Genomic DNA, 72089 nt, shown 5'->3' on the forward strand with positions numbered 1-72089 from the left:
TAACCTTTCATTTCTTCTTCATGCTGGGGAATTATCTGTCCACCTAAAGAAATTTTGCAAATTAGTAGATTAATCTTTCAAATATCGAATAGTAACAATTTTAGTAGAAATATTGCTTCCTTTTTTATCACTAGTTACAGTTTTTGAATTGTAATCAGCAATCCATACTCTCCTTTATCACCCCTGAGGATCTCAACGTTTGTAGCTTTTTTGACATTTTTAAAATAAAGCAACCTCAATAGAACCACTCTGGTTCTATCAACATTGACTTATGTCTTTGAGCCAAAATAGAGAGTCATCAGGATCTCATTTGTTTTCTTCCAAAATATTCCTCTGCTTGGCTAAATTTATGGTATAAATAGGAGTACCTGGGTGGCTCAGTTGGTTTAACGTCTGTCTTCAACTCAGGTTATGATCACAGGGGTTTGTAGGATCCAGCTCAGCAGGGAGTCTGCACCTCCCTCTCTCTATGCCCCCTCCCCACCTCATGCTCTCTCTTGCTCTGCTTTCACTCTCAAATAAATAAATAACATTTTCAAAAAATAAACTTATGGTAAAAATAGATTTATAAAGGGCTACTACTGTCTAGCAGCATCAAAGTACAAAGAAAATTGATATACTGACTTAATAATACTAAACTCCTCGATTTTAACACATTTTTGCTACTGTAAATAGTAAAGCAATTAATACTAAACCACAAGGTATGAGCATTCTCAAAGTTAATCTATATTAAGTTACCTATATTAAATAGCATTGGTATTTCTTCTATTGTGAAATAATTGTCTATCTTAATTCTCTGTATAATTATTTGAGTGTGGGTATGTTTCCCACTATATGGTTCATATAGTAATATTACATAATTGGCTTCTAACACTTCCCAACTTATTGACCATCATTTGATTTGTTTAAACTTTTAGATACGCAAAGATATTCAAATATGTTAATATTTGAGATTCAAATATTCAAATATTTTAGGTATTCAAGTATGTGAATTTTAATTTTTATATTTTAAATGCTTTTAATTCTTCTCCCATCTACTTAGAGATGAAACAGATATGTGTTTCTCTTTTCTTTTAGTTACCATGGTTCTGTTTGTTTATATTTCCATTCTTATTGATCTGGAATTTATTGTAACATCTGGAGGCAGTAAGAATCTAAATTGGTTTTTTGTTTCCAAATAGATAACCAATCTTCTGCAGTATAATATTTTTTCATAATCCATTAATTTTCAAAGGATTTGACATGCCCTTTTTTAAAAGCAGGTATTAACTGCTTATATATTATAGGTTATATTTAGCTTTCTGCTGTTATTTATTATAAATAATTCCTAGCCAGTTCTACACAGATTTAGTTATTAGTGCTTAATGTATGTTTATATATCCAACAGGCATATTCACCAACCATATATCTAAATGTCCTGTCTTATACTATTCTTCTTCCAAAAAAATCATTTTGACTTATCTTTAACACTTTAGTTCATCATCATGAACTTATTTTATGAACAAAACAAAATCTTTTCTATATATTCAGAGTTCTGGTCGTGAACATCAAATGTTTTGTTACATTGTTATACCATGGTACCCTCTGGATGTTTGCACTTAAATAAATACTGTGGTATGTTTCACCTAAAAAGTATTTCTTGACCAAGAACATTTGGGAAATATTGCCTAATTACTCCCCTCATGAAGATTCGCAATAAATATGAACATATAAAAGAGAAAAAAATCTGTACAGTGAAGAAATCTATACAATATTGTTTAACTCAGTATTTTCCAGATTTTCATGTTATGTTATTTTGTGCTTAGTAATTACTAGCAAACCACCATAATGGTTTTCTTGCCCTGTGTGGTAAGAATGATACTTCCTTTGGCTACTCCCAGTGCTTTTTCATCATTTCTGCCTGAAATGCCCATTGGTCCCCCAGATCAGCAGAGCATTTCTGTACTATAAACGTGCCTCTAGTTTGCAAAAGACAGAAGTGGTTAGGGATGGCAGGGATGCTGAATGTGTGCTCTGTAGACCCATCAAAGAGATTTCCATTCCTTCAAGGTGCAGGAGCTAATGGAAGTGACTTCAGTCAAGGAAACAGAGAAGCTGGAGCGGGTTGCCTGAGCCTTCAGAGGAGAGGCAGTCTCCCAGCTCGCCTGCAGCCCAGGGAAAGTGGGTCATTTCACCACTGAGGAATGGCTCTGGGTGGCACTTCAGAGACACTGTGGTGAGGGAACAGACCCCTTATTCATCAGGGGGCAGATAGTGTTTTTCCTCTCCTGTGATAGATTCACGCTGGCCCAGCAGCCTTTATGGTTAGGCATGACTTCCTGAGGGATTTTCTCTGGATTCACAGAAGGTTCCCTGAATCCCAGGGAAAGCCTGACTCACCCTCAGTCCTGTCAGGGTGGGGCTGGCATGACTTGGATGTGACTGCTACTTGGCTGAACTTACATGACGGTAATTTCAGCCCGAAATCAGCTGCCTCTAGGAGAAATGGAAGCACATGAGGCGGAAAGGCCCCGCGAAGGTGCTGACAGGGGTGGAAAGCCTCCTCTCAGACTCCTCCCTGGTGCCCTAGGGTGACACGTTAGGGAACTTGGAAAATATTTTTTTCTCTACAACTTCCTTTTTTCCTACAGCAGCTTCTCCCACGAGTTCACGTCCTGATATACTAATAACTGATGCCAGCCTAATACCTGGTACCCTGCTTTGGACAAGTGGACCCGAGCCAGGAGCTGACCGCCCAGCTTCAGTCCTCAGCTCCCATACACATATGCTGAAGACTCCTTCCAATGCCATGTCTTGTGTTCTTTATCACTTTAAATTACAAGCATGATCTTGTTCCATTTAATGACATCCCTGGAAGAGGTACTTATGTTTTTACACACTGTCACACCAGTGCCGACACAAACACATGTATGAGTTCTGTAAACACACAGGGTGATGGAGCTGTCCTGTCAATAAGCATCTCCAAGGAAGTGAAGGGAGTGTTTACCATTACTTAAAGCTCACAGTAGCCAGCCACCAGATTGAGACCAGAATAAGTTGACTCTGAGATTGGTTAGGGAAGGACCTTCCTGGTCAGAGAGGAGGAGAAAAGACACAAGGAAGGGACACTTTACCAAGCTATTGGAATCCCAGGTCTGACTCTGACTAGCTGAGTGGCTTCAGGTGATCCACTTAATCAAATCTTTAGCGTCCTGTGAAACCAGGGGTGGCAAAGTTGGTTGCTTCATAGGAATGTTGTTGACAATTAAGAGAGATAACGTGCATATATAAAATGCAATTTGCACCCCAGAAATGTGCAGAATTGTGGTGACAACAACAGCCTTTGAGGGGTGAGTGGAGCCTTGGAAATTCGGTGCCCATGAGCGGCTATCTGAAGAAAGGGTCCATAAGTTTCATCGAGAGTCCTCCAATGATTAATGGCTCCCGGAATAAGGGAAAACAGTTGGAAAACATTAAGAGTAGCACCAAAGTAAGCATAGTTGTTCCAGATAAATTGATCTTTCCAAAGTTACAAGGATAACAATTTCAAGTTGCTATATTTGACTAAAACATGTGTTGCTTTTCTTCACTTACTGAAATATTACCCTCCTTTCTTCAAAACTCAGGTCATGTGCCCCCCTTGCTTCATACCTGACTGGACCACTCAGGTGACACTTGCGTACTTCCCTTCTTACAGCTTGGCCCTGTTCCTCTGGTTTGTTTCCAGCCGCTGGCAAGCAGGGCTCCAATTTTACACCTTCCTTCAATGCCCAGAATAACCCTTTGCATGTGGTGACTAAGAAATAAATGCATAGCACTGATAATGACATGTTTTGGAGTGTGCTTAATGAACTGCTGAGGAGATCCACATCATAGCCTACCCTATCCATACAGCAAAGAAACCAACATGTCATAACTTCCCCATGAATAAACGGTGAGGGAAGAAAAGAAAATGGGTCACTATGAGAAGTAGTACACCAATAAATGGATACATCAGGCAGGTGAGAACACTAGGAAGTAATTTTTTAAAACGATGCAGGATATAACCGACCCTCTAGGCATGTATTTCACACAGTTTATAGTTTTCAAACATTTATGACTTGTGCATCAAAAATTCATGGTGGCAATCTATTTTCATCAGGAGACTGAAGTTGAGGTTTAAAGGATAAGCCATCTTTACATTCTGCTGGAGAACAAAGTCCCAATCATGGTTTCCTCTTATGCTCCTGACATGAAACGCATCGCCCATTGTTGACTTGTACATTTATAGAAGTCTCCCAGCACTACCTAGGATAAACAGAATAGGAAAGGAAAGATTCTTAAAATCAAAAGAAAAGCAGCCAAAATGGCAAGTAAATTATCTTTTGTGGTGATAGGGTTGGGAGAGAAAGGGGATATGTTTGTGCAAAGCAACCACAAAGTGCCATCGGAGCTATTGATGGATAAGCTGTTTCTGAAACCTCTGCTTTTTAAAGAACCGTATCAGCAGCACCAAGCAGCTCATTTGCTGCAGATTTGTCTTTAAACTGTTTTGCATAAAATGCTGATAAGTACAACTTAATTTGAGAGAGAAACTATATACATTTTTCATTTAAACACAGAGCAAATGGGAAACCACAGGACATATACAACTGTGGGAGCAGGAGATGAATATGCTTAGGAGAAGGCAAACAAAGATGCTGGATGGGTAAAACAAAATCCTAGGCAGAGCACAAAGTCAGAGAAAAAAAAATGACCATTGTGAGTGGAGGTGAATTCCTGCTAAAAACTCAGGCCGTTGCTCTTTTTTCTCCCACAAAGGAGCATTTCTGCTTAAAGATCCTAAGAATTTCTAAACCGAAATTATACAGTATCAACTAACAGCTTCCTCTCTGGCCAGTGTATTTTTATGAAGCCCCAGACTAGAATTGGAAAAATTAATTAACTGATATAGATCATTGTGTCTTTAATAAAGCAAGCAGTGATGTCATATTCTGAACACGGTTAGATACAGAAAACCAGCATCAACTCTTGGGATGAATAAGGGTCATGTAGCCCCAAAGCATCATTTGTAATATCAGGGAATACTGCAGAGCCACATTTCTTAAATTATGTTGCACAGAACATTAATAGTATCGAATGTTAGCAGGTGATAATGCCAAATTAATGGTTCTGTAGTCAAATCCCTCACTCTCTTGCTAATAAAGAAGCACATATATACAGATACACATAAGAAACATGATCAATGCAGAAATGTTTACAACATGTGTTGATTAATTTTTCAGGCTATGTCCTAAGATTGATCATAGTTCTCCATCCTACTTCTACTTCTATATCCAGAGGTGTCCAAGGGAACACATGTTTAGAAAAACTACACAAATATATACAATATATGTAATATATAAATAATATACTTGGTAAATAATTTAGAGAACTTCTGTACTATATCCCTTATTTTAAGAATCACAATATACATTAAAGACTTCCAAATGTCCAATAGCAGAAAAACCCTGTTTAACCCAAGACTGCTAAGATTTAGCTAATCAAGAGTCTTTTCTTTTCTTTTTTTATATGTAATATTTATCAATAACTCATGGAAGACAGAACTTACTTTGCAGTATACTGGTTTAGGAAAACATTTATTAACATAAATGAAAAAAATGTAAAAGAAAAATGTCACTGTATACACGATGATCCTATTTTTGTAGATAATTACATACTTGTTTTTCTATTTTTCCATAACATATATTTTTGTTAGAAAAAATATGCTATTGATAACATTTTTTAGATGCTTCATATTATTTTATTTGGCATGGGGGAAAAGTATATAGAGTATGACCCATTTTCTAAAGTTTCCAAGCTTTCAAATCTCTATAACTGGAGCCAAACACCTTCAGTGAGTGACGGCCTAGTCTTGCTATGCTGGGTGTTGAATGTTGAATATTGAATGTCATGGGAAGTGCCCCAGGCTCCTATTTCTACTCCTAATTGGTGCACCTGAAAAATAACCATTGAACTGAGCTTTGAATCGCCCTGCATAATTAGAATAGTATATAACAAGGAGGCCAAATGTAAAGACGAAATATTCCCATGCTTTTTCCCCAAACACTAACTTAGGCACCTGACCAAATACTATTCAATTTCATCTGAATGTCTCTTTCCTGCTTGACTGAACAAAAGGCCCGGGTTTCTCCCCAACTTGGGCAGATGGGCAAAGGGGAGTTGAGCAGCAAGCACTCACCCCACCAGAAGCAGCTGGACTAGAGGGAGAGAGGAGGCACGCCTGGGTGGCTCCGTGGTTGAGCTCTTTGGCTCAGGGTGTTATCCTGGGGTCCTGGGATCAAGTCCCAAATTAGGTTCCCCACATGGAGCCTGCTTCTCCCTCTGCCGGTGTCTCTGCCTCTCTCTGTCTTTCATGAATAAATAAATAAAATCTTTTTTAAAGAGAGGGAGAGAGAGAGGGAGAGAGAGAGAGAGAGAGAGAGAGGAGGTACATGGCTCTTCATTCCCCATAAGCCTCCTGTTTTAAGGAAAATAGAACTTACAGAAAGTTTGCTATAGCAAAGAAGTCTACTGTATATGAAAATGTGCTATGTGTACATTTTGCTGTAGCAGAGAAGGAGCTGTGGGGAGTGACAAAGAGGATGGGGGGATACAGCTTCTGCCTTGAAGGTGCTTATAATCAAATGCTTAGTGCAAGAGAAAGGTAGGTAGTGGGATTCATACATTTCAGCTCTACTGGGACGCAGCTCTAAATTATGCACAGTCAGGGAGGTGGGAAGGATTAGAGAGCTGGACAACATGTAGTGTACAGCATTGATTGATCTGGCAAGACGGGGTAAATAAACCAACCAAGAAGTATGTGTGTGTGTGCCTGTGTTACTCACGAGGCTTGCCACAAGACGTGTATGCGCAGGCCCATGCCCTGGGGAGCAGGCTTTTTTTCTGATTGGTTAGATGGCATCCCTAGAGGAAACATACATACGTACATACATACACTTTGTAATTTGGTTCTAAATAAAGGGATAGAGCCTGGCACTGAGCCTGGAAAATAGGTACTTACTACTTGTTTATTGAATTTAATCAGACCTGTAAGCAGTCAGAGGGCTAGACAGGAGACCACTGCAGTAACACAGGAAATGAGGATTCCTAAGAACCAGAGTTTCTGGTGAGACGGCTTGAAGAGAGAGAAGACTTGAATGAGGTTAACTTACAAGTCTATTTCTAGGTTTGTCCTACAGCTATCATGACACTATCACTTCAGAAAAATTGCTAGGATTTGAGGATAGACTCAGTGTGAAGGACTGAAAAAAGCTTATACATGGTTCATTGCACACAATTCATTTATTCTGAAAATCTGCTAGGGCATTCGGCCACTGTAAGAGATACGTCATGGTGACTCCATCCCTTTTGTAGTATAGTTGACACACAATGTTACATTTGTTTCAGGTGTGTAACGTATGATTCAACTTCTATGTTATGCCATGCTCCCCACGAATGTAGCTGCCATCTGTTACCCTCTGTATCATCTGTGCAATGCTGTTACACTATCATTGACGATACCTTTTATTCCCAGGAATTACTCCTTCCATAATTCTACCTATTTTTGTAATCAAAAGACATGTAAAGTGTTTCACTACTTGCTATGTTTTAAACCATTAATTCTAATGCAATACAACTGTGTGTGTGTGTGTGTGTGTGTGTGTGTGTGCAAGCACACATCTGGCAACTTGGGAATTCCTGTCCAATATCTAGAATCCAGCAAAACCAAAAAGCATTCATATGGACTTAAAAAACAATAATCTGAACAGACAAGAAGATCCTCACTGCACTGACATCATCTTAACAGGGAGAGGGAAAGGAGGACATGGCTGAAACTTCTGCTGGAGTTTCAAGTGATCTGCATCTGACATGGGAAGTGAGCCTTCTCAAAATGAATCCCCCTCTTCTGGTGCTCACAGAGCATACTGCTCTTGAGCCCAACCCCAGGACAGCCCTGTTTGCGTTGTCAAGTCTTGTATGCATTTGCCTATTGCTTAAATATGAATGTTCTATTCTTGGCTGTTGATGGCAAAGGCCATGTTGCATGCACATCAGACATGAGCAGAAGAAATCCTTGCTTAATATGTGACTCACATGTCTCCCTTCATCACAGGCAGAGCCACAGATATTTCCAAACCACAAAACAAAACTCATTTATATCTCTGCCTATAGAAGCTATAAATACTTCAATTCTGTGCATTTGTACAATATTAGGCATAGCTGGGAGTGTTTGTTCTTTCACACATCTGTCCTCCCTGCTTGTCTGGGGAAGCAGCCCCCGAAGAGTATGATGCTATGCATTTCAGTTACTGCCAGCACAATGCCAAAGTATATGGACATGTCTTTTTGTTGCTTTATTGCTTAGAGTGGAGTTCTGAAGTGTATTCTGAACAAGGCTTTGTGTGAGTTAAGTTACCAACTAATAATCCAGTACTAAAATCTCAAAGAAAAATGTGTAGGTTGGAGGGGTGGGGGGAAAAAAAGTTGCTTCTCTTTTATAGTATATTTGTCTTAATTAGATTAAGAAACTGCCCATCTTCTCTTTCAACCTGGAAATTTTGAAAAAAAAAGAACAATACAGGACCTTCTAGCTCCAGGATGATTTCAATAGCTTCACCATTCATTTATTTTCCTAAAGGCATTTTGTCCCTGAAATAATTATTCCAGATAAGAAAATTCCCTATCACAACTATGTGAAATCAGACCCAGAGAACACATTCGGGCAGTGTTTCTTGCCGAAAGAGTGGTACTCAGTATCGGGACTTGTTTTTCTCCCAAAGACAGATACCACCAATGTTAGACTGCATTCGCAATGGAAATCATCATTTGGGCACTGAATCCAGCCACAGAGGATTTGGCAAAAAGGCTGTAACCTCTTCTCTCTCCTAACCAGTGAGAATCCCACCACAGTTTTCCATCCGTTGGTGACCTCCATCCTGGATTACCTCAATGCCCTTTGCTTAGGGCTATGGTTAAAGACCTCCCAGAAGCTCCAGCTGTTGGTACAGAATGCATCAGTTGTCTAGTTGTTAACGGTCATAGGCTGACATGACTGAAGTGTCTCTGCCTCCCCAGGGCCCATCTGGCTTAGGTTGGTGGTCTCATGCCCTTTCATCAGCCTGAGTCACTGAGCTTTTTAAGAAATGTATTGGGACTGTTGATATTTTGCAACTTTTGAATCTCCATGTAAATTCACCACTTCTAGGCAAGGAAGTGGATTGGATACAAGTACAAGGTAGGAAACACCCTTGAGAATGGATACCTGTAAATGGAAGTTTTGGTGAGTTCCCTCAGCTTCCACAATAAAGTAGGTAGCAGTAAGATGGCATGACTCTTCGTGACACGGTGCCATGAGGTACACACACTTGCTGGCTGGACGCCACAGACAAGTTGGTCTGCCTATTCAGCTCTTACCATCACAGAAACTAATTATGATTTTGAAGAAAATGAATATGAAATAGCAATTTTCAGTAGAGAATACCTACAATCTGATTCTTCTGCCTCCAGTCTTTAATGAAATCCAAGATTATTGGCTAGTATTCTGGGTCTGTTGACTAAGGAAATATGATTTAAAAATAATAAGGCCAAATGTCATTGTCCTTAAAAGCTTCACTTCCAAAAGTTTCCTTCTGTGTAACACTTACCTGGAAATCAGAAACAGGAATCCGCGTACCAATTATACGGAAGGCTCTGATGTACCCAGTGGTTATCTGAGCTCATATTAGTGCAGTATTTTTGGTTTGGACTAGGCAAGCATTATTTAAAACTGGGCAATAGAAAACAACTTAAAAATATTGAGAATAACTGAAATAACATTGTAGATATAAAATACGAAGGTATACTAAATAGGTCAGGCATGTGATATAGTGGTAACTTCTGTTCACTCAGAAGAATCAATTAGGGACACCTGGGTGGCTCAGTGGTTGAGTGTCTGCCTTTGGCTCAGGGCGTGATCCCAGAGTCCTGAAATCAAGTCCCACATCAGGCTGCCTGCATGGAGCCTGCTTCTCCCTCTGCCTGTGTCTCTGCCTCTCTCTTTGTGTCTCTCATAAATAAATAAATAAAATCTTTAAAACATAAAAATAAAAATGAAGAATCAGTTATGATTGCTGACAGCAAAACTTGAGTTGGGCTCAAGGAAGATAATCCATGCACCAAATGGGATGTCCCATGAAAGTGGGACAATCAGCATCCATTTCAGTGGCAAAATATTCTAATGAGTAGGCGGAATGACCTGCACAGGTATAAGCATGAAATCATCCACTATCCAAAGGAGAAAGATGGCAGATAATCAAGCATTTTAAGTAAATGCTCATAAGTTGAGAAAGTTAGCTGACAGGAAAAATAGAATTAGCTTGATTTGTAGAACCAATTCCCAGAAATAATGCCATTTTATACTACTCAGTGTATTAAAGTCACTGTAAGCATTATTACCATCCATATTTCAGATATTCCCAGGCAAGTGACTGTTAAAAAAGGTCAGCATATTCAATGAAAATAATTATCTTAGAAAATGCATGTCAGAATATAGGGATAGAGATACTGTACACATGTCACAGGACCTTGAAATACACGTCTCCCTAGAAAGAGGCTGGAGCTTCAGTCTTGACTCCTCATTATACCCCCTTCACAACACCAGTTACCTTCATACTGATCCCCACACTAGCTGAGGTAGTTACCAGTGACAGGGCCACAGGTCTGTCTGTGCATTTACTGCAAGTGTAATGACTCTGCCAATGGCTTCAGCATTCTGCCCATGGGCAGCGGCACATTGCCTTACATCATATTGGAGTCAATTTCCCTTCATATTTACTTCTAGCCCTTAAAGACCCTTTGGATCCAGCACCCTAAGAACAAACATACCTTTTGTTCTTCTAGTCCCAAAAGTCACCATCCTTCAGAGTCAAGGAAGTTACTTCTGACATTCCACAATGTCTGATGCTTCTAAAGGCCAGTGCAGTGACCAAAATACTGTGTTGAAGTATTTTGCTAGTCTGTGGCAAAACACAGAAAGGAAACAGAGGGCAAGGTAGTGATTTGGTTTTTTTTTTTTTTTCCCTAAACTTAAGGTAGACTCTATAGAAGCTATCTAGGGGCGTCAGGTGGCTCAGTCAGTTAAGAGTCTGACTCTTGTTTTCTGCTCAGATAGTGACCTCAGGGCGCTGGGATTGAGCCCCATGTCTGGCTCCAGGCTCAGTAGGGAGTCTGTCTCCCTCTCCCACTGCCCTTCCCCGTGCATGCTCTCTCTCTCTTATATAAATAATTTTTTTAAAAGGTTATCTGTAGGCTAACTTTATGTATTTCTAAGAACCTTTCCACTTTTTGGTGTTCTTTCTTCTAAAAAAATGATGGCAATGAACCTATGGCAAGTTTTCCCTTATATCCTTACTTTGTGAAATACAAAGATGAAAATCATGTTATTCCCTTCCCTTCCTCCCTTCTTTCCTCTCTCCTTTCCTTCTTCATCTTTCTTTCACTCTCACATTAGTTTGCTTATTCATTCTTTGCTATTTTACAGTTTTGTGAAATTCAACCATGCAGAAAACATAGTGTCATGGACTCCCACTGGTCACCAAGACAGACTGTCATGTCCTCCTTGTACTGATTATGCAGCTCTTTTTAAACCTCCTGAAATCTATCCCTGCACATTCTTAGTATGCAGCTCTCTATTTTCCTTGAAGGACCTGTGGTAGATCCAGAAAGAAGTGAGGAGGGGCTAGAAAGGAAGAAAAGAAACATGAAAAGACAAGACCAGAGATACTCTGTTATCGTGGTTTCCCATGTTTTCCATGTGTCCCCTCAATCAGGCTCATCTTTGCTGCTATTTACAGCTGACTGAGAGAAACATCTCCTTCATTTGCTCCAAGTTTGGGTTGAACATGTACCACTTGAGTAAATTCAATGGATCCAGAGAGGCTGTGGGTCACTTTCTTTCACTCTAGGGAACTCCAGAGCGACTGGATCACTCCTGTGACACCTTCCCACTGACAGAACAAATCACATTGTCGAAGCACTGAGGGCATGTAAAGATCTGGGGCTCCTAGAGATAACCTGCCCTCCTCAAAATGCAAAAGCAGCAAATGAATAAGAAGGAGACCAAGGTCCCATCCCAGCCCTGCTCTCTCTGACCCTGTGATTTTGAGGGTGTCAGCTTGCAATTTAGGATCAGTTCTCATTTTCTACCTATAATAACTGAAGGTTCCAACCTGCCAGAAAGAGATGTCAGAATATGATGAACCATGCCTGGATCTGAAGGATGGGAGTACTCCCGAATCTGATTTAACCAGTCCCCCTCAGATGGGCTCCTGAGGTGAAGTGCCACAAAACAATATTATTCATTTGAAATACAAGGGGCTAGCGACTAATATTCCAATTATTCATTAAAATTTCAGCTACAGACTAAAAAGAGAAATTCTGTCCATAGCAAGTAATATTTACTTCAAGACATCTGACACATTTCTATTTCCACTAATATCAGAAACAAGGTAAGAAGGTCCATTACTGCCCCACCATTTAGGATTATCTTGAAGTTTTAGCCAATACATTGAGATATTAAACATAAATAAGATACCTCACAAATGAAAAGGGGAGTGAAAATTAATCTTAATTTCTCATGATTGTGATTCTGCCTTTTTAAATAGCCAATATAAGGAACTGGCAAGCAATTAAAACTAATAAAAGAATTACAGCAAGAGGGTGTGAATGTTAAAAAATATATGTAAAAAGTAATTATTTTAAAAATTATTAAGTTGTTAAAGAGATTATTTAGAAGATTAATAGCATGAGAATGGAAGTGGGTAGACGTTGGTGGCTGGTGATTATTAGAGTTGCAGACAGATACCTGCCCTGTGAAGGAGACAAAGGAGCAAAGACAAAGAGCAGATGGTGTGGTTGGAAGGGTGGGGTGAAGGATGGGGTCTAGTTAAAGTGGAAGTCAAGGAATATAGAGGAAATAATCTGGTTACTCAGAGTCTTCAAATCTAGGCAGAAAAATTTAAACCTGATACAGAAAGACATAGAACACAAGACCTAACAGAGAAAAAAATACCAGTGGTGTAAGGGTTGATTCAAAGCCCATTGTTCTTCTACCTTTCCTCAATTTTCTGCTATTTTATAGTGAAGAATAGGTACTTCTCACAAATCTCCTCAGACTGTGTTTACTGCTTAAAATTGCATTCTTCCATAAATATTTGTTGGGGAGCAACCCCACACTTAGCATATAGCAGTAAAGTAGAAACATTGTCTTCTTAAAAGGGAAAAAAGTACCATGTCTCTAAATAAATGTTGTGACAATAGAAATTTTTCTTAAATAAAACTTTTGGTGGTCTAATATATATTTAGTCAAAATTTTGGTGAGATTTGTGTTGATTAATAAATGGATAACTAGATCAGTTGAAAATGAAAATCAATGGAGAGGTGCATTCAGTCAGTTCTCATTGTTAAAATCCTTATAGGAGGTGTAATAATTAATAATATAAAGATTCTACAGTCAAATAAATGGTACAAGAAAGGAAAGTCAAAGACAGATCCTGTTATGTGTAATAATGTTATATTATAAAGGCCACATTATAAATGAAATAAAAAAGAAAAGGCAAAGTTCGAATACAATCTATTAATCAAAAATTGATAATAAAAAAAGGCAAAAATTGATAATAAAATTAGAGCTTTATCACAAACCATTCACTAAAATTCTTTTCAAGTGTGTTAAAGAGTTAACTGCATATATAAAACTATAAAAAAAGGAAATATAGGTTAGTTTTATGTGCTCTCTGGATGGAGGTCTTTCACGGCATAAAAATCAATGAAAGAATACAGAGAGTATGTACAGATTCAAATACATAATAAATCACTGCTTGTCAAAACTTACACATTAACTTTTTAAAAGAAAAAATCTAAGCAAATGGCCTAAATATTGATACTAATAATTAAGAAAATAGAAAACAAACAGAAGTAATATTTGCAGCATTTATGTTCTAATTGTGAAGCAGGCACTTACTTGATAAATCTAAAAGATGTGATCTGACACTGCTATCATCTGAATGCTTGTGTCCCCCAAAAATTCATACAATGAAATTCTAACCCTCAAGGATGATGGAATTAAGAGGTGGGGCCTTTGGGAAGTACTTAAAGTGATAAGGGTGGAGCACTAGTGAAGGGGATTAGTACCTTCACTAAAGAGGCTGCAGAGAGATCCTGGCTTCCTCCTCCATGAAAGGACCCAGCAAGAAGGCCCTCACCAGAGAACAGGATCACACTAGTGTCTAGATCTTGAACTTCCCAGCCTCCAGAACTGTGAGAACTAAATTTCTGCTGTTCATAAGCTACCCAGTCTGATATTTTGTTATAGTGGCCATAATGGACTCAGACAGACACACAGCCACAATAGCACACTAGGAGAGAAGCATTGGATTTTTTTTTCATCTTTTTAATTAAAAAAAAAAAAAAAACTCTTCAAAAAAATCCAGTGAAATAACACTAAAACTTTTATGTTTTAATGATGAGTTGTGTTCAGTAGACATTAATTCAATTTGGTACGCTTCCATCCCAACTGTCTGATACAATTTTCAATTCCTTCGTTGATTTTATTTTAAAGTGCTACTTTGCATCACCCTTGTCTCCTAATTTTAAGCTAAATTGGCCTCCTCAACAGCCTTATCTCAGGAACCCCAGAGCTGCTTCTTACATCAAATCTTTTCTTCTGTAATTAGAAATGCTAACTCTCTTATTGAAAAATGTTTTCTATACACGCTTTCTCACCTAATAAGGTAAAAGATTACTTTTGCCTAAGTCTTTCCTGGAAGTACAAAGAAATCCACGAGGAGCTGACCATCTCCATGGCAGCACTATGGATTCCTCAGCTGCTTTTTCCAGTTTAAGGATCTGTCTTGACATGCTCATCACTCTCTGTTTCCTGCTTCAACCCCCTTCGCTGCATTTCCTGAATTCTAAGAAACACATTACTTTTTACATTTTTGTACTTCTAAAACTGGAATTTTAAAAAAATATTTTAAGTAACCTATATACCTAACATGGGGCTCGAACTCACAACCGCAAGATCAAGAGTCACACACTCTACCCACTGAGCCAGCCAGGCGCCCCTCTAAGACTGGGGTTCTAATTGAATTTGCCAAAATTTCCTAATTACCTTTCACCCGTTACCCTAATCGCAATGCAGAAGTCCTTTCAAATAAAGACAATAGATTATATTCAATATAAAACTTGTAAAATACAAAGCATCATTTAATGAATGACTGTTTTCTCAAAAACGGATCTCTCCCCTACAAAAGAAATCTTTAAATTGAGATTTTTAAAGATGTTAATGTTTTTTCTTTATTTAGATTTTAAATAATCCCTTCAAATTTTTGGAAGGACGTATATTACAAAATATCGTCCCTGGCATTCTAATAAAAGCAATTCTGGATGATCTATAGAAACATTTAGGGATCCCTGGGTGGCGCAGCGGTTTGGCGCCTGCCTTTGGCCCAGGGCGCGATCCTGGAGACCCGGGATCGAATCCCACGTCGGGCTCCCGGTGCATGGAGCCTGCTTCTCCCTCTGCCTGTGTCTCTGCCTCTGTCTCTCTCTCTGTGACTATCATAAATAAATTAAAAAAAAAAAAAAAAAGAAACATTTAACTACTCAGAAGTTGGAAGAAACATTGTTTTGCAAGGAGACACCTGCTTTATTGAAAACAACTGGGCTGCTACTAGCTGCATGCACTTATGGGGCAAAAATGACCGTGCTGGTTTTGATTGGTTCCCATGCTGCACCTGTCACTAAAAGCTCTGCATATCACCCAGTTGTGTGTTGGTGGATGTTTAACAACTGGTTCTCTGGGGAAAAAAATGGGGGGAAGGTAGAGGCTCCCTTGATGTGTGGCATTTGCCAATTTCCTTGGTTTCCCATCACAGCTAATTTCAATCTAACAACATGGCGTCGCTGAACACCATGGGAAGACATGCAAGCACACAGGCTCCTGCTTGACTGTGGTGCATACCTGAATTGAGTTTCTTTTTTTAAATTTATTCATGAGAGACACACACAGAGAGAGAGGCAGAGACATAGAGAGAGAAGCAGGCTCCATGCACGGAGCCCGATGTGGGACTCAATCCCAGGACCCCGGGATCACCCCTGAGCCAAAGGCAGAGGCTCAACCACTGAGCCACCCAGGCATCCCCTAAATTGAATTCTTGAAAAAGAGAGTTGATAAGCTATGCGTGCCTAAAGAGACCCTCAGGCTGGTATCCAAACTTCTTGAAAGAGAAGAATTATGGTAGGAGATCAAGGATAGAAATTTGAGTGCAGAGGGGTAAGGGCCTGAGTCAGATGTTATACATCCTGTTGGGGAAAAAAAAATTGTTTACACATTTGACTGGGGGGAAAATCGTGTAACTGTAGCTTACTAGCTTACTTATTGTACGTATTTGGGGTGGGGAGGCTACATAAGCATCCTTTCTATTTCATCTGTGAAATCTTTGGTAAGCTCTACATTGCTCCCTAGTGCTTTGGGATGAATTTTGTGTGGCAGTAGGGGTAGGGTGGGTGAGTATGAATTTAAAAATGTGGAGGCCTGCTTCAGGATTGGTGCAGAAATAAAATTTAGGTTGACTCTGGGGGTAACAAACTTGCATGTCAAAAGTAATTTCAGAGAGCAAAAAGTAGAAGTCAGGTGGACAGAAGGTTTCTAAGAAAGAAGAAACAGAGGGGGTTTTTTTTGTTTGTTTTGGTTTTTTATTGCTAGGGAGTTTCAACTCACATGGCTGGCCATAGTTAATGGTAGAGAAAAGGCAGAGGAAGGGTAATGTAAAATACATGAATTGCATTAGGTTTCGGGACTACGTGGCTAAGCCACAATGTTATGACATCATTATCCAAGATCTCTATGTTCTCTTGATGCAAAACATGGATCCAATTTTGGTACAGTCTGATACAGCCTTCTAATCACATTAGGCCCTCAATTTTAAATATTTAAGACTCTCTCCTAGCTAGAACTTCATTAATTCTTTTCATTTTCTGAATCTTTTTCTCAGATTGTTACCTGAGAAAGTTTCATGGTAAAGTCATATGGACCCTGTGAATCAAGATGCATGCAAATACGATTTATTTATCACCATTTTGAATCAACTGGGAACAGAGTAGAGGGATTGACGGGATTTGTACCTAAGCATCTCTTTTGTTCAAGGATAGATCTGGAAATAGAACCAAGTCTTCAGACTTCTGCTTCTATGCTCTATGTTTTAAGACAGCATTTATCTGGCTAGGCTGCCAGCTCTCAGACGCACAGAGGCCCCAGAAAGAGAGAGAAGGGGTGTGGTTATACTCTAGTTTGAGAGACATTGGTCCTGTACATTGGTCCTCTCCTGAATAGAAGAGAGAAATGGGGAGGAGGACTGGACGAGGCTGTTGTCTGTGTGGTCCAAAGGCCTTTACTGCTGGAAGTGGGCCCTTCCGGCCACAGTTCTACCAGGAATCTTCTTTTCCCCTTATAGTAAAAACCCTGTTTATAAATATACATGCACCCACACACAAACATATACATCCCTCAAATGTCCAGAGCAGTTCTGTATCCACAGAGATAAATACAGAATAAAGAAGCATGACAGAGACAGATGGATATAGAAGTATTTTTAATTTTTTAAGAAAACATTTGCCCACTTTGGGGAGAAACAGTTGTTCCTAAGGTTCTAAAGGAAAGGAAACCTGTACTTAGGCTAAACTTCCTCAGGATTAATTATTACTGTATTTGAAATCCAAATGACTTGACCCATCATTAGTGGATAAGTGTAGGCCAGGGAATAAATATCCACACTGTCCACAATAAGACAGGTATCCACACCAAGTTCAAAGGCCCCCGGACTTTACCACACACACATTTAGGCCATCTTTAGAGTTGTAATGATGACGAAAGGTTGGATGTATTCTGAAAGCCCAAGGAGGCAGCCAACACCACCTCAGGCTAATTAGCAGAAACCACAGGTATAACCAGCTGCTAGGCCATTCACGTAACCAATCCTTGAGCCAGATGCCACTTTTGGAAAAACATACCTCAGTACTCCTCATTGAAATTCCGTCTCTGGACTTATAAAGAGTGTACTGTGTGAGCAACACAGGCATGGCTTGGGGCAACTGGGGCCATTCTGTGAGATATAGTGAGAGGCTCTGCTCTGCTTTCCAAATGGCTACTCATTGTAAACAGCTTGTTCAGTGTGCCTGGGAACACAGCACAGACCCAGCCGGCGGGGATTTTATGCACGCCTATGATTCCAGTCTTGCTGTAGTCTGACTTGTGGAGGAGAGGGATCAGATGGGTATGAAATCTCATATGAAGTAAATGAATGAAGAAGTGTTTTATCAATAAAATTTCATTTACACCTCACAGGCGTATCACTTAAATGACAAAAGCACAGGAACACCTCACATCTTCTTTAAAACATATGTCTTTTTTTCTGTTAATAAACAGAGTACAGACCTCAAACACTTGTGTACTTAATAAGTGTTATTTGAAGATGGTGGCATGTGTTGAATCGAATTCATGCACTAGGCTTACAAAGGGTTCTCTTTGCTCCGTCCTATTTAATGTGACTTCAAATCAACTACTATTCCTTCTCTGAGTTTAATATAATTTGGTACCATATTCCATCCATGTTGGCCTTCAATGTTTTTAATATCTACGAGGCCATAATTCAATTTTAATACACTGTCTCTTACTTTGAACATTTTCTATAGACATATCTACTCTGAAGAGCAACATTTGGCAAGAAAACTAAACAGATGAGGTCACAAAAGAGTATTTTGTTATAAATAGTCTTTTGCAACTCGGGACAAACACACACACACACACACACACAAATAACCACGTAGGGCCCATATAAGTTAGCATAATGCTTTTTCAGAGTTGGGGAGGGGAGAATTATAAAATCCAAAATGCAAACAAACACAAAAAAGGGCAGAGGGAGGGAGGGAGAGAGGCAGAGACAGAGGCAAAGGGAGAAGAAGGCTCCATGCAAGGAGCCCAATGTGGGACTTGATTCCGGATCCCGGGGTCACGCCCTGAGCCAAAGGCAGATGCTCAACCACGGAGCCACCCAAGCATCCCAATAAGGTAACTTTATGATTCGCAAAAAGGTTGGCAGAGGATAAGAGCATGTCCCACATACTTTTAGTTTGCTGAGATACACTACCTACTCTCATCATCCATTCTTACTTTTCTGTCTACCCATTTTTCACATTCTCTACATGATTGCCCAGAATCTTCCTTCTCTATATCATGGTTTCTTATTTTTCCAATCAAACCGTTTAAAGTCCCTGAAAAAGCCATACCCAGAGGCATGTTGGCAATGAACTAACATGTCCTGATGTGTTGGTGGGAAAATATTTGAGGGGGTTACTCAAGTAAATCTGAGTTCATCAAGGAGCCCCCATTCTTCCTGATCTCTGTTGCCCACTATGACCCCTCCCTTGAACTGGCCACATCCCTTTGATGTTGCAAGAAACAGGGAGCTATACAGTTGTAAATTCTCGACAGCAGAGTAGGAGCGTTCCCAATATGATTAATATTCTTAAAAATACTTGGTTTTTTTCCTCAAGTACTTGGTGACTTTTTATGGTGAGTGCATTATCTTCAGTAAAGGTCGTTTCTTTTCTTGTCAGGCATGAGTCCTGTGCACCAAGGGTTGTGAAAACATTTTTAAGGAGTGGTTTTGTCTTTGCATCTGCTGGAACCCCACTGGTCCTAGACCAGTTTTTACATAAATATTTAGCAGTATGCCTTAGGTCTTATAGTTTCTGGCATTGCATTCCTTATTTATTTCTGGCATCTGGGGGTTTCTCTTTCTCTTGTGCTTGGTTTTGTAGGACTTCTGTTGTTATTCTGTTTCATATTATCAAATAAATGGAATAAGAAGGGGTGTTCATGTCAGCTTCATCTGCCATATTACCAGAAATTCTGGTCTGATTTACAGTATTTCTGGTCCTTGTAAGAGTAATTTCTCAATGTAAAGTGCTTTAAGGTTATAATTTGGTTTCTAATAAAATCTGACCACAGGAAGAAAATGGACTAGGAGTGCTGTGATTCCTATGACTATTCCTGTCATTGCCAATTCATTAAATAGCCTCTTGGGTTTGAAACAAGTGTCATGAATCTTCTCTAAAGAGAAGGATCAGTTCTCAGAGTATACATAAAATCAACTTTCAAAGCTTGTCAGTCTCAGAGCTAGATGCTGAACTTTGATACAACTTCCTAATGTCATAAATGCTACCTTCTGTAGCTTCTTGGGACACAGCCTGACTATAGATAATTTTCTCTAGTAATAACAGCTCAACATGGCTGTTGGCTGCACACAAATGTGTAGTTAACATCTATATGCTCTGGCACATGCCCAGGCTCACAATGCTTTAGTTGACATTGCACATCATCTACCTGAGTTTTTAAAAATTAATTTTCAATCATGTGAATATTTAGCAAATTATGTTTGCACTTGTCTTATTTAAAGGATATGCCATTAATTATGTCCACTGTTTAAATTTAGAATTATTAGATGACTTCTGAAATTATTTCTGCCTTTTAAGAAACTTAGATAATTTATAATTATAAGTGATCTACTAAAAAGGACTATGGAGATTATATAGAACACATTTCTTAGAGTCTTCATAGCCCAAAAAAGTATTTAATTTAATGTAATTGAGAAAATAGAATAGAGTGTATGAAATAATTCCAAATGTTTTACTTTATTACATTTTATGTTTTCCCTTCTTTTATTTTTTAAAGATATTAAAGCGTAATTCCTCCCCATTACCCATTACCCAATAATAAAAGACATTTTCTTCAAGGTCCAGAAATAAATTAAATTTATTTCTGACAATCCCTGAGGGCTGAAACTGAAAAATGTTTTAATTGTTTTAAACAATTAAGAAAAAAAAAAGTAATGGAAGCCATGTTAACTGAATAGGAATAAAGTTATCAATGTTCAAAGCCAAATACACTCTCTCCATTAATTATTCCTAAATATGCTCTGGCCATAATTGAATGCCTAACAAATACATTTTCATGGAAAAGGAAAATTGAACCAACTCATACACACATTCTATTATGCTACATGGCTCAGCACTGTCCACTGTGATTATCTACTTCCTGCTATTCCATTCCTCAATTCACATTCAACATTGAAAAACACTGCACTACATGCTGAGGGCAGCAAAAAGATAACCAAGATAACATTGGTCTTTAAGACCAGTCTAGTTGAAAGTCAGATGTCTAACTATATACTGTCTAACAAAACCTCCTTTAAATATAGAAACAAAGGTTAAAAAGAAAAGAATAGGGAAAGATGATCAGAAGACTAAGACTACAAAGACTATTCAAAAGAAAGTTTATTTGCTTTATTAATATCAGATAAATGATTCCTATAAGACACTACTACCATGAAAAAGGCATATTCAGATCAGTTTATTAAGAAGACATAATCCTAAATATGTATGTGCCTAATAACAGGACTTTAAAATGCATGAAGAGGGGCCCCCAGGTGGCTTAGTTGGTTAAGTGTCTACCTTCAGCTCAGGTCATGATTTCAGGGTCCTGAGACTGAGCCCCAGGATCTAACCCTGAGTTGGGCTCACTGCTCATCAGGGAGTCTGCTTCTCCCTCCTGCCCCTCCCCTCAATCACTTTCTCTCTCACTCTCTAATAAATAAATAAAATCTTTTTTAAAAAAAATGCATGAAGAAAAAAATGTGGTAGAACTCAAAAACTAAATAAATACACAATTACATTTGGGCTTTTTAATACTTTTTTCTTAGTAGTTGATAAAACAAGTAGACAAAAATATGAATAAGGATATAAAAGATTTTAACAATACTATTAAGCAATTTGATCTAATAATTATAAAACACTCCAACCAAAGTCCATATAGAACACATATTTTTTCTAATGCAAATGGCCTATTCATGAAGATAGACCATATTTTGTGCAATGAAACAAATCATTAAAAAAATTTTAAATAAAATTATACAAAGTATGTTCTCTCATGTAATGGGATTAAATTAGCAATCAATAATTTTTAAAATCTGAGAAGAATAAATGAAATAGGTTGAAAGAGATTAAGAGGTACAAATCCAGTTATAGAATAAATAAGTCACAGGGATGAAAAGTATAGCATAGGTATAGTCAACAATATCATAATAACTTTGTATGATGACAGATGATAACTATAGCTATTGCAGTGAGCATTTCATAATGTACATAACTCTCAGATCACTAGTTGTACACCTGCAACTAATATAAGATGTCAACTGTACTTCAACTAAGTTTTTTTAAATCTGAAAATTCCCCAAATATTCAGAAGTTAAGCTTCAAAATAGCTTCTGATTGAAGAAGAAACAAAAAAAGAAATCAGATTGCATTTTGAACTGGATGTAAATAAAAGCAGACTGTATCAAAATATGTGGAAGGCAAAAGATACAGCCATTACACTGGAGGGAAATGTATAATTTTAACGTCTATATCAGAAGATTTGAAAGGCTTAAAATCATAAGTTTCCATCTCAAGAAACTAGAAAAAAAAGAGCCAACTTAAAACAAAGTAAATAGATAGAAATAATAGAGATAAGATGAAATAGAAAAGGGACAAATAATAGAAAAAAATCAATAGAATAAACAAAACAGACTCTGAAAAATTCAATAAAATCAATAAACTTTCAGCCAGACTGATCAGGAAAAGCACAGAGAAGATATAATTTATCAATATCAAGAATGAGAGGTGTAACATCTCTACAGATCCTACAGAAGTTTAAAAAGAATATTATATATGTTTTATTGATAATAATTTTAACAATGTAAATGAACGATAAATTTTTTTTGAAAATTGCACACTATCAAGCTCACTCAAGAAAAAATAGACTACCAGTCTATGTATTAAAGAAATTGAATTTGTTTTAAAAATTGGATGCCTTCCTCCTGGATTGGTAAGTAGACACAGAAACAAGATTTTCATTCTTACCACTTCTATTTAACATCATACAGTAAAAGAGAAAGAAAAGGCATACAAATTAGGAAGAAGAAAAACTATCATTAATTGCCAATGACATGACTGTATGTGTAGAAAATCTTATGAAATTTAGAAAAGATACTTCTAGAATTTATAGAAGAGTTTGGCATGACAGTAGGATAAAAAAAGTCAACACATAAAAATCTTAAAGGTTAAACATGCATCTGCCATCTGTTTCAACAATCTCCCCTTAGATATATCCCAAGAGGAAAAAACATTTCCATATGTATTGCTATACAACTGATATGTGAATGTTCATAGAAATGCACAGTTGAAAACTGAAAATTTAAAAATTACAAAAGCATTAATTACTTAGTTATTCACTTAACAAAATATATGAAGACCTATACACTAAAACATTGCTGAGAGAATTTTTTAAAGACCTAAATAGATAAAAAGATATATCAGAAGGCTGAATATTAATATAATTTATCCATATTAACCCACAGACTTTATATAATTCCAATCAAAATCCTATCAATAAATTGAATCTGAAATTTATATGAAAATGCAAATGTTTGGAAGACTCAAAACAAATTTGAAAGCGTAGGAAAAATTTGGAGCACTCACATTACCTGATTTCAAGATTTTCTATAAATCTACCTCAATCAAGATGATGTGGTATTGGAATAAGAATAGGCATAAAGGTAAAAAAAAAAAAAACAAAAAAAACAGACCTATGTATATATGGCATATGATATTTAACAATACTATCAAGGTAATTCAGTGAAGAGAAGAAAATCTTTTCAACAAATAGTTCTGGAACACTTGAATATTTGTATGCCAAAACAAATGAACCTCAACTATCACCTCATGTTGCATACAAAAATTAACTTGACATGACCATAAACCAGACATAATGGCTAAAACTAGGAAAATTCCAGGACAAAACTTAGGAGAAAATCTTTATGAATTTGGGATTGGTAAAATTTTTCTTAAATTAGATATCAAAGAAAAACACAAAATATTTTAAAAATTATAAATTGAACTTTATAAAAATTTAAAACTTTTTAAAGGGTACTGTTAAGAAAATTACAAAACAAGACACAATCTGAGGGAAAATATTTATAAAACTCCTATCTGACATAAGACTTGTATCTAAATATATAAAGAGCTCATACAATTCAATAACAAGACAAATAATCCAAAAAAGGGGGCAGCAAAATATTTGAAGACAGCTCACAAAAAGAAACATAAAAATTATGATGAAAATATGCTCAATAATGTCACCAGGAAAACAATTTTTTTAAAAAAATGAGATTTCAAATATACCCCCTAGAATGGTTAAATTTTAAAAGAATCACAATGCAAGAGTTGTGAGGATGAGGTGAAACTAGATTTCTCATGCTACTGGGAATGCAAAATGGTACATTCATTTTGGAAATTGGTTTGGAAGATGAATCTATCCTTACCATATGACCTCCCATTTCTACTCTTTGGAATTTAATGAAAATATGTCTTCATTGAAAAGCCTGCATGCCAAGTAACTAAAAATGGGAATAAATGAAATATCTATCAGCTGATAAAATGTGGTGCAGCTATACAATGGAATGGCACTACTTAGCAATAAAAAAGAATAAACTCCTGATGTGTGTGTTCTGTTAAGAGGAAAAAGGCAAGCACAAAACAATTCTATCTTCTGTTAGGTGGTAGTTACCTGACTGTAATACATTTGTCAAAATCCTAAATCTATATACTTTAAAAGGATGGATTTTATTGTATGTAAACTCTACTTGAAAATATACAAGCATAACTTGAAGTAGGTTACTGGATTAGAGGAGAGAAGAGGTAACAAATTTAAGAAATGGGTCGAGAGGTTCAAGAACTGAACGACCTGAGTTTCAGAAAGAGTAGAGAAAATCAAGAAGCGTGAATCACCAAAGAAATAATTCAAGAAAATTTCTCAGAACTGAAAGACATTAGATTCCCAACTCAAAGAGACCACTGTATACTCAGTCAATGGATAAAAATAGACTTATATCAAAATACTTTTAGAATGCCAGGCAGAAAGGGAATATCTTAAAAGTCTCCTTGCTGAGGGTTAGGGCAGGGGGAAATGTGACAAGTCACACACAAAAGTATCAGAAATCAGACAGAGTCCACATTTATCAAAGCAAGACAGGAAACAAAAAGTCAAAGGAGCAACCTTTCAAAAGTATGCAAGAAGCTATTCTCTCTACCGCCAAACTGTAGGTTTTAATTGTCAGGTACAAGAAAGAAATGTTCAGATATACAGTATTTCAGACTTGTTTCCATGCACCTTTTCTCAGGAAGCTACTGGGTGAAGAAGCTTTGCAGATAGCATGAAGAAGTAAGAAGATCAGAAATCCAGGAAACGGGATCAGACTAAGAAAAGGTGAAAGTTTATACCTAGAATGGCACGAAGGATTGCCCTGAATGAGAGCTGTCCAGGAATAGGCTCACATACCCTGACTAGAGAAGGTCACAAAAGGAAGCTGATAGAACTGTAATTTTGGAACACAGGGAGAGAAGGTTTAGCACATGGGGAAGAATGTGAGGATGAATTAATAAGAAGACTATAGAAAACCAAGCAAATAAAAAACCATGACATTTATTAGCTCCAGGATAAGGTTTTCAAGGAAAAGGAGGAGGAGAGGAGAAGAGGAAGGAGTCACAGAATATACCCTTGCTCAGCTCTGAAAAATATTTACATGGTCATAATAATGCAAACACATAACATTGCTCAAAACCAAAGCATAGCTAAATTTGAAGGCCTAGAAGATGTGGGAGTTGTGGTGAGGAGAAGGATTGGCTTTAAAAAAAGAAGAAAAAAAAAAGCGCTAAATCCTCATTTTCCATAGTGGCAACACTTCGCATTGAAACGTCAGGACTAGCAATCTAAGCATGTTATTTAACAAAAGACTTGAAAGGGGTTGCCATTAAGGGGTGGAAAATGAGGAGCCAATGTGGGCAGAACACTGTGGGGTTTGTAATTATTATTTTGTTTTTTATATTTTTTATTATTACAAAATGTAGAACAACAGGATTATTCAAACCATGTGCGTGTATAGATTTAATAAAAATTAAAGTCAATTTTTAAGTCTGAATGCCAGCTAATAAAACCATCACTCCAACCAGGTGTGCTGCCTGGGGCTTCTGTGGGAACGCAGTGGGAGCACCGACCTGCACCTCGGTGCACCCTGACGCTGGTGCACCACACAGACTTCACAAGGCCCTGTGCTGCGTTGATATAGGAGTGTAGCACTTCCTTAGCACTTACCTGTGTCACACTGGTCATTATTGACTCAGGTAAGCCTCACACCAACTCTGTAAGGAAGGAGCCGGCTTTACCTCCAGGTTAGGGAGGAGGAAACTGAGAAAGAACTTCACTACCTCCCGTGGTTGCCCAGCTGTTTTGCAGAGTTGCTGACATGCCTTATCAAGCAGGATGGCCCTGGAGTCTGTTTCTCAGCACAGGGAGTTAAGGAGTTTTACGCGCCCCTAAGATCTCACAAGATGAAGGATCTTCCTAACCAGGTAGGATTAGATGCCAAGCAGCCCAAACCCACATGCCCATCACAATCCGTAAGCTGGAAGGTATACGGAAATCGCTGCATTGGGCCCTCGGTAAATATGAATGCAAGAGAAAATCCTGTCTTTCTCAAATATTTTTCAAGGGAAATAAAACAAAGAAAAGCAATAATCACACCAGAAACCTGCTCCCTCCTCAGGTAAGATACTAGTTTTGGAGACACTGACTTGAATATATAACTGCTAACTAATGCTTCAGGAGGGTGTGTTCTAACATATCTTGAATCTACCCTGAGGTATTACGTGAGTAATTAGGTAATTTGGACGAGAATTATATTGTTCAAGATAAGTTCTATTTGTAGTAAGAGACTTTTTAAGCATTTCTCTTTCTTTTTTTTCACTTTAGACGATTTCAAATAAGAATTCAGGAATTAAAATATTTGGGAAGATCACAAAGTATCTTAAATTTGAGTGAAATTTCTCTTTCAGCCAACTTTTGTGTCATTATTTAGAAGTACGCATTAGCCAGAAATAACCATGATAGCTCAGTGTGCATTTCCCCCCATTTTTCTAAATTTATTCAATGACTCAGACATACATATCTGCAACAAAATAAAATTATGTTATACATACTAGGATGCAACTTGCTTTTCTTTTGTCTGTAATACATAATTAAAACATTTCCAGATGAGGTACAGAGTCTTACTTGGTTATTTTTAGTAACTACATGGTATTCTATAATATGAATATGTTCTAATTCATTAACCATTATTGATAAACTATTAGATTGTTTTCTTTTTTCTTTGCCTTTCTTTCTTTCTTTCTTTCTTTCTTTCTTTCTTTCTTTCTTTCTTTTTCTTTTTTCTTTCTTTTTTGCTATTACAAACCATGTCACAGTGAACATCCTTGTGCAAATATATTTACAGATTCATATTTTTAATTCTGTAAGATATGACCTAGAAGAGGTCTTTTAAAACACAAATTAGATCATATTTATTTGCTTCATACCTTCTAATGTCTTCCCATTTAGAATAAAATCCAAACTGTTTTCCATGGCCTTGCCAACCACTCAACCCCACCCTGTGTTTCACAAGAAGGATAATGGCATTTTGACTTTCACTTCTTTATCCCATATACAATTTCCCTTGTTCCCTCAACCCATCACTTCCATGTCGTACTGCCTCTCGTGAAAGGACATCGCATCCCTAGGCTTTGCTGTAATGAGCAGAACTCATCACTAAATGTTCACCTTATGAATCTTAAGGCCTAAGCTTGACTTTAAGCAAGGGGCCACATGATTTTGCTGGGCCATGCGAGCCACCTGCAAGGAGCCTGAAACAGTCAGTTCAAGCACATTGACAAGAACCTTTCCAATTCGTCTAGATAATGTGACATATTAGTTTTCTGGCCAGTATACCTCAGAAGGACCCAGTCAAATGTCTGCGAGTGGATTTTCTTCTGATCCTTGAAAGGATACCACTCCAGATTCAATCTGACTTAGAAAAATAAGAAATGTGTTCTTTCTTCTACAAATATAATAGAGCTAATTGTACTAAATAGAACTTAAGGAGAGCACTAGAAATACTTTATATCTCATAAAATGTCAGCAATTGAGAGGAAGCCAGCACCACACCTTTTTATCCATCTAATTTTAATATATTAGTTATATACATATATATATTAAGATTCATAGACAACAATGTTGAAGATCTAAAATTTGTCAAAAATTATTGTACCAAAGTTGAAGGTGAAAAATCTCATTAGACAAGAATAATGCTGAATTCATGATCAGTATCAATAGTGAAATGGCCCATAGAGTTAATCTATACACTGATGCTAAAAATTATAGATTATAGTAACAAATTGTAGGTATAGACGTTTCCCTTTCTGTTTCAGAAATAACCCAGAGGAAAATATCTTTCTCTGCCTAGAATTCTGTGAAGGAGGCTCTGGCTGATTCGTTAACAATGTTTGACTTTCAAGACTACTAACATAAGTCGGTCAAAGTAAATAACATTCAGAAGGATGTTGGATTGTTCTAGACACCGAAGATATTTGACATGGCAGCTGAGTCAGGATGCTGGACCAGAAGAAATACATTTTCGTTATAGATGTCACATAATTTCTGATATTAACTAAATAAGAAAGGACCTAAAAGGTTGAACATGGAGCAATTTGCTTCCTAAAAGCAAGTTATGTTTGTTTTTGTACACTGGTGATAATAATGCCAGGGGGAGAAAAGGCAATAAGCCATAATTTTTTTAGTGTTTCCTCCACGGAGTTCCACTTAACAAAAGTATTTTTGTAAATGGAAGATATATTGTAGAACATACAAAGAATAGGAAAATAATACAAACGTTCACTTTGAAACTTTGAGTTATATGATTCTGTAATTCCTGACTTATAGGTACCAGTAGGAAAGGTTCACCCAACTCACTGAGGCTGAGGGGGAGCCACACTGACTGTTTTTCATGAAGCAAGAGGCATGGTACAAGTCATAATTCAATCCATCTCAAATGAACAAGTATCTGAGAGACACGTAGCAAAAAAAAAAAAAAAACTATAGACAAAATGGGAAAACATATCTGCAATATTTTGTGCTGTAAGTAGTTTAAAATTCTTAAGATAGTAAGTAAGACCTCTTATGACTCAAAAAGGAAAAGATGGACAACCCAATAGAGAAGGGGACTACAGATAAGGACATGGAATTCACACAAAATAGAAGACTAAGTTGCCAATAAATGTGTTTAAAAAAAAAAAAAAAAAAAAAGCAACCCTAGTATATGGAAATAATGAGATTTTTTCTCTACCTCCATTACATGAGCAAGTTTTCAGTGTTTTTTGTTTGGCGGGTTGGTTGGTTTTTCTTTTTGTTTCTGTTTCAAGTAATATGAAGTTCTGTTGCCACTTGATTATCTTGTCAGAAAGCAGTTCGGCAGTTCATAGCAAAAGCTGGAAATGTTTACGTTCATTTCAAGCTGTTTGGTGCCAGATACTCTGCTAGGCACTGAATTAAAAACTATCAAAAATGACCCATCCCAGGCCCAGCGGACCACATAGACTCACTGGATGCAGGAGCACACATGCTGTTATGAAGAGAAGGGGACTACTATGGTAACTCAGACTGATATTTTTCTTTTTTTTATTTTAATGAGTCAGAGTAAGTAAGTTGATTGGAGGTGGTGAGGGTCAGGGAAGATTTTTATAAAGTTAATAATTACTAAAAGCTGCCACGGCCCTTTATCAGCAGGAACGTAACTTAAATCACTAACCATCTCCTAGAGCAACTGAAGTAACAGCAACAAATTTCTTTTAGGGTGTTGGGAGCTAGATCAAAAGTGATCCCCAAAGGATCTAATAAGCATGAGGTCAGGGCCCAAGCTGCAAACTAAAAGGGTACATTCTCCAGACCCTCCCAGTAAGACTGGTATCTACACAACCTGAAGCAAATAATGCCTCTGGCTCTCCCTGGGCCCACATTCCAATTCCTGTTCGCATTACTCCCTTCCCTGTGTGATTTACAGTGCATGCTTTTAAAATGCAGATTTTTTTCAAGGTTTTATTGTTAGCATTTAAGTCATTAGAATTGTGGCCTCAGTATAGTTACAGAAATTGACTACAAATTCCAAGTGTCTGTGTACGCAGGACTCAGTTATAGATTCTCATCTTTAATCCTTTTCTGATCTATAGTATTAAAGAAATTACGTCTTAAGACGAATGTAGAACCAGTTCCTCTTTAGATTTGTTATCTGTTTTCAAGAACTTTTTTTTCCTTCCTGCCTTCTTTCTTCCTGTATTTGGAGATTATTTGAATACCATGTACTGTAAATGTGTGTGTTTAATGCATATAGAAATGTTTTAAATCAAGGAATTATAAAGAGGGTATGGGTGTATTCAATTCTTTTTTCTTAGAACACAGCTCTGATGGATGCTAAAAAAGATTTTTTACTTAATGAAAGAAAAATACAAATACAACAAATTAGATTGGCTCTTGTAATTGGCAGGTGTTGGGTTTTCAATGGAGACAAAAGACTACATTTTAGAGCCATTCTTTTCCTTGTGTCTAATTGAAATTTTGTTTCATTGTATGAATCCACAGGGTGGGGGAGTATCTATCCAAGGTATTCTTTGAACTGTCAAAACAGAGTTTCCATCAGTCCTTGCCTAAGGGAGCTATGACCTGGATAGAAAATACCACAAAGTATTAAAGCAAACTTTAGTTTTTTTGACTGCCCCAGTATCTTCCCCTTTTCCTCCCACCGAGGAGTTGGTTCACTGTGGTCTTGTTTGGAATATTCCATGAAGAACACTGACAATGCATCAGATTGGTCATGGTATGAACAATTTTCATGGATGGAAATACAAAGGCCAGGGTTAAATGAAAGCCTTTATAGCAGCTTTGAACAGTAATAAATTCTGATGAAAAGTCTCCCGCCCTGCAGACCATCTTAATCTTTTTCAGGCACACACTGGATAGCTTACAGGAGAAGCAGAGTCTTCTGCAGGAGAGAAGGAAAGAACAAAACCAGGGGCCTTTCATTTAAGCTCAGAGATAAAATTCATCCAAATTTCACAAAACAGTCTTGGGATGTAAATCAAATGAAAAATTCCTTTCATAGTTGGCCCACTGGTGTGCCACCTAAAATGACCAAGCGTGCTCTTCCTGTTTTCTGTGTGTGCCTAAGGGTGAGCTGGAACAATAAGGTGCTGGATGCTGTGATTTATTTGATATTGTAACCCAATGCAAAATGACCTCTGGTATATGACAGAAAATAATCTGGCTTCTTTGAAGGGGGTGGGGAGTGGGGGGAGGGAAGGGAATAAGTACTGGTGGCGTTAAAATAAAAAGTAAATAACTTATCACTGTAAGGGTTTCCAAGTATTGCAGCCCACGAAGGCCTGCACTCTGCTTGGAATGTGATAAGGTGGCCAGGCCAGTTGTGAAATACTTCTTTGGTAGGAGCTCTGAGCTGACAAGCCATATAAAGAAGTGTTGCAGATTAGAAGCTGATTTCTTGTCAACATATCAGGGGTGGTCCTTTCACAGCCTAACAATGTGAGGGACACTGAGCCTTGACAGAAGAAGAAACAGAAAAGCCTCGCTTCTAAATAAGAGGAGAAAATGCACTTCAATAATCTAATCTGGACTTTAACTTGAATTGAGCACAGCCTTCTACAGTTGATAAGCACGGGATATGGAGTGAGGCCAGGAAGCTCACAGAAGGAGCTAGAGCTTAAAGTCAGAAGAACAAAGGTTGACCCCTTTCTTCGTTACCTACTAACTGGAGGATCCTGGGTGAATCCCTAAGCCTCCCTGGGTCTCAGCTTTCTCTGGGTTGAACAGATATAATGATACATGCCTCTCATTGTTGTGAGGTTTAAATAGGATAACAAGGAGGCTGATCAGCAGTGTCTGCCTCATCCTGGCTCCTTCTTCACCCATTCCCTTAAAATAAGAACATCACCAAATCAGTGGGCTCTACCACTTTTTATTGTACCTATGATACAGAGCACATTTATCTCACCAAGCACCGCTCTTCGACAGTTTCTGGCTTTAGTATTCTGTAGAATGAATTTAGAAGTTTTCTACTGGATTCTACAACATTGTCTGATGTTGGCCTGAGTCTTATAGATTTTTTTTTTAAAACTCCAGTTGACAAGTACTTCTCTGGAAAAGTCACAATGACTCTATCTTAATTTCTACTTATCCTGTACACCATGAATCAGTGCACACTGGTCAAGGCATGACATAAAAGTCATCTAAAAGAGAATGAACTCTAAGCATGCTAGTTACAGTGCAGTGCATGCCTACGGTTTAAGGAACCATCTCCTAATAGGAAAACTAGTCATGCAAACCTAAGTTCCTCTCATCAGGAAGGAGCAGCGAATGTCTCTGTAAATTAGCATTATAATATTGACACAAGCAAGTTTTATTACTTATGTCCAGCCTACGAAGAGCTTCAGTTGGTCTAGAATTGATCAGTAGGGATCCAATAAAAGAAAACAGAATTTGTAACAGTGAAATCAGGCACTTCATAGTCTAATCCTTACATAACAGAATAAGAAACTGAAGCTCTCTGGAGGAGCCTGTGACCTGCACAGTTACTGAGTATCTGAGCCAGAACACAAACCCGGCTGTCTCCTCAGAGCCCCAGGCTCTTTTTGCGTTGCTGTTTCAGATCTCCCCAAACAGGCTCCCGGCTATAATCACAAGCTGGAAATAACCTAAACATTTCCCAAAGTTTTGAAAATGTCACATACATCAGTGCTTTCTAAGATGGCTTTCACAGAGACGTTTAGTGACACTGGAAAAAAAACGCTTTTCGCAAAAATGAAGCCAGCAGATGGTTATTGTGGAATGGCCATCCCAGTTTTCAACCCCACAAGGTATAAATAAGTACAGAGAAATATCCACTCTTTTGAATGATCATCCAACCCTCTTGAGGTTTTCATCCTCACCAGCCATAAATATCACTTAGCTCTTCCATTCATTTGTGGCCTGGTAATATACCCCACCAGGAATTAAGAATTTCTCATTTCCAAAGCTGGTTTGACCACCCACTTACTGTGTGGCCTTGGACAAGTCATTTAGCGACATTCTCAATCTCAATCATACAGTAAGAATCTTGATTTGTCTTATGACAATGACCTTATTTGCACTTACTACAGCTTTCCATTTGTAAAGCTGATTTAAAAAAAAAAAAAAAGTAGCATCATGCTATCACATATATAGGTTGTGTCATCCAAACATGGCAAGATTGGAACACAGGAAAAAAAAAGTGGGAAAAACCCATCAGCACACCACAGTTGAAAAAGAATCTTAGTAACGAGCATTCTTACAAATTATGTTATTAAAAGAAAGGCTCTAATGAGGAATAAATGTCCATAGAAATTTACCACATGTCCATTAAAACACAGTTCTTGCATGAAGCTTCTTTAGGAGGTTCCAGAGACATAGCCTTCACTCTTAGGCTGGGTTAAGAATGGTTTCTCTATGATCTCATAACCCCTTGATTACACTGATGTCATTTCACTTATCACATTACATTATAGTTATTTATTCGTGTATCTGTAGGCCCAGTAGACTTCAGGCCTCACAGGCAGGAACCATGTCTTATCATCTTTACATACACATTGCCTGGCACACAATAGGTATTAAATACCTGGTTTCTTGAGCTCTACCATAATGGGACAGTTGGCAGCATATGGGAGAAGCTGTGCAATTCTGTTCTCGCAGCCAGTGGAGAAATGAAATGATGTTTTTCTGGTAGAGTTTTATTTCCTCAACTTATAAAAAGACACTAATAAAGACTCGAACTTTTATGAACAATATTTCAGTCTCTCTCACACCTATCTTACTTTAGGGCCTTGAGACAGTGGTTTAAGTATGACTATATCTTATTGATTCTGGCTGAAACACATACACACACATGTGCACACATACATACACTCACATGCATGCACATACACCCACATGTTCATCACATATTCACACACACATTCACATACATACTCTCTTTCTCTCACACACATAGATACACACATGCTCAAGCCAGAAGACATGCAAAAGGAATAAAATATTGAAAATTTGTATAGGGCTAGAAGTACGTGGTAATTATGGGAAGGCCAATAATTTACCTCATCAATAAGACCCATAGACTTTAGTCCAGGAAACATACCTTTGAGAAAACAGTGAGTGACAGCTTACCATATCGCTCTATACAGGCCTGCTGGCACTCAGCACCTCCTGACTGCTGGGAGAATCTATTGCTATAAATTGTACCAAAGTCAAAGGGCCCTCATTCCACCTTGAAAAATGCCGTTTTTCCTGTGAATATTCTTCTGAGTGTGTTGGAACTTCTTGCCATAGGAATTTAGGTTGGGGTATAGATAACCTAAGGATCCTGAAGAATGCCAGCATTCATTCACAATTGTTTTATAAATATTTATCTTTGATACATAAGTCCAAGATCATGCAGAATATTTACCTTTTCTGAAAAAAAATCCAAATACAGTAAAAAAAAAATCAAGAAACACAAGAGCTAAGCTGCTTTTTTTTTTTACTACTACTACATTATTTTGACAATTTTAGTATATCCTTTGTTGCAGTTTCCTATGTTAATGCAAGATGACACTAATTTGTTGCTATTATTCTGCCTTCAATTCTTTCCTCTGTTTTGATAAAACAAGGAAGAAAATGCTATCATAAATCTATTATTCCTAAGGTAAATTGGCATGAATCAGTGTCACTACGGTAAAGAGAAAGCAGCCAGTAAAAGTCGAGGGGGAGGCTGTGGGCTCTAGAGCTAATCTTTAGTGGCCACATGAATTTAGTAGAGTTACTAAACCTCTCTGGGTTTAATTTCTGCACCTGCCAATGGAAACATTCCTTAGACAGAGACCCAGCAGTTTAACAGCTCACTCAGAGCCATAAAAGAGGAAAGAAACTGTACGGCCCTCGCCCATCATCACCCTGGTACAGAAACTGATCCTCACCACCGTAGCCAGCAAGATCGAGTGACAATGAGCAATACTGTCCCCCATCTACCACTACTAAAGTCTAGATGCTACTTGAGACTCCAGCCCAGGAGTTTTTCCTATGGAAGGGGTGGTGGTGTTTTACACAGAAAACACTAGGGATTTGGGAATGGAGAAAACAAAGAAAATGATGGAGGTGTGGGGAATGTGCCAGAATCCAAGTTAGAAATTGGTGACATTAGCCACAGGATCCCTTCTTCGGGGGTCTCAATCTTTAAGAATTTGTCATTTTTGAAATCAAAGAGAAAGCCAAAGGGAACTATGGCTTTAATCTCATTCTTCCTTTATTGTAACTTCTTTAGGAAATTGCCTTGACAATTTAGGATAGAATGTAACTAATCTAAATATATCTAAATAGTCTGCTGTGCTCCTCTTCCCCGGAGACCGAATTGGCACAACAGCAGGAGGTGTGGTTCCTTCCCACTCTTTCTGGGCACCAGCAAAGTGGGGTCCTCAGCCTGCTGAGTACATGACAACACACAGCTCCAATATGCCCTGGAACCTCTCCTAGCAAGGAGGGGCTGGGGAGAAACTCCAAAGGTGAGAGGAGCTTTCTAAGGTGGGCAAGCTGGAGAAATAGTAAAACCAGCCCTTCTTGCTGGCCCTGAACGTTAGGTAACTGTGGACCAAAGAAATATGGCAAAGGGCCCATCAATCAGATGGTGTGAGGGAGGGGAGGAGCAAGGAGAGAAAATAAAAGCAAAGCCAAAACACCACCATCAGTGACGCAAATACAGTCAACAGCCTGAAACCACAAAGGAGTCTTCACATGTAAACAGTACCTCAGTCCAGTTCATTATCCATCTATCATTTGAATCCAGCCAGGACCTGGAGAAGTGGAAGGGGTAACCTGAAGCATCCGGGATCTGTCACCATGTGATCTGTTAAATGCAGACTTCAGCATATTACAGAGATTTATCTTTGATCTCCAAATTTCATTGATTTTTTTTTTTGTCTTTTCAGAAAGGATATTGCTCTTATTCTTCAATGTAATCAACTCATTACTAACAGTTCTAAGCTCAGTAATTTTCCAAATACAATTTGATTTGCAAATATCATGACTCCAAGAGTAAAAAACAACATGGAATTTGTAAATACTAGAATCTATGAGGATTCTTCTCCTAAAACTAAATTTCATATAACCTCAAACAAATTAGTAAGAAAAATCTTCAGCCCTCGCACTCCCACCTCCAGGTCGACAGCAAGTTACAAGTAGCACCAATAGGGCCATACAAAAAATAAAAATAATTGTCACAGTCAAGCTCCCTATAAAAACTTCAGCGGTTAGTAGAAGCCCTGCAACAACTTTTCCTCACTTTAGAGGACATAATTTTCAAGTTCATTTCTCAATATCTGGAATGTATTGCATACAACTCTTTAGATATAATTTTTCCCATCCAAACATGGATGGCTTGAGGGTATTTTTCATATTTCTTCCCCCATCACTACTAAGGAAGTGCAGTGCTTAAAGGGCTTTCCAGGTTCCCTGGGGCAGTTTCCCCACTGACCTGGGGGTACCTGTAAGAACTCGAGTTTTCTCCATCCTGTTCTCCGGCCTGCCAAATGATGATACTGCTTCTTTCCGGCAGCCACATTTCCCTGAAGCCACATTGCATAATACATTTCAGATCTTTAGTCACAATATACTAAACATACCCAGGTCCTTTTTAAGACTGATTTTGCCCCCTAGTTGTCTCACATAGTATCAAATAGGAGAGGAAATTAGGTCAAATTAAAACTGACAATAGATCGCCAGTGCTAAGTAGACTTAATGTCCCAGGCTTCTAGTATTCGTTTTAATTATAACAGGAAGGCTACATGTAAGTGAAGAAAGAGCATTCAAGGTTTAAAGATATTTCTTATTGATACAAGAGGTAGTCATTAATTTTTTGAGCATTATAAAGTGTTTTATTGAAGTATGTTACTCTTAACGGCTAGATTTAGATCATTATATTTTTGTAGTCTTGTACATGGTTAAGACAGCTTTTTGCATTTGTTTCCTTTCCAAGAAAAACATCAAAACAAAATTGAAAAAACATTAGCTAAGTGGTTAACTCTTATTAGGAAGTAGCTGAAAGCTTAAGGTAAAATTGGAAGTACAGGCATGAATATGACATGCTTCCATTAATAATGGAGAACTTGAGTTCTTATCTATTATACTTACTCTTTGGAACTTGGACAGAAATCTCAGATTTCTAAAGCTAATGGATCCCCCAGATTTCCCCAGCTCCCCTAATCTAGGAAGACCAATGGATTACACAGCCACCTCAGCCAGACATCCCTTGGCCTTAATATGGCATCTGCCTTTCTCTTCCACTGCTGTCTACATGCCATCAAGATTCTCTGCTCACACCAAATCGAACCAAACTACCTATGTGTGACACCTTCTTCCACTCTTTCCTCTTTCCAAGTTCATGGAAATCAGGTTCTAGGAGACCCCACAGATTTCATTCAAGTATGTCAAAATGCTAGCTCTTAATGAGCACATTGGATGAAATTTCCCTGGTTCTGCACATTCTGTCTAGGGCAGAGGTTGGCCAAGTAAAGTGCTCAGGCCATATGGTACCAGCATTTTTTTGTACAGGTCATAAGCTAAGAATTTTTTTATATCGCTTCAAAAGGCTGTGGGAAGAAGGAGAAGAGAGGATGGAGGCCAACGAGGAGAAGAGAGGGCGAGAGGAGGGACAGGAGGAGGAGAAGAAGAGGAAGGGGGGAAGGCAGCACAGCCCCAGTGGCAGAGACTGGATGTGGCTTGCAAAGTTTAAAATATTGTAGAGCAAAGTTCTGGTCTGGAGACCCCTGGGTCTAGAGACATGGTTGGCCTTAGTTGCAGAATGTGATTTCATTTTAGATCATTTAGGATGAGGACATAAAGAAAGTGCAAGAAGGAAACTGTAGCCAAATCTGACCCTGACACAAAGGAAATTCTGATTAAAGCCTTTTCTAAATAGTTTCCCTTGTGTGGCAAACACTGTTGGAATATCTCCCCAGCAGATATTCTCTGGCAATTAGGATTGCGTATCAGGCAGCCATGTGTTTCAGGGGAGCCTCAGGCTGTCCTCCTCCTCAGGGAGGTAAGTTTCAGTGAATCCAGTTGAGGTAATTCCATTCCCCTTGCCAGTGATTGGTTTGGGATTTGGCAAAAGTTGTAAATCTGGCCAATAAATCATAAGGGTAAATTAGCTGTGGGATGCATGAAAACAATTTACTTATTCTTAAAAGAGAATCCAAGGAAAAAAACATGTCTTCTTCTCCCCTGCCACCTTTGGACATCACTCGTAAAGACATAATGCCTGGAATCACTGTAGACATCCTGTAACCCACAGACTAAGGAGATAGGTCTAGTGAAATGTTGACAAAAAAAAAAAAAAATCAACTTTCAAGCCACCTACCTGGGAATTTGGTATGTAAGGTAATGAAATTTCTCTAAAAGCAAATCTGCTTCTAGTTGTTTCTTTCCCTGTCCCATCCCCTTCAGATCAGAAGCAACCTGATATACCCTGTATAGGTAATGGCTTACAGGAAATATTTCTTGGCTTCATCTATCAAAAAAGAAAAAAAAAGAAAAAAGAAAAAGAAAAGAAATGCTGATCTTGTCCTAATGGAATAAGCAACATATTTATTAATCTATCCCTTCTGATACATACGTTTTGAATCTGGGATAAACACATCTCTGGGTACAGTTTTTACAACTAATTCTTAATTTAGAAGAACTATCATAAAAAAATAGACTGAATCCTCCTAACTGTTGGTAAGTAAATGGTTTTACTTGTATTCAGAAGGGAGATTAGATTTTGGCATAGTTTATCAAAGTTTCTAAGCATTCTACTCAGCGGTATATGCATCCTTTCACTCACAGATATTTTTCAATAATACCATGGTATTTTGACAATAAATGTCAAATTACTGAATGAGATTAATGTTAAGAGTCAGAAGCAAAATTCCCAAAAGGGCAGAGCAAATCTTCAAACCCAGGAAGCCAGCTTCTCCACCCCCATGGCCTCTCCCTCTTCCCCACCCATGTTGACATATTCCACACTCCCCCTGCATCCAGCATGCTGTTGGCCATGTGTGTTACCACACTTGTGAGAAGTTACAATAGTTTATTCTTAATGTCTTGGCTTTTACAGCCTAAATTGAGGCCTTTAGTGGCACTTGGAAATTATTTTTGTGGTTTACTTTTATAGATAACACATTTCCCACCCTTACCCCTTTTGCTGGCTCCTTCAGAAACTTGGTTGAGGGAAACCACACAGAATTCTGAAATCTGTAGGCCAGGTGCCCACATCACAGTAACTGGGATCACCATACTGGTGGGTTTTGGCAAGACATCAAAGTCGGTTCTTTCTCCTATTATCATTCCTAACAGGAAATTTGACTCCAGTGAATATATATAATATTTTCAGTAGCTTTAACTCATAACCCATTAATTACTTTTGGTTTTATTTATTGTGCTTCTGGTATTTCTCTTAAATTTAAAACTCTCCAAGAGTCTTTTAATTTTAATATTATACTATTATTTATGGGAAATTGTAGCAGGGATACTGGTGGTAGTAAGAAGGAAGAAATTGATGAAAAATTTTTGTCACTATGCTCTTCCCAGATAACTGAATTCACCAACTTATTTTGCAACGTATGCTGTTGTCTCAACTTCAGCCTAGGATATTTTCTTGTCTCTATCTCAGCACACCAGTAGGCTGGCCACTTATTCACTTGCTCACTCATTTATGAGTCCACAAATATTGATTCATAAGGTGCTATGACCCAGATGTTTACAAAGGCCCTGGGGGATTCAGTGATAAACACAATAGACCCAGGCCCTGTCATTATGGAGCTCACAGCCTCATAGAAGAACAAAGCCAAAACAAGAAAAGAAGCTATTACAAGTGGTGGTAAGTGTCATAAAAGAAACAAATGAGGAGCTGAGAGAAAAAATAGGCAATTTTTTCCTTTGGGAAGATTTGAGGAGATGAGTAGTGAAGGTGTAAGAAGAAGACACCCATACAAACACTGATGTTGAGATTGTCCCTAAAAATGTTGACTCTATCCTCTGATTTTACTAAAGTTCATATCATTGTGAGTTATCTATAAGAACAGACTCTGTCTTACTTCCTAGCAGTCTCTAGCTGGAAGAGTCTTTATTATCTTTATCGTTCCCCTGTGTCAATTGACCAGAGCCATAGGGGAGAAAGCTCTTTTCTTTTGGAACATTAGGACAAGTACAATTGGCTTCTGGCCTAGAGTTCTGTTGAGTGACTTCTGCATTGGAGCAGAATATGCAAGAAAATTCCAGAAGTGAATAGTCTTGTTAGTGAGGAGTGGGGAGCAGAAATCTTCTAAGTCATATGCACTCAAGCATGGTGCTCTGTCCTTGCCTCTCCCTTGCCCTATTTCCCTCACATCCTCATCCTTATATACTCATACTATTGAGGTAAATGGCAAAAATGGTATAGTAAAACAGTAGCTGTGAAAATCAGCTATAGGTAATAGTGCCCCATGAAAAGAAGCTCACATTATTAGAGAAGAGACAGAAGAAAAAAAAGAAGATTCATATGTATTCTTGTCCCATAGACATCACTGCAACCTGAATTCTGAACAGGAACCCTCACTCCAAATGGGACAGAGTTGTTTGTTTTTTGTTTTTTGGTTTTTTTATAATCTGGAAAATTTTATTTTAAAAATAACTCCAGTGGGCCTGGATCTCTAACATGTCTTCTGTCTCGGGTTGGTATGAAGGCTCTGTGCCACTGTTCTAGTCCTACCACTTCTAGCCGCACAGGTGGTTCTTGCCACTTCAATGATGGAGTGGACGCCTTTGCTTCCAATTTGCTAATTTCTTCTTTTGTTTACATGTTTGTGGGTTTTTTTGTAATAATAAATTTATTTTTTATCGGTGTTCAATTTGCCAACATACAGAATAACACCCAATGCTCATCCCGTCAAGTGCCCCCCTCAGTGCCCGCCACCCAGTCACCCCCACCCCCCGCCCTCCTCCCCTTCCACCACCCCTAGTTCTTTTCCCAGAGTTAGGAGTCTCTCATGTTCTGTCTCCCTTTCTGATATTTCTTACCCATTTCTTCTCCCTTCCCCTCTATTCCCTTTCACTATTATTTATATTCCCCAAATGAATGAGACCATATAATGTTTGTCCTTCTCCAATTGACTTACTTCACTCAGCATAATACCCTCCAGTTCCATCCACGTTGAAGCAAATAGTGGGTATCTGTCGTTTCTAATGGCTGAGTAATATTCCATTGTATACATAAACCACATCTTCTTTTCCATTCATCTTTCGATGGACACCGAGGCTCCTTCCACAGTTTGGCTATTGTGGACATTGCTGCTAGAAACATCGGGGTGCAGGTGTCCTGGCGTTTCATTGCATCTGTATCTTTGGGGTAAATCCCCAGCAATGCAATTGCTGGGTCGTGGGACTGAGTGAACTCTGCATAGCTCATAATCTCCAATGTTGCCAAGTCACTCTGATGAGTTTACAAGAGTTACAAATCCACCATTCTTTTCTTCTTCACAGAAAACTGATGTGAAAAATACAAGTCATGCTTGGCTACCTTTTCCAAGATTTAATATTCAGAGAGGTGATGGACTCATCATAAGTGCCAGAACTCAGAATTAAACAACATTTCTGGCTATCAGCTCTATAAAGTGGTATTCTCTGGGAGTCTTTGGGAGACATCTGAACACTCCGGTACCACTCAGTCTAATCTTCTGGGCCAAGCCTATGGATGTTTCAAAAGAAAGCCAGAACAGCCGAGGCACTGGTTTTCATGAAGGTCTCGGAGGCTGCCTGCCAAAGCGAAAGCAGCTGAGTAAACTTGGTGGCCAGACCCACAGCTCAGTAAGTTAGCCCCACTGAGAAGTCAGCCTTGGCAGAGTAAATCCAGCCCCATCGAAACGGATTAAACACAAAGCTTATCTAACAGTTTGGTGGGAGATACTACAATTCTCAGACTGCCTCTAAAAGAGTTAGGAAAGGAGAACATAGTCTGGGATGGACCCAGATTTTGAAAAGGTAACATTAGCCTGAAAATGTATTAGGAAGGAATGGATTCTTCTTCCCTTCTTGCTTCTTTTCCTCCTCCTCCTTCTCCTTCTTCCTTCCTATCAAAGTTAAATTATTTTAAAATGGAAATATCTTCTTTGCATTCATGACTTACCCAACCCATCAGGTTAGCTGCATGATTTTGTGATGGCCAATGGTCGAATGGAAATGTTAGGTAGAAGCTATAGACAGAAGCAGTCCAAGGAATGCCCGGAGGCAGAACCCCAAGTCCTTGAAGGGGAATAGAGACAGGAGCTGGAGGTAAGCCACGATAAATAAGCTATATATTAAAAGCAGGGGCGGGGGAGGGGGGCACAAATCCTGAGTTTGTGGCTTCTAAGACCCTGGGGCTGACAGATCAAGAGCCACTGTGACACACAGGTACTCTCTTCTTTCACCTCTGCCCCAGGGTAACCCCTTAGACTCATTATAATTAATTCATTTGCATTGCACCTACAGCCCCACCCAATGGAGAAAAGCTACCAAAGCAGTTCTGATTACAAACCTTGTAGCTTCACAAACTCCCCTTCTCAGCCTTTGGGAGGAGTTTCCTAAATGAGTGGAAGGAGCCTCTATTAGAGACCACCCACCTCCCACTGCACTGCCAGCTCCTCCCAGCCCAGAAAGACCCAATAGTAATCAATCCCAAAAGAACCTAGGCCAGTTCCACCTTCCAGAACCTGCCCACTCTCCCACCTTGATAAACTTCTTTGGGAGCACTTGGGTGGCTCAGTGGTTGAACGTGTCTGCCTTTGGATATGGTTGTGATCCTGGGGTACTGGGGTCCTGGTAATCAAGTGTTGCATCAGGCTCCTTGGAGGGAGCCTGCTTCTTCCTTTGCCTATGTCTCTGCCTCCCTGTGTGTGTCTCTCATGAATGAATGAATGAATGAATGAATGAATGAATGAATAAACAAACAAACAAACAAACAAACAAACAAATAGATCCTGTTTTGTCCATGCTATTTTCCTTCTGGTTGTCTTTATTTCCAGGATTCTCACATAAATCTCATGGGGAATCCAAGGACAGAGACCCACATTCACACAGTGCAGACTCTCATCCATAACAGAAAGAATACTGAACTTACCCAGGGTTGGATACTAACCCTAGACCTACCCATCTGAACAAGCCAGTTAAAAGTCACATTGACCTAAGTCTGAGTTTCCTCTTTTGTTAAAGAACGCAGTTAAAGTGAATATGGGGCCCTTATTAAAAGCATATTGGGAGAAAACCCAAAATATCAAAAGAACAATGATTATTTAAATACATTAGTAAGTTGTCAGGTTTTAACAACTTTCAAATCCATCATAAGCCAATAATTAAAGACTCCCATAGAAATCAATCCTGCAGAACTTATGTATATCACTGGGTCTCTTATATACACTAGACATGTGTTCATTCCTGTGGCAAAGTTTTGCATGGTAGCACCTTAAGGTAGGACTTCCTTAATTTTAAAAGTATAAAGACACCATGAAATAAGTGAAAATGACTCAACAAAATGAATACATAACAGCACAAAGTTTGGGAGTCCCAAAGACAAAGAAAAAAGAAACAGAAAGATTCTTATTAGGCCAATAAGAAAATTTTAGGTGTAAAATAAATAGGAAAGAATAAAATCAAAATAACATTATGTGTTGACAATTGTGAGTAAAAACTAAAGTATAAAGATCAAGAAATGAAGTCATATAGGAAAACACTGGGCTTTGTGGCTTTTTATTATTATGCAGAAGGCTTAATGGCCTTTGCTTTCTATCTTAGGATAGATCATTTTATATGATCTATATTTCAATTTTCTCTTTTTGCATATTTATAAACATCACTTAAACAGAAGCATTGTCACAGTGAAAGGGACCTACATTTTCAAAGGGTCCTGAGATCATGAAAGAAGTGGTCAGTGTCCTTAGCAGCAGAGCACTCCAGGGAGGGCCCCTTCCCCCTCCAGAAAGCTGAGAGCTACTTACTGGTGCGTGAAGTATTTGTGTTCTCTCAAGACCCTGCAGTTAAGGAGAGAGAGAGAGGGTGGACCCGGGGTGGACCAGATCAACGTTAGCAAAGCAAACCTGACACTCTGAAGCTTCTGGTAAAGCAACTCTCTTTCTTAAGGAGTAATTTTCTGGGGCCCCCAGTAGGGGTGGGGGCAGCAGCAGAGCAGCTCCCTCCCATCACCTGCTTCCCTGTCTGTGGTCATTTTCACAAGTCAGCAGGGGGTAGAGGCAGGAGGCAAATCCAGCACATCGTCAAAATAACCAAGTGTTCTGTGCCAAAAGGAAATGTGGGCTAAGAACTATAATGAGAGGGTAAGCAAGGAGCCACTGGTTCCAAGCAGCAAGATGTGTCAGCGAGAGAGAACAGCAGCCCTGCTGGCCTGGGTACAGGCCAGAGCCTTAATCTGTAAATCACTGTGAAGCCCAATACGTCAAAAAAATGTGGCCACCCCTGGAGTAAAGGCATAAGGCAACAAAATAACCTCCTGCTCTAACCTCCTGCGGATAACCCATGTGAAAATACAAAAAAGCGCCAGCGTCCAAGAGAAGGGAAGGGTAGCTTGCCAGAACCTAATTATATTTAATCAAGATGGCGAAAAATGATGAGCACGTGTCCCATAATCCCAAATGAAAAACACACGCATATGCACACACACGGACACACACACACACCACTCCTAAGAAGGCTTGACTGTACATTCTCTCATCTCCCTTCATAAGCCTACTCTAAAATTTCTGGCACGGGCCTGAAAGTCATTAGTAATTTAGCTGAAACGTAAAATTTTACTGCATCGCATTGGTAGCTATTATAAGGTATAAATCTGCGTGGCTCTGGCAGGTTGAATTCCCTCCTACTCCCCTTCATCATGCTACAAAAAGCATTTAACTGTGCTGGGGGTACAGGACTCACATTTTAGAATTAAATTAGAGACATGAGCATACTAAAATACCCTTTCTTTTCTTGATCCACACCAACCATTTTGAACTGCTTTCTTGGGCTATGTCCCACTAGAGAAAATGTGATCTTCATCAAGAAATTTGGATTCAGCAAACTGCCTTACAAAAAACATAGTGTACAAAATCATCAGCGCCAACAAAATCTGTGTTTGCTTTGCCCACATTTATCATATCTTCCCAGGCCCATCATTTTTGGAGGTTGTTGGAGAACACAAACAAGTATCTTACTCATAAATTCCAAGTTTCCCAATCAAATGAAGCTAAAAGAAAGACCACGGATGCTGTTGTTTTGTTTTGTTTTCAGAAATTTTTCTTGTATTCTTACAGTTTATTTCGTGATTTTCTTCAAAAAATCCTTCCTGGAATCTCTAGGGCTCAGAGACAAATATATTTTCATCACTAAAGTATTTTGTTTTTGAGCATAGTACCATTAGCACATGAGCTCTGAACCTGTACTACCAGAGTGACTTAGTAGAAGGCATATGGCACTGGGATTGACACCTAAATTCTATCTCTTTGGCCAAGGATAGCAATTATAAGAGCTGGTTCAACAAGCCTGCCATTCTTGTGACCACAGCAGCTAGTATTGATGGTCACAGAAGTAGGGGCTCAGGTAAACCTCGATCCAATAGCCCCTTCTGATTGAATCAAAACACAAGCTGAGTCTTTTTCTCAACACGAATTCACAGGTAACCATGACCAATTTATCAAAGTTAGCACTTGAAACAACAAAACTCATTTGTCTTCTCAGGGATAAGCTGTACATACTAGGAGCACAGGGACCATAGTCATTCACTGTGTGGCTCTGGAACGTACCTCAGTATCCAGCACATAGCTGGCTTCAGAAAACATTTATTGAATGCTACTGAACTGTCTGATCCCGCCATTAATTCCAAGAGCTTCCTTCATTAAATAACTTCTTTTCCTTATTTTGTTTTCTTAGAAAATTGGTAGTGTGTTAATTAATTACTGGTTACCTTATTCTGTTACCAAAAAAAAAAAATTAAATATTAATTAAATGTTACCAACATCATTAACTTTTTTTTTCTTTTTACAATTAATGCTGTGTTCAGTATGACTTAGAGCAAAGTACGTGGGCATGTTGTCTATTCCCTACTCCCTAGCTGGTTAGTATCTGGAATGGAGTAGCCTGAAATACAAATAAATATAGCTTTATGGGTTTCCTTCCACTTTGGTGTCCTCTAGAGGGAAAACCCAGTCACCTTTATCAATCTTGTCTAACTTCATAATGTCATGAGAATTTTCTTTGTCTGAGGAAGCAGAACACTTTTTTGCCATGCTATTGGGAGTATCGATAGAAAGGTACTTTACTCCTTTACTAGTAAGAATACTTTCAGTAATAACTAGCAGAAAACTTCACTGGATGTGTTTAAACCGTAAGGGAAGGCTCACTGGCTCATGTAATTAAAAATACCAGAGAGAGAGTAAGTTATAGGTAAACTTTGATCAAGCCACTCAGTTATGAATCCAACATCTTTTTTTTTTTTTTTTTCTTTTTCACTTCTTTCTAAGTAGCATTCATCCTAAGACTGGCTTACCTTACGGTCCCCAAATGGATGCAACTGCCCAAAGTAACACACTTTCTCATTAATTTCTTCAACAACAGCACCGATGTTCCAATATTTCCAGGAAAAGATATGAGATTTAATCTATACAGATGGCTTAAAATGTATGCCCCAACCTTAACTAGTTATTATAATTTGTGAATAGGACTCACTGATTAAATAAGCCTAGCAAGCTCATGTGTTCCACCTTAGACCCAGAGGTGAAATCATTTTTCTCAGAATCACACAGACCTCCAAACAGAAATCAGTACTATTAGAAAAGGATTTTTGTAAATGATGCCAAAAAGTCAGCCAATAAATATCTGCCATATTTAGGGGCAGTATCTCTTTCAAATGACCTGAGGCAGAAACTCCTGTGTGGTCTATAAGCCATGAATTACTGTCTCCTGAGCATCTGTTATGTTTTACCTCACAAACATTGTAAACAGTATGTAACTCAAATATCTTCTAATCTAACAGCCTCTAAGGACTAATAGAGTTTGGAGGGAATGCATAATTCTTACTGTCACTATAGCCTCTGCATTTATGCCTTCAAGGATCACTCTCCCATAATATTCTCCTACTTTCAAATATTCTCAAGAGGCCCCATAGGTATGTCTTGGGCATATGGAAAAAGGAACACATAGTCTCTGGATATTTTGCCTCCAGCCAGGGTGTATCAGAAATCTACTTGTCCATAGGGCGGTAACCATGGCGATAGGACATCAGCCATCCTTGCCAGGCTCTCACTGGCCCTTCACCAGACTACCACACCCGCTGGAGAATTCGACCCTGGCTATGATGTCATATCATGTATCCAACTATAGAATTACACCATGTCCATTTCAATCCTTACAAACCACCTCACATAAAGCACTGCTTCATGTATTTGTTCTGATTCCCAGTTACCAAAACAAGGGCCGGTTAAGCTATATGTGGTCATGTCCTAGTTACTATCTCTGTAACACCCTCTTCTCACCCAGGTGCCCATCAAAACCGTCTTTTCCTCTGCCCACTTCTGTTTTAAAAAAAAAAAAATCAACTCCTGTTAGACTTGAGAGAAGAATAAGGGTGTATATCATACTTTTAATTCATTTGAGACATCTGGATACTTGGCAAGTTTCCTTTTTACATTAGTTCTAAAAAGCTTAGAATTAAATATACGGTGCTTTGCCTCAAGAATATGTGCATTTTAAGCTTTATTTCCCAGTGCACATTCTGTCTCTCCTTGCTTCCTTCCCTCCTTATCCAGTGATTCTCATTTCCATTTTCCTGATGATTTTTTTACCCTGTAGGTGCATCTCACCCATTGCTCCGCTGTGGTACATTTCCTACATCGTACTCCATGCTTGCAAGATCCTCCAAGGTCTATGGCTGAAGATATACGTGGCAGTCCCAAACAGTGAAGCCTTTTGCTAGTTCAGTGGGTAAGCTCAGCCTTCTCCCCACCAGCCCTGACCCCCCACTGTCTCTCCTTCTTGATAGCTACAACAGAAAGTGCTGGAAAAATGAACAACTCTTCTATTACCAAAGTGAGGTCATATCCCTCAACTAGGGAGAATTTCTCAATGAAGGCTGCTGCCACCTCGAAGATGATGAACCCTTCACTCTTGGAGACGGCTTCTGCAGTCTCTTAACTGGGATGAGGGCATCACTGTTAACTCCAAATAGTGTGAACAATATCTCACCCTGAGGGTAGCATCATTCCTCTCCTGGCTGGCATCTCAAAACTGGGTTTAACCAGGTCATCTGATTCAGCCTCAGGGTTCTTTCATGTGGCCTTGAGGAACATTGCGAAAATTAAGTAAAACAGTTATTAGTTGTTCTTCAAACAAATATTTGGTTTAAATTTAAAAGGTATCTGTTTACAAGTAATGAAAGCAAAGTACTTAAAGTCCTTGATGTTTCCCTTCTTGGAGAGAGACAACCTCAGATGTTCTCATGCCAGGGTAGAGAGGGCATAAGTAATTGAAATACAAAGTGAACCCTGCAGTAAGTTCCAGGTAACAGTGGAATGAAAGCATAGACAGAATATTGTTCATCTGGTCTAAAAGGTGTGGTACACTGGGAAGGAAAACTGAGTTTGAACACCCATGGGACATTACATAAAGTACGGAGCTCTGTTCAAAGGAAGCACAAGGTCCATTCTTGCTCATCATGAGTAGTGTGAAGGAAGCACGTGGACCAGTGGGGGAAAAAATATTGGGAAACATTGGAAACATTTGGAGGGGGGTTGATAATCAAATGCCCCAGGAGCTCTAGTCAAAAAAAAAAAAAAAAAAACACCCAAAACAGTAAAGAGTAATCTCAGATAGTCATAAGAGATTTCTTCTTAAGGAAATGCTACTCAGTGTCAGCAGAATGAGGTTTCTATATAAAATGGACTCTGCTTGTTCCACGGTGACTTAAATGACAAATGTGCTATCATTATAAGAATAAATGCCTTCCACAAAGTTTCCACTACCAACTCTTAAACTGTTCTTTCTAAGGCATTGATAATGTTCTTGAGTAGGGAGAGAATGAGGGAGGAAAAATACAGAAGATAAGCACTGATTACATGTTTCAAGAAAGAGAATGAACCTAAAAATAAAGTTCTTTTAAAGGTTGAAAAGAGTAAAAATGAAAACAACATGACACTCCATGTCTTGGAAAATAACAATTTATGATCATAAGTTAATTGCATCCCACAGATAAATAAATCGAATTGTAAGCCATCAGAAAGAACAGGGAGAGAAGGGCATTTACAGAATTAAAAAGAATTTTTTAAAAATCACTGGCCTAATAAAGCCATTTAGGTACTCATTGATGCACAAAACTTTTTTCTCTGTCAACTGAAAGGAACCTGATTTGTTTCACCATCTGACTAGCTTCTTCCTGTTATCTTATATTTGTTGTCTTTCAAGCTGGGACAGCTGAACATTCAACATTATTTCCAAAGAACCGGCATGTGTGTTTTGTAAAATGCAGAACGACACCCTAATTGGGAGACAGCAAGAGGCTGTAGGACCTGCTGCAAGCTAAAACCTAAAATAAACAGAACAGAGGCACTAGTGGATACTTTAAAAAGGAATTTATGGCCCATTTCCTCATCTCCCCTAGGATTTTGCTTGTGAAAATAAATTTGATATTTTCAGCATTAAACAAATATATTTTTCAGAAAGAAAACAGGCCAAAGTTTCACATGTCTAACCCACCATTCCAGTAAGACACCACAAGTGTAATAGCATTAGTGGGACCCTCCATAGGGACATGGGCTCTGAAGTCACCAGTCTGCAGAGCCACCCACACCTGAATATACTGTGCCGCTGCCCTGGGCATGCCAGGCCCACTCACAGGTATCCAATTACTTATTTCGGGACACCTTATCCGTTGAGAACTTGAGAAATGGCAATTTACATTAGGCTAATAGTCTTTCCCTTATTGTTAGAAGTTTCTTTCTCCACAACACTCTTTTCCTTCTAGGGAATAGAAACAGTGACGTTAAGCAAGATAAATCACAGTGTCATAAAATAGATCCCATTTATTTAATAGCTTTCTACTCCAGAAAATGTTGCAGACTTTGAAATTCTGTATAAGTCATATACTCGGTATTTCTAATATGCCTTAAAAGCCCATTCAACTCCCCCCAGCTGTTGAGGACAGGAAGTAAAGAAAATGAGTCTTTTTCCTGCTAATCCACCTAAGAGGAGTTGAGGGGGCCAGCAGAGCAATTTTGGAATTTTGCTGGGAAACAAGGGACACGAAGGGACATCTAAGGGACACTACCTGATTGTTTGATTAGAATAGTGTTGCCAAGTTATTTTAGATGGGATCCAAATAACACTAGCTTGAGGTTGCTTTGTGCACCTCAAAAGCTGTCTCCAAAAAGCTATTCAATGCTGGTGACCATCCATTTCTCTCCTCTTGCTAAAGCCACTGGAGAAGAATTGGAGGATCGGAAGGCCATTAACCCACTGAAGGTATTCAATCTCAGTCTTTCAAACTTTAGAAGCAGATTCTTTAATTTTCTGGGACTCATTGAATCCAACAGTCAGATTAAACTAGAAAATGGAAAATTCCTCAGACATTGGAGAAATTCTGTGTGGGGAATGCACCACAGTTATAAAGTTTCTTGAGGACAGTGAGCAAACTCCTTGAGGACAGGGACAACTGTCCATTCAACTTGGTGAAATTTCCTGCATCCTAGCACAGTATGAAGCAACTGTAGATATTCAAGAAATGCTGAATAAACAAATGAATGCATTTAGTGGCAGTTTTCCCAAAGCCTCCATTCTTTAAAATGTTTTGTCGAGGGGATCCCTGGGTGGCTCCGCGGTTTAGTGCCTGCCTGGAGACCCGGGATGGAGTCGCACGTTGGGCTCCCTGCATGGAGCCTGTTTCTCCCTCCTCCTGTGTCTCTGCCTCTCTCTCTCTCTCTCTCTTTCTCTCTCTGTATATCATAAATAAATAAATAAATCTTTAAAAAAAATAAAAAATAAAAATAAAATGTTTCGTCGATCGAAACTAAGTATGCATTATGAGTATTTCATTATTAACTACATGTTGCTACAGTTAGGAGTTTCTTTTGAACCTGGCTTTCCTTTATTATTTAATTAATTCTTTTTAAAAATGTTTTATTTATTTATTCATGAGAGACACAGAGAGAGAGAGGCAGAGACATAGGTGGAGAGAGAAGCAGGCTCCCTGTGGGGAGCCTGATGTAGGACTCAATCCCAGGACCCTGGGATCATGCCCTGAGCCAAAGGCAGATGCTCAACCGCTGAGTCATCCAGGCATCCTTTAATTAATTCAATAGAAACCTATTAAACAATATTTTGTACCATCATCTAGATTAAGTGCTATAAAATACTTGCCCACAGTAAATAAATACACGTATGGATTTTAAAAACATGTTTGGAAAATTATGGAGTCAACTTTACTTGCTTTGACTATTCATCCTAGAAGTTTTAGTGGGTATAAAATCAATAGAATCACTAAAGGAATAATATCAGCCTTTAAAACTAAAAAATCTCTATATAAATCCTTTATATATTTTTGAACTCATCTATTATCAACATACTGCTATGATTCATCTACTCTTGCATTTTTTTAAAGCTTTTATCTATTTATTTGAGAGAGAAAGAATGAGAGAGAGCGTGAGCAGGAGGAAGAGGGAGAAACAGGCTCTTCACTGAGTGGGGAGCCTGATGTAGGGCTCAATCCCAGGACCCTGAGATCATGACCTGAACCTAAAGCAGACGCCCAACCAATTGAGTCACCCGGGCATTCTTATCAACTCTTGTTAAGAGCACCTGAAAGTTTTCTACCTACAGATGGAAAGCTAATAGGAGAATATCTTCTTAACTTATGGTATAACCCAACCCCTGGAGTGGATTTTTAAAAAAGATTTTATGTATTTATTCATGAGAGACACAGAGAGAGAGAGGCGCAGAGACACAGGCAGAGGGAGAAGCAGGCTCCCTATAGGGAACCTGACGTGGGACTCGATTCCTGGTCTCCAGGATCAGGCCCTGGGCTGAAGGCAGCGCTAAACCGCTGAGCCACTAGCAGTGCCCTGAAGTGGATTTTTTAATGTACTTTAGGCATTGGGGATCGCAGTTCTTATGGACAACATTGGGATTGAAAATTAAATTTGTATAATATAACAGAGCTATAAAACCCACCAGCACATTTAAAATACAAAGAATCTACATAAGCACCTTAGAGCTCTAAACAGCTCTCTTATTGCATCCCAATTGCCCTTTAGATCTTCAAAAGTTTGTTTCCTTGCAGTGTTTTCCCATCCCACTTTCTCGGCATTTTTCCTTATGAGGGGTGCAGGAAAGTCTGGGTATTAATTGGTGGAGTTTATGAATTGGGAGAGAGCCCACTGAGGATTTCAATTCCCCAGTAAAAACGCCTTTTTCTCCAGTTTTTTTTTCTTTTTTTTTGAAGTACTTAGATAATTCATCAGCTCTTCATTTTGCTTGTGTTGACAGTCTGAAAGTGCAATGTGATCATCCCAGCTGGAAGGCTCTGGTACTTTCTTGAACTGTCTCGAGACAGTGAAAATGGGTGGTTTTCTCTCTAGACCAAGAACTCTGGTGGAAATTCATGCCCCTAAGCCATGAGGTACAGCCATACCAATTGCATCACACAAGCTTTCCAAGAAATCTCACAAACCAAACAGAGCTCATTCTCAATTGATTTGTCTTTGTCTTCATCAGCATCATTTCAGGAGACGGAATACATCCCGCTATGAGATAGATACTTTGGAAAATTCTACACATGCTTTTTGCACAGGATTGACATTTACACAATCATGAACAACACTTTATGTGGTACTTAGGATTTCTTTAGAGGACCTTTATCCATAGTGCTGACCTGGCTTAACCCGACTTAACTTGTAAAAAATGAAGGGATTATAGAAGAAGGTATATGGCCATGGGCCACTGATGGATTAGACTTCCCATTGTTGTGTTTTCTTAGAGTCTTTGAAGTATAGATTGAGTACAATCTTCCTTAATGTTCTGTGTCATCGATCTTGTTTTGATACAGTAGCTGATCTTCTGGAATTAGGAAAGTGGCAAAAGAATGCATTGTGCTTATTTTGCTCATAAATGGCCTACCTTTGCAAGGACTTAAGGTTTCCTTCATAACATTCTGGGGCCTGCTCCTCTGCAACTATATAAAGTCTCTGGAGTCTTATTTTTATTTCTTTTATTTTGTTTTTTAAAGATTTTATTTATTTATTTATTCATGAGAGACACAGAGAGTGAGTGAGAGAGAGAGAGGCAGAGATACAGGCAGAGGGAGAAGCAGACTCCATGCAGGGAGCCCAACGTGCGACTCCATCCCGGGTCTCCAGGATCAGGCCCTGGGCCAAAGGCCGTGCTAAACCGCTGAGTCACCCGGTCTGCCCTGGAGTCTTATTTTTAAATTTGGTCCTGCCAAAGAAATAAGCCCTCTCATACATTGCTTCCTGGTGGAAACTGTAAAAATACAGGTACTCATCAATCTGGCAATTTCAATTCTAGAAATTAATCCTAAGGAAATACTAAGGATGTGTGCAAAAATTTAATCACTAACACAGTCATTGCAGCATTGTTTATGGTAAAGCAAATTTTAAAACACATAAGGGTAAAATGAAATATACCTATAGAATGGAAAAGTAGCCCTGAAACTACATATTGCAAAAGTGTCTGTAATATTGACTTTGACAGACTTTCTCAATACACAGGCAAATAAAAAATATAGTCCCATTCTATACCAAATGATCTCATTTGGGGGGGGCGGGGGGAAGGGAGCTATAAACCTGCCTAAATGTATGCATTTATACAGTCAAACAGCAGGGTAGTCCCTAAAATATAGATAGTTATTATGTGGTGGGATTATGGGTGACATTTATTTTCTCCTTTTTTTCTTTATCTCCATTTTCCAACTTGTTTTAAAAATGTAATTACACATTACTTGCCTGGTAATAAAAAATATTCGCAGTTTGTGGGGTTTTCTTGGGTGGGGGGATTTGTTTCTCAAGTCAATGAAGTCAATTGATGTTTAAATTTCAGTAGACTGGTAGGGCTAGCCTGCATGTGGAGGGGAGATAGATCATAGAAGGAATTTTGGACTTGGCTTCAGGCCTGAAATCCTAGCTTGGCCTGCTTGCACAGCTTCACTCAGTGTGAATCAGTGATCCCTTTACTTTCCTGGGTCTTAGTTTTCCCACCTTTTCAATAAGGGCACCGCGGCTACCCTGTATGTCTCACACTATTATTACAGGCATCAGATGAAATAATAAAAGCAAAAAGACTTGGAAAAATTAAGTGTATCAAGCAAAGGGAGTAAGCAGGAATCAGCAGAGGATGCAAACAGCATATCACAGGCCAATCCAACAGGCTGAGGCACTCTCCTAATCTATCCACCCTTTAGCTGCTTCAGCCTCTCTTCTGCACTAGCAAGGAATTCAGCTCACCAGTTTCACAATGAAGCTCACTTCTCCGTTTCCATCCATGAATTCAGCACTAGCAGATGTGCAAAGAGTCAAAAAGCCAGCTCTGTGTTTTCTTACATTCATTTCTAGTAACCCAGTGAGCCTGCTGCTAACTACCCACCTGCAGGGTGTAGCGCCTCAGACAATTCCACTGCACTTTGAAGCCCTTCCTTGTCGATGTTAAATATGCCATGGTATACACAGTGCACTCTTTTCATTTTTCCACCAGAATGTCACAATGGCCGCATGAAGGAGAGGTCCTACTTCACAAATCTGCAATATACTTTGAGTAGTCACTCTAGAAAAAAATCCCTCTACTTGGGAGACTTTCTTCATCTTTAAATTTCCTGCTGCTTATCTAGCTCCTGTCCCTGCATTGATAAAAAAAAATGAAAGTCTCATACAGAGTTTATTATGTCTGAAGACTTAGCTGCCCAAGCTGTGGAGCCTAGACTATCAGTTTTTGAGTCACATGCTTCTTGGTTCTCAAGCTTGCAGAAAACAGCTTGGACTTACATGAGAGAGATGAGTTTCCTCAGGTAGCTGGAAAGGAGGATACCATCGTCTGCTTGCTTGAAAAAGAATCTTTTACTCCTGTTGGAAAATGACAAACCAAGTTACCAAGGGAGCATCTGCCTGGTTTGGAACCTTCCAGGCCCCCTGGCCTCTGAGTTAAGAATGATAAGGACATTCTAATAATTCTTACTTTATATTGGATATTTTGAAAAATACTGAAGGCACCTTTATAAAGTGCTTGGGATCCAGTCTTTACTCATAGGCAGAACAATCACTTCCATAAAACAGGCTCTTTTTTGCCAAATGCCAGGTATTTACCAGATTAGCCAAGAATATGGGATCCTGCTGGCAAGAGGAATAAAAGTGGTTTTAGGACAATAAATGTATGTCCTCAACCTTCTGGTGGTAAGCATTAGACAGAGAGTTTGGCTGGCTTCGATTCTGATAACCAGAGAGAACCTTATTCCTGGCCGCCCACCCTGGTACCCTACTGCATAACATTTTAAATCATCTCAGCTGGGCAGCCCTGGTGGCTCAGCGGTTTAGCGCCGCCTTCAGCCGGGGCGTGATCCTGGAGTCCGGGGATGGAGTCCCACATCGGGCTCCCTGCATGGAGCCTGCGTCTCCCTCTGCCTGTGTCTCTGCCTCTCTCTCTCTCTCTCTCTCTCTCTGTATCTCTCATGAATAAATAAATAAAATCTTTAAAAAATAAAAAATAATAAATCATTTCAGCTGCGGTAGATGACAGCCAAAAGCACAGCTCAGCCCAGAAGGGACAAAAGGACAGTGTTGGAGAAAGAAAAGCAGTGGTATTCTTGCTTCATTTTAAAATTAATAGAGTTGGTTATAGTTTCTAAGTACACTTGGAATTCCAGCTGCCAGAGAATGGGTTTGAACACTGAAAGCCCTCTTTAATCCGTGGCCGGCCGACAGGTAGTGGCTCTCCAGCAAGCAGGGCGCAGATAACAGCACTGTGAATCCAGCAAAGGGAGCCTGCCAGGAAGCTTCCACACTGTCCTCAGGGAGCTGCCACCACGCAACCAGCGGCTTTGATCTCTACTGAGCCGCCACGGGGGTGCCAACGGTGCGGTGGGTGTCAACGAGGTCATTTTACAGAGACCATCAAAGCCGCTTTCACATGGTAAAGACTAACAACCTGGCCTCTATTTGAACAGCTAGCAGTTCTTCCAACTGTCTAATTCCCAGAGCCTGTTAAACAGAAAGACAGCTAAGAAAGAGAGGACGTTGAATACTGGACAGAAGGGAAGGGAGAAGCAGGGAGCTGGCCTGGGGGTGCTTCTGCTGGGTGCTGGCATCACCCAAATATCAGTTTTCTTACCTTTAAAATAAACTATTTCTCAGGGTTACACCATTGCAGTACACAGTTGGAGGGAATCATGATTTGGCCAATGATGCATATTAAAATATTAAAAGAATCACCAAAATATCACCAATAGAGATTGTCAGAATACAGGGGAAAAGAATACCCCTGGAGAAGAATTTAAACAAAATAAAACAAGTAAATGGGTTTTCAAATCAGATTTAAATCCACTGGAAAGAAGCTTAAAGAGATATAATTTAGCAAATAGCCAGTCATAATCCTTATAATCTTGCTCTTCTGACTTAAGAAATCAATGATGTGTTTTCTAAATATTATTTTTCATTAGCAATACAAAAAACATTGGAAGATAACTGAAAACATTTTTTAGTGTCCCTTCCATCCCCTCCCAACCTGAATTTCTTTCTATGTGAGAATCATAATGTCTTTCATTAAAACATTAAAACAAAACTAATTAGGTGAGAAGTGCTTACCTAAAAAGACCAATTCTATGACAGAGCAATAGCTATCTTTGGAGAGCATGATCTATTCTCCTTTGGATTGAAAGGTAGTGTCTAAAAACTAAACATCACTTAAGTGTCATTAATTAGTCTTAAGTGTCAGTAGTTAGTCTTTAAGTAGAAGATAATTTATCATCTAACAATATAAAAGAATAAAATGAATTACATTAGCACTTTACAAAAAAAAAACAAATATAAATAATCAATTAACATGAAAAGATCTCACCAATGGCCAGGGAGACACAAAATAAAACAACAATAAGATAACATTTTTTTCTCCTATTAAATTAACAAAACCAAAAATGAAAAGAGTAATAACATTTAGTGTTGGTGAGAAAAATAAATGGGTCTTCTTTTATATTATTGGTAGGGCATAAAGTGGAATAACCATTTCCAAGGAGAAGGAAAAAAATGTAATGGCTTAAAACATTTTAAAAATTTTTTTTTTTTTTTAAGAGAGAGAGAGAGGCATAGGGGCAGAAGGAGAGGAAGAGAGAGAATCTTGAGCAGGCTCCACACCCAGTGCAGAGCCCCACGCAGGGCTCAATCTCACAACCCTGAAGTCATGACCCAAGCTGAAATCAAGAGTCGGACGCTTAACTGACTGTGCCATCCAGGCGCCCCTGATTTTTAAATGCACAAATCCAAAATAAATAAATAAATAAATAAATAAATAAATAAATAAATAAATAAATAAATATTTAAAAATAAAAAAAATAAATGCACAAATCCTACAGAATAGATAAGAATCTCAGTAACCAATTACAGAATCATAGAAACTCAATTGTAACCATTTCAGGATTCCTCTCCATCCCTACCAACAATGCTAAGTCCTGATGTAATGTCAAGATGTTCATGAGACACACATGATCTTCTAAGTCATTAGTCCACATGAAATCCTCTAGGAAGTTATTGGCTCACCCAGTCTTCAGCTATCACCCCAGGCAGGTCACTGATGCAATGTCCCTTGTTCCTGGTGACATGATCATTTTACGTCCAGCAACTTTCTCTGATCCTTTCATGCCAAGCTCGAGGGCCTGGGAATAATTCTGTGGCTCCTCTGCTAAGCTGGAGATTTGGAATCTTGGCAAGGTTGTTTGTGGGCATATTTGCCTCTATGTAACACACAGCATTTCTTCTCTGGGGTCCCACTTCCTTCATTCCCTGGGGCCAGCTTCCTCACTGAGATTACAACCTGGGAAACATAGGGCCTGGCCTGGCTCTAGACCTGCAAATGCCTCTGCTGTCCTCACTTTCCCTCCATCCCTCCTCCCTCTGCACCATGCCAGAAAAACTTTCTCTAACCTAAAACAGAAGTTCTGCGGTCTTTTATGATGTGTCTCCCACACATTTTGTCTTTGCCAGTTTTCTTCACTCCCCTAAGGATTTGGGCTTTTGGAAACCAAAGTCCTGAAGACATTTTCCCCCTTTTGATTTCATAACTGGAACATAGTTTCTCAGTGACAATGAATATAGAAGACCCTAGCTGCTTGAATACGGCAGGGACAGGAGGGAAAGAGAAAAAACACTGGCAATATTTCCAAAATATCAAATTTATAACCTAGCAATCTACTACTCTCCTGCAGAGCTATAGCAATCCACTGCTACCCTACAAAAAATATAATCATAGATATGTGTAAAGAGGTAGAGACAGACATGATTATTGCACCAGTGCTTGTAATAGTGAAAAATTAGAGATAATTTAAATGTCTACCAAGAGGGGAGATGGTTAAATAAATCACAGTAAATAGATACAATGGAATTCTATGTAAACATTAAAAACGATGTGTATGTCTTTACAGGCTGACTTGGAAAGATCCTATGAACGTTGTGAAGTGAAAAGGCAAACTATAGGATGATATGAGACTGATCTGATTTTTTAGAAGATCTGATCTGATCTGATCTCATTTGTTTAAGAAAAAAAACCATGCTGTTTCTGTGTATACGTGTGTGTATCCCTATGAGCGCAGAAAAGGAAGGCAAACATTACTAGTAATAATTCCTGAAAAGTGAAATTAAGATGAGGAAGGTCTCTTCCTTTCTTTCCCTTTACAACCCTTTTTAAGATTTAGTTCAATTTAGCAAGCACCTGTTGCCTTTAAAGATTTTTTTAAAGGTTGAAAAATACATTGTAGCAAATATTAATTTAGTTCTAGATGGGACCTCACTCACTCTCAAAGCATATAGAATTTCTCCAAGTATCAGAAGTTCAGACAAAAAATGAAGACCTTACATTCACTGAAGTTTATGGTTCAGTTGCAAAGATTAATCATTTAAGACCCAACGATGATTGTAAGAATCATTTTCTAAAACCCTGACTGTAAAGTAGATTCCCACTGTGAAATATAAGGAAACCAAAATTTAAACATAATTGAAGAAATTTAAACACTGTATCACTCTCTGCCAGGCTCTATTAGTCAAATAAATGCAGGAGATCTTGTTTCAAACAAATGATGACAGTTGACAACAAAGTATAAACATGATCCAAGCTAATATATGTGCTTATTGTTCTTTGTTTTAATCCCCAATACACATCCTCCATTATCTGTGAGATCAACCCCTTTGTGTTGAGTCAAATCTAGGAATAGTGTTTTCTGCCATGAATACCACTGCAATATATAAAGAATCTGAAAGGTCTGAAATCCAGGCCCAAAATGAACACGTGGCATGACTAGAGGTGTTAACAATGGCGTAGCAGAGGATGAAATTATAAATTCAATGGATATGCTTGGCACAGCATTACGGTGTGGCTGTCTAATCAAAATGCTGATGCCATAGATCCCAAACAAGATCTAGTATCTTTATGGAGGATGACAAAAGAAGAACCAAGAAGAATATTGGAAGAATACGCAGAAGAACTGCGTAAGAATATTTTTACTTGGTATATAAAGACAGTGACTCACACTAGCAAATAAGAAAATGACCATATTTGGGTTGCCTGGGTGGCTCAGTTAAGTGGCTGGCTCTTGACTTTGGCTCAGGTCATAATCTCAGGGTCCTTGGATCGAGCCCTGTGTCAGGCTCCATGTTCATCAAGGAGTCTGTTTGTTCCTCTCCCTCTGCTCCTCCCCAACCTGTGCTCTCTATTTATCTCTATATTTCTTAAATAAATAAACAAATAAGATTTTTATAAAAAAAAAAAAAAAAAGTTGGAATCGCCTCAACAGTAAGAGATGCTCATTCAAATATTTCTAATAATTTTTCATCCCCTGAATCAACATTTGTTTAATCAGTGCTATGTATCAGGAACATTTAATGTTTATTTAGCACTTACTAGGTCCTGAGCAATGTTTGAATTTCATAAATTTACTCATTTAATCTTTATAAAAATCCTATGAGTCGGGTATATTGACTTTTAAATTTTACGGAATTGAGCATTGAGTCACAGAGATGAAGTAACTCAACCAAGCTCACACAGACTTTTGTCACTGAAGAAGCTGAGATTTGAACCCTGACTAGGGGTTAAACTAGGCTAAAAAGGGGAATTTTTTAAATTGTATCTATAGGAGATGATGGATGCCAGCTAAATGCATTGTGGCACTCATTTCAGAGTATATGTAAACCAAACTATTATGCTGTATACCTTACTTATACAGTAATATATGTCAACTTTTCTCAACAAAACTGGAAAAAATCTTTTTTGCCCAGAAAAAAAAAGTAATAAAGAAAGAATGCATCCTAGTAGGGGAAACAGAAATATAAAAAAATAATTAAAATGCAGGGCACATGGATGGCTCAGTTGGTTGAACTGCTGACTTGATTTTAGCTCAGGTCATCACCTCGGGATCAGGCTTTGCACTCTGTTTGGGATTCTCTTTCATGCTCTCCCTCTGGCCCTCCCCCACCCCATTCATGCATGCACTCCCTCTCTCTCTCTCTCTCTGTGCCAAATAAACAAATCTTCTAAAAAATAATTAGAATGTAATGCTTTGGGAGCATAAACGTAGGGATGAATAGAGAAAAACCACAAGTATCAGGGTTAAGGTAATAAATACTATGGAAATGTGCACAGGAGGGGTGGGAGCTGGGTAGTTGGAACTCCATATTAGCATATATATGAATACATGAAAAACTTCCTTAATCCACCCAAATTAGAAGTCTATAAACTAATCTTCCAAATGTACTAAACCTGGGTATTCTGGAATTTACTTAGTTTCAGGAGACTATGATACTATTTAATGCCTTACTTCTGTAAGAAACACTTTGTGATCCTGAGAGAAAATACTGCAGCACTTCATTGATGAGATGAAGCTCTACGATGAGCAAGATCTTTACCTTTAACCCATAACATATGGGGTCCTGGAAGACTGACCAACTGACCTTTAAAACTTTGTCCTTCCCTTCTTAGAAATCATGCCAATAAATGGAATGCCCATTTTCTTTTTCTTCTAACTATTCTAGACACAAATACTCATTTTGCAAAGACATTGGCATGTCATTGGCAAAATTCACTTGTGCTATTTCTATTTATTATCCTTATACCAGACCTCGTCCCAAAATAGTCCTGCATAAGATGCCACATGTGTCCTTTAGCACTTCAGGAATTAAGAGCATATGGTCAATAAAAATGGAATCCCTATGACTCCAGACTAAGTTACCCAGAAAAGACATCCATCCAATGCATTTAGTTCTTTCTCAGTGTCAGCTTTTGTTCTAAGCTCTGTTAGGTATATCAATATAAAATTCAGCTGTACAACCCAGTACTTTTAAAAGTTCTATATGAAAAAAATTAAAAATAAAAAAATAAAAGTTCCATATGTTAACACTGTCTCAGTCTGTTTGAGCTGCTATAACAAAATACCACACATTCAGTGGCTTATAAGTAACAGAAATTTATTTTTCCCAGTTCTTTTCTCTGGAAAGTCCAGGGCACCAGCAGATTTGGTGTCTGCTGAGTGCCTGCTTCTGGCTTCATCGGTGGCCATCTTCCCCCTGTGTCTTCACATGGCAGATGGGGCAAGGCATCCCTTTCATAAAGGCACTGATCCCATTCATGAGGGCACCACCCTCATGACTTAATCACCCCCTAAAAATTCCATATCCTAACACCACCAACTTGGGAGTGAGGATTTCAATATGTCAGTTTGTGGGGGACACTAATAGTCCATAGCAAACCCATTTCACAGTATCCAAATAATGGGACTCTCCAAAAAGCCAATGGTCATAGATGCAGATGAAAAGCATAAGCAGTCTTATTTAAATTCTTATTATGCGCTAGACAATGGGAACACAGAAATAGCAGACACACGCTCTGCCCCCACAATCCCCAAACCAAAGTTGGAGGAGTTCAATAGACCTGCTTCATGTTCATCACTTTGTAGAGTATATTTTTGAAGTACCTCCTTAATTCAAAAGTAAAGTTTTTGTCAGATAAAGACATCAGGAGCATCCTCTCCAAGACTGAGGGCCAAATTCCTTCCCTTAGAATCCTCACTGGACATTTTCATACTACTAGAGTAAACATATGTAGCCAATACATGGATTTCAGCCAAGGGAAGATTAAAAGAAGAATCTCTTAAATATAACATCAAATCAGTCACTTTTAAGGTACTGGCATAATCATCTGCCAGACAATGACACTTTTAGGGAACAACCATCTGCTGGGGAAAAAAAAGAAAAAGAAAATCTAAAGGTCATCTCATTTCCACTCAAAAGCTGAATTGTAAAAATTATGGTTGGCAAAGTGATATCTCTTCAATCAAAATAAAACATAAAATGATCCTTACTAGGCCAACAGCAGCTGTCCAATTATAATAAACAAAATTCCTCAGTTGATGTCTTTTTCTGGACCCATGTTTTCTTCACCTTTTATTTTTTCCTCAAAAAATTAAATGGAAAGACCCATGGATGGGGTGAAGAAAGAAAGACACTTGGGTCTGGTTTTATGTATGTGTTGGATTATCTGAACTACGCAGATAAAACTGGGTGTAAGCCTTAAAATAGAGCAAAGTGTCAATTTCAAAATAAATAATGATAATGGTATTTTCAATATCAGCTCTTTATTCATGTTCTGTGCCAAAGCATTTAAATGCCCTGTGCTACTCATAACATAATGTGGGTGGTAAAAGAAAAAAAGCCATCCTTACTTCAACATGTAATTCCTAAAGAGTCTATTCATGTCAGGCTGCAAAGATACAATTAATTTATACAACCTCAATATCCTGATGCTGAAGCACAAAGTACACAAAGCAAAACATTCTCTTATTTTGAAAAGAAAAGAATGAACATAAACTCTACTTTATGCAATTGTCCAAAGCTATCTTAGGTAAATAATAAAATAATTTTAATTAACAAATTATTCTAGTAAACCATTTTTATCAGACACTTAAGTATGTTTTTAAGTCCAAAGTTTGAGCCCACACATACTTTTTCCCCATGGGACTTAACAATTGCAGTGCTGGCAATTTTGTAGAATTTGAGATGATCTCGACCTGGCACACCTTAACTCAGTCTAGATGATGACATTTTCCATTCTATAATGAAATGACTGGTTTCAGATACATTTTTAGGCCACATATCTCACCTATGTAGCTATACTTTGTTTTGGGAATACCTTTTCATTTAAAATTAACCTTTGGCCCATTAAATCTAGTTAGCTAGAAACATCAACCACTTAAACTTTTCATGTAATCTGTTTATAGACAAGTTTCATACATTTCTCTTGAAGAATTCTTATATAATAATAAGTCAAATTACTTTTTTCAATAGTTCTTCTCTATGTGAAAAAGAAACAAACAAAAATCTGTAAAAAAAAAAAAAGTCTTTTCCAAACAACCCAAAATTCAACTCTTCAAATAGCACATTCAAAGCCAACTCAAAAACATTTTTTCAAATTAAAGTATATTTTAATTACACCTGTAAATTACAAAAAATTATTCTAGTCTTAGCTTACAACTGAGTTGCCTTAGAAATTTGAATATACTGATTAAAACCTTATCAAGAATTTGTGAAAGATGCTTTAAGAAAAAATGTACAGTTTTTCCTAGAACAGATAGTCTTTTCTGTTTCTGTTTTGAAAGAAGTCTTGTGAATTTAAGAAGGGCGTGTGTGTGTGTGTGTGTGTGTGTGTGTGTGTATACTTGACAGAGAGGGAGAGAGAACACCCATTAAGTGTCCAAAACATATATTTAAATATCACCAATTACAGAAGCATTCCCTACACTTAACATTCATGTATAACCTTTGTGTACATATTCAGGTGGGGTCAGTAGAGTATTTATAGGATACAGGGCAGTATTGCTGGGAACCACTTCCCCTTGTGACAGGGTGGTAATGCTATGAGTGGACCATATCCAGGGGAAATACGATAGGGACTGCGCATGCAACAGCATCCTAGAGAGGTCAGAGCTATAATTTCCTAAAGTCTCCAAACCTTGGGAGGTAGGGAGGAGAAAGATAGTTTTAATTCTACAAGCTAGTACACGAGTAAAGAGGTTTTATTTCTTGTAAATGTTTAGTTTATTCTGAAATCAATCCTTCTGTCTTGTTTCTGATAAAGTGTATCTTGCCATTGACCTCAACTCAAGCCAGAAACACTTAAGTAACACAGTATATACAAAGGAGAAGTTGGTGTTCATAACAGTGTAAGGGGTTGGTTCAGTTGCCACCTGTCTTGATGATTAAAATAGAAAGAATGGGCAAACTTCTAGTGGAAGCTCCTAACAGGAGGATTATTTTACGTTTGTGTATCCCACCCATTAATCCATTATGTGTGTGTGCAGTAGGGGTGGGTAGGGCAAGTAATGCACATGCTGAAATCTATCTGGCTAGAGAATTCTAAATGCCCATGTTAATGAAATAAGAGAGAATTAAAATCCCAAAGACTAAGACTTGGTCAAAGGAGGCAGCACAGTGTAGTGGGAAAGGCAAGCATACTCAGGTTTCACTTTTACCATATAATAGAGGTGCACACTTGAGCAAGTCAAGTTGTTTCTCTTTGCAACAAATTTCCTCTTCTTTAATATAGAGTTGATGGGGTCTTTGTAGGAAGCGAGTGGGGCAGTAGCACTTAGTAGGCATCCAGTTAATGCTTGCCTCCCCCTCCACTTACTAATCAAAACTTATTAAGAGGGATCCCTGGGTGGCGCAGCGGTTTGGTGCCTGCCTTTGGCCCAGGGCGCGATCCTGGAGACCCGGGATCGAATCCCACGTCGGGCTCCCGGTGCATGGAGCCTGCTTCTCCCTCTGCCTGTGTCTCTGTCTCTCTCTCTCTCTCTCTGTGACTATCATAAATAAATTAAAAAAAAAACTTATTAAGAAATCTAAAAATGATCACCTCCTAGCATGTGACCACTTTGCCCAGGAATCTTCTCAGGTACCTCCCATAGTGCATTTATCACTTCCATGAACTAATGTTCTAACTATAGTTTGTTCCATAAAGGCAAGAACTATGATCCTCCTATACAAACTTGCATCCCAGCTCCCAGCCCAGGGCATGGCACATAATGGGATCTTAAGAAATATTAGAACAAACAAAATAAATGTAATGAAAGTATAACCCACATGCACCCCCAATATGGTGAAAGACCAATAGTAAGGCCTTCAAAAAACCTATTTATTCTTATTCCATCCTTATTTCAACATATAAAAGACTGAGGCAAACTTAAGCCATCATAAAAAAAAAAAAAAAAAAAAAAGAAGGAAAACTCATCTCTGCCACATTTCTGGAACACACCACTTCCAGCTACTCTTTTGCAGACAGTTAGTTGCCTGTGGAGCCACAAATGTTCTGCTTTTCAATTTTATCATAAAAATAAAGGTGTGGTAGAAAAAGCATTAGAGTTAGAAATTTGAAGACCCAGATTTTGGTCATTCCACATGTGACCACTTGAATAAATCACATTATCTTTGTCAGTCTCATTTTTTTCTCATTTGTAAAATGGAGATAAATCATTCCTGTATTATTAAATATATGCCTTACCAGTTCACCGTCAGAGGATGAGATAAGATACACAAAAGAGCTGGAATACTGTAAACCTCTATACAAAAGTAATGAGCTATTATTCTATTTTATTTATAGAACTTATATAAATTCACATGTTGTTAGAATGAATATGTTCTTAGAAGGAGGGCAATAGCAGCTGCTGCCAGAGCAGGCATAAGTATGTCTAGTCTGGGCCATAACAACAGAGCTGTTTGAAGAAGATATGAGTCTAGTGGGAAGAAGCAGATGTGTGTGTGTTTGTGTATGTGTGTGCATGTATTGAAGGAATAGAAATGAGAGGCACCATCATTTATTGAGCATTTATTATATGCCACAATAAGCCAGTGTGAACATACTCTCCAACAATTAATCCAAGTCCTTTGCCAAATCCCAATATATTTTCCCCTCAACAATCTTGTTTAAATTATTGTCATATACTTTCTATGAAGAAAGCATGTGCTAAAGGATATGTTAAGCCTATCACCTGTCTCTAGAGATAATAAGTTCTAAACCTACAGTATGAAATGAGCAGTCTTATTCTGACTTCATTCTTCAACAGCATAATTCAGTGGTGTACTTAAGCCACTTACCTCGGACTCTCAAGAGTCAATGTCGTGCATTATCTTTTCAATTCCATTTTCATCAACATTGGCCATTTGAAATCAGCATTGGTAGGAGTATTTTCACCATACAAATGGGTAAGGGAACAATTGAGGGTTTGCTTTCCCGTGAGAGCCAGTTGTTAAACATTTAGCAGAATACCACTGTTTTATGATTTTCCTCACATCAAGCTGTTTAATTCCTGTATGTCTGCAATCTCCTCTTCCACAAACACTTCTGAGTCTTCTTTTAATCACTAAAATAACTTAAAGGTTAAAGGTTCTGTTTCATAAATTAATTGAGTTCAAAGATTTATCTAGAAACAAACTGACTCATTTTTGCTTTCCATGAATCTTCTGTCTTTCCCTTTTATTTTCCATTTTTTCTAAACTGTCATAATACCCACCTTTCCCCGTTCTATAAATTATTCTCCAACTAAACTCTCCTAGTCTCTGAGCCTTTCCCCTAAAACTAGCAGCAAATTAGATATCCAAATAGAAACATATGTCAAGTCCTTTTCATTTTCATGCACATAGTCAGTATCTATAAAGTATTTGGGGGAATTACAAGTAAATGAAAAAATGTACTTCTGTCTGCTTTATATTTTATGTGTACCCACATTTATATGTATCCACACCTCATCTAGGAAATTTCTTGCGGGGACAAAACTATAATACAATGGATTGGCTGTAAGAGAGCAATCAATAATAAACCTTACTAGCCATTCACTGCAATCCTTCTCAGCAATGACAATAGACCTATTTGTGAAATAAGTGTCAGTTACCATCTCCTCATCTTAAGTACAATCAGGCATTTCCATGAACTAGCAAATTAAATTCAGCTTCACAACTCCTTAGCTGTAACTTGAACAAGTCACATAGACTCTGTGAACTTGTTTATTGTAAAATGGAAAGAATAATAAGAATAATATTCCTTTTGCAGAACTATTGTGAAGATTAGTGATAATATTAATAGAGTAGCTGACATAAGGCTGTATTATTATTATTATTATTATTATTATTATTATTCATCTGGGAAGTGTTACACTGACGCTACATTTTCTTCTTGGCCACTGAACAATGCACTTTTTGACATTTGGCACTTTCTTGACAAATGTCTCTCCTTCTTTGTCTGCTACTAAAACTTGTCTATCACTACAACATACTTTGAAATAATAAAAACATTATTATATGACATTCTTATATATGTATGTATTGTATATGTATATTTTAAAACATTTTTTAAATAGTGATAAGAGAAAAGGGAATACAAAATTTGTTCCTCAAAGATATTTTACTGATACAGTCTTATATATAAGTCCAGGCTTTCTAATATGCATATACAATTATAAAGTGAAATCAAACTATTCATGCACTGTTTTACAATCTGTCTTTTCCACTTAATATATCACAGACCTCTATTATGTAAATAGATATAACTATACAGTAAAAGTTTAACATCCACAATGTGTTCTGATGTATGAATGTCACACCATCTATCAGAGAGAAAGTCCAAACATGGCTCTGATAACCCACTGTAGTTTTTAGGCAAATGTCAGGGATCCTTTTCCAAGGTGCCTGATGGTCTGAGAAAGGGGTTAGCTATATAGTGTTACCATTTCAGAAAAGTCAAATGCAAAGTGATGAGTGCTGGATCCTTACTACCATGATCTTAATAAGGCAAAGAAGAAGGGAAGGAGATGAACCAATGCATTATAGCTAGTTGGCTCTACAGGGTAGAAATTTCCCATGAGACTCCTGGAGAAGAAGACCAAATAGGAGGAAGACAGTGTCAAACAGCTCTTCCTTAAGACTAAGAGCATTGGCCAACTCCAGCAGACTAACAACATAAAGGCCATTGCTATTTGTCCAAATTGTCTTCTTTCTTTCTAGGTTTCTGAAAGGAATGAGGAAACTTTCAGGCAATTGGATGTTTAGTGCAGACTTCTGGGCTGGTATTGTCTCAGGACAGGGCATAAGAGAGATCTTATGCTTAAATAGCATAAGAGAGAAAGAAATATGGATTGTCTCTACCCACCGTATTTTCTTACAGATTATTTCAAACAGAAAAGAATCCAGTTGAGAAACCAGTCCAATTTCATTAAAAAGCAGGTAAAAGTCTTCATAATTTGAAAATTAACATTAAAATGACCTCATGTTTCAAAACTGCTGTGTTTGAGCCTCTGTGTGTATGTTTGAATGCATCTGGTCTTTCTTGCAATCAATTGCTGCTAGCAGCAAAACATGAGTTATAAAAAGGTTTTTTTAAAAATCAGCACATCAAAAGATAGAAAGCTATTATTACTCAGAAAAGGAGAGGAAATGGGGCAACTGGCTTATTTTGTAGTTGTTTTTCACATTCTTTTGGATGCAAACACAGAATTGCCAGTGATGTCTTTTAGTAAAATTGAGTTGAGGCAGTTAGTCAGAAAAACCAGCCATAATATTACCCTTTCTAAAACTCCCCCAAGTCACTCTCATTGGCACCATCTTGGAAAACTGCCTTGACTCCTACCCCCCTCTCTGCTCACTCATTCCCCTCTGCTATTTGGCTGGAGAGCACCCACACAACAAAGCAGAAAAAAAATGCTTGTTACTCTGAGCATGATTCACTTCCACAGAGAGTCACATTTTGAATTGCCTGTCCTCCTCTTGTGTGGCCATCCCTCCCGGCCTTGGGATCTACAGCAGAATAACTGCTTTAGGCCAAAGAGGTTTCTATTCTTTCTTAAGAGTTACCATTTCCTTCCATCAAGAGTGGTTAATAAAAAAAAACCCTCTGATCAGTTGTATTCGCTGTGTTTCAATGTCAAGCTGCCATTTAAAGGATTTAAAATTAGGTTGGTTGCTGTTGCTGTCTTTCCTGTAGCCAGTTAATCACAGGATTCTTTGCCGCATTGAGGCCAGAACGGGCATGGCACACGCAACAAGTAAGGAAACCACTGATTACAGGCCAAGTAGCTTATGTGCTTACACAACATGAATTGTTTAAAACACTTTGAACATTATTTTATTTGTTTATAACCATCCTTTACTTAAGAATTGTTTCTCTAGGACCCAGCACTGGGCTTGGCACATTTGTTAATGAGTAAATGGGTTTCTGGGTTTTGCTTGAAAGGCTGGCCAAAACAACAGGCTTTTGCTTGGGCAAATCAAAACTGGCATTTGAGTTGGAGGGGTTCTATACTCATCACTGAACTTGAAATTGTGAGGGCCCTCTGTTCTCCTCCCTGGTTGGGCTACTGTGACCTATTTATGATAATGTTAAAATTCAGAAGAAGCTCAATGTACATTTAAAAAAAATCAATGAACTCTCAAAATCATATTTTAAGGAAAAACTCCAGATTGCATTTGCCTGAAAGTGCAGTAGTCAGATTTAAGATCCAAGTACAACTATGATGCACAACTCTCATATTTCTAACATTTCTCTGGCATTGCATTAGTAAGAAATTCCTTTTGTTTCAGGATCTTAAAATGTATGTAAAATATTTAGTGTCATGCAGGGAGTGAGCATCAAGAACCCACTAGTTCTGACTTGCTTCTCTATTCTGGCTTGCTGTATACCTTCAGTCATGTCTCTGAATCTCTTGGTGTCTCAGTTTACATGGCCATAGAGTGGAGATAATTCTACTGACCTATTTCATTGGGGTGTTGTGTTGAATAGCTAATTAGTGATTATAAAGTGCATTCAAAGTCCAGTGTACCATAAATGCTTGTAAATGATAATGGCATGTTACAGAGTAGAGAGGCCACATTAGGCCACTTTTATGTAGAAGAAAATTAAAGTGTACTGAGATTTTCATGTCAGTCTAATGTTAAAGATGATAGAAAGCAAACCCTAGCTTATTTCCTTCATGTTATTTTTCTACCTTGCTGACAAATAAAGGGGTAAGAAGCCTAACATAACACTAAATATTTTGAAAGAATTATATTAGATCATTAATTTCTGTGTAAAGCTGCCTGCAACTTCTATATGCTACTGAAACCTGCTTGAAAATATAGCCACAAGGCCCCCTGAGAGCAGGAGTGATACAGTAATCAGTCTCCTGGCTTTTGTTTGTTTATTTCTTTCTTTGTTTTTAATGGTTGGGGAGGACAGACTCATTAAAGATATCGGACCAATCAAAAACTTTCTATAACTGTGGTAAATGAGCCACAGAACCAAAAGTAATTAGCATATGTAACACACCAAGAATGTTTTAATCCTGTGATAATACTGAGACTAGATTCTATTGTCCTTGAATTCTAAGTTTCACCAGGTCTCATAAGTCAAGAACTTGACCCCATTTCTGTTCTCTCAAACAGTATCCAATGCTGCAGTAGCTTCAATATTTCTAAAGTATGTTTACTCCTAAAAAATGAGTAGAGATGCACACCAGATCCTTCGATGTGCCAACTTTGTTGAAGATTGCCAGGCAGAAAACATTGCCATAATCACTGAGGCATATGACCCACGATCTTATGTGGAGACCATATCATGGCAGATATGATCTTAACTCTATAGCAAGATGCAAAGAGAAAGGAAAAAAGAACAGTCAAGGAAGCAAAACATGTGCAAATTGTGCAAATGTTAAGCAAGTATACAGACTTACTTTGACCCACAAAAACATGAGATATAAGCAGAGTGGGATATTTTTTTAGGCCTAAGGAGAAAAATGTACTTAAAATGAAAATTAGGACAATAGGCTGGAAAGCTGAAGACCATGAGCCAATTATAACAATAACTAATATAAATTTATCAATAAGGGTGAGCATGCTGCGTAATTTTACATATATTATAGCATTGCATTCTCATAACAACCTTTTGAGAAATGCATTCATTCTTTCAAATTTATTTATTTAGTCTTCTAATTCTAAGTAGGAAAAGAGTAGGTAAAAGGACAACTATTTCTACTATAATAACTTTTAAAAACTGGTTACATTTTAATATATATATATATATATATATATATATAGAGAGAGAGAGAGAGAGAGAGAGAGAAGTTAAGGAATCAAGGAGTATTAAACAGTTCAGCAGCCTCTCACTGCCCATTTTTTATGGAGAATTTTCCTATGAAGACATTGGCTGATGGCTGGGCATGGCCTGCACAGAGGCACTTCACTGGGAGAATATGAAATCAGCAAAGCTTGTAGTGGTCAGGTGGGGTTGGAGGGACAATTGAAAACTTCAGACATCTTAATACATGGTTAGTTTTTCCAACAGTACATTTGCTGAATTCTGAGACTGGGAAGCTTTTATAAAGCAAACTAAAGTCTCCTGTACTACCATGGTATTTAAGAGGCAAAGTGCAACTTGAGGATGGGACCTGCCTCAAAACACATGACTAGACTCCTTCTCAGTATGTTTGCCACATCTGGAAGCAGTGGGAAGCAGGAGGTCAAAAGGAAAGTCCCAAACCTCTGAAGAGCAGAATCTCCTACAACCTTTCAAGGCTGCTAAGAAACCTATTGACTTTTAATAAAAAGATGTGGAAAAACATGCTTGAGAAAAAGACATAAACTGGTTTAAACTGAGTTGTATATTTCTGCAACCCAGTCCTAACTCAGCATAGTGCAGGTTGGCATGAGACATCAATGCCTAACACTATCTTCATAATGTGAAAAGT

General features: G+C 38.3%; 2 long non-coding RNA genes across 2 annotated transcripts; one reads left to right on the forward strand and one right to left on the reverse strand.

The window, feature by feature from the left end:
• Positions 1 to 3992: 3992 nt before the first annotated feature.
• Positions 3993 to 33534, reverse strand: LOC144281660 (uncharacterized). The gene is made up of 3 exons (XR_013350093.1): positions 33430 to 33534; positions 10864 to 10994; positions 3993 to 4266 (listed from the first exon to the last, which is right to left on the reverse strand). It is a non-coding gene; the product is annotated as an uncharacterized LOC144281660 (long non-coding RNA).
• Positions 33535 to 47495: 13961 nt separating this feature from the next.
• LOC144281661 (uncharacterized) lies at positions 47496 to 50924 on the forward strand. Its single transcript, XR_013350094.1, has 3 exons — positions 47496 to 47620; positions 47933 to 48064; positions 50550 to 50924. It is a non-coding gene; the product is annotated as an uncharacterized LOC144281661 (long non-coding RNA).
• Positions 50925 to 72089: the final 21165 nt, after the last annotated feature.

Source organism: Canis aureus, chromosome 13, assembly GCF_053574225.1.
Source record: "Canis aureus isolate CA01 chromosome 13, VMU_Caureus_v.1.0, whole genome shotgun sequence".
NCBI classification, from domain to species: Eukaryota; Metazoa; Chordata; class Mammalia; order Carnivora; family Canidae; genus Canis; species Canis aureus.